This window comes from Watersipora subatra, chromosome 3 (assembly GCF_963576615.1).
Source record: "Watersipora subatra chromosome 3, tzWatSuba1.1, whole genome shotgun sequence".
Classification (NCBI taxonomy): Eukaryota; Metazoa; Bryozoa; class Gymnolaemata; order Cheilostomatida; family Watersiporidae; genus Watersipora; species Watersipora subatra.
This window is the reverse complement of record NC_088710.1, coordinates 62,191,776-62,251,173: the sequence shown is the minus strand read 5'-3', so window position 1 is coordinate 62,251,173 and position 59,398 is coordinate 62,191,776. Positions and strand designations below refer to the sequence as shown.

General features: G+C 36.7%; 2 protein-coding genes across 3 annotated transcripts; one reads left to right on the top strand and one right to left on the bottom strand.

The window, feature by feature from the left end:
- Window positions 1-1,542: 1,542 nt before the first annotated feature.
- On the top strand, window positions 1,543-26,055 carry LOC137389948 (WD repeat-containing protein 75-like). 2 transcript variants are annotated; one of them, XM_068076145.1, is made up of 16 exons: window positions 1,543-1,668; window positions 2,481-2,610; window positions 6,853-6,918; window positions 9,897-10,026; window positions 11,445-11,554; window positions 11,703-11,908; window positions 12,022-12,275; window positions 13,458-13,648; window positions 18,215-18,399; window positions 18,880-19,049; window positions 19,935-20,195; window positions 20,313-20,399; window positions 20,696-20,853; window positions 24,050-24,259; window positions 24,570-24,667; window positions 25,853-26,055. In XM_068076145.1, the coding sequence occupies exons 1-16, from the start codon at window positions 1,580-1,582 to the stop codon at window positions 26,040-26,042; spliced, it is 2,535 nt and encodes an 844-aa protein (XP_067932246.1). In that variant the 5' UTR covers window positions 1,543-1,579; the 3' UTR covers window positions 26,043-26,055. The 2 variants fall into 2 exon arrangements, with proteins under 2 accessions (XP_067932246.1, XP_067932247.1); XM_068076146.1 differs by having other exon boundaries at window positions 11,445-11,569.
- Window positions 26,056-26,813: 758 nt separating this feature from the next.
- Window positions 26,814-58,829, bottom strand: LOC137389950 (mediator of RNA polymerase II transcription subunit 24-like). Its single transcript, XM_068076147.1, has 16 exons — window positions 58,750-58,829; window positions 58,020-58,255; window positions 56,621-56,738; window positions 56,342-56,504; window positions 56,122-56,232; window positions 55,364-55,494; window positions 40,565-40,757; window positions 37,584-37,732; window positions 37,204-37,309; window positions 35,072-35,232; window positions 34,145-34,402; window positions 33,715-33,940; window positions 33,404-33,623; window positions 28,502-28,540; window positions 27,991-28,136; window positions 26,814-26,957 (listed from the first exon to the last, which is right to left on the bottom strand). Exons 2-16 carry the CDS (start codon window positions 58,183-58,185, stop codon window positions 26,814-26,816), a joined length of 2,331 nt encoding a protein of 776 aa, XP_067932248.1. The 5' UTR covers window positions 58,186-58,255; window positions 58,750-58,829.
- Between the last annotated feature and the right edge of the window lie 569 nt (window positions 58,830-59,398).

Below are 59,398 nucleotides of genomic sequence, written 5' to 3'. Positions count from 1 at the left end.
CTACATGTCAACGGTCATGAGGTGACTCGTCTAACATTTCGCACGGTTAATCCAGTTTTCAGAAGGTTAAAGATTTTGATCTACTGAAAGAAACATTTGGTTTCGCTTGACATGTCCAAGGAATGCAACTCCTCCAAGTAAACTAGTACTGCCCCATTGTATACACACTACAGTGTATCTAATCAATGCTATTGTGACTTGTCAAAAATCGTTGTATGTACACGACAAAGCTAAGACTAGAGTATTGAGATAAAAAGAACTTGTTGCTTCTATTTGTTTTAGCAAATGGGATTCTAAAACTTTACCGAATACTTTATATGTATTCAATATGGTCGCAGCATATTGCACACTTTTAGTTTCATATTTTATGCAAATAATATTCAAAGCAGCATGGCATAGAAAATAAGAGTTTTATGAAAACAGTCAAAAGAAATAAGCAATAATACTTTTTGAAAAATTTGAAAAAGTGGAAACAAATTTTAATATACATATTTTTCTAAGGAATCACTTTGACAGCAGCCATAGATAACCTAATGCTTTTCTATCAAACACGAGCGTTAATATGCATGTAAAAAATGAAGCAATCTCAGCTTACACATGATGTGAGCAACAGCTATCTATGATGAACACTATGTTTGTAACATCAGCCCTTATACATGTAGCTAGATATGTTTATACAGAACTCTTGAATTTGACACGTAATCTCTAGCTGGAGTTCAATAATACATTACTTGCATTATATTCATTTTATTACCTGTTATATATTCTTCTTTTTGTCACCTAATTATGTTTAATACAAACTGCTATGTTTTTTATACCTACAAGCAAAAATGTTTACATATTATTCAATGACGGTTTATTTTGATGATTTGGCTCATTAACACTACACTGCTTGATAATTTAGTTTTACGATTTGAGATAGTTTAACACATGGCTTACTCTAAATTATACAAGTGCTCTGCAAATCTAGACCCTGTATGATTTTATTCTCAATCATAAAATACATTAAAGAGCCACTGTTTGCTGCTAAGCTTATCAATGTTCATAAAAAAACAATTTTCCGTATATAGAAAATATTTCACAAATTTGGCTGTATCTAATTACAAACCAACTATTATCACCAATTATTATCGCCAATTATGTATCCATTCAAACTAATGATTTATCTGTTTTTAATTATCGGTTTTCTGTATGTAGTAAAATATGACCGTTTGATTTGTCTATAGTCGGAAAATTTTGGACGAGTTCTCTGATATGGCTATGGTGAGCAGTCTTGTACACGCGTTAACGCACAACCTTTGTTTATATGTTGCGTTGTAAACTATAGCTTAGTTCTAAAGCAAGGTTGTAACATTTTGGTTTACGGGCCGATAGAGCGAGTTACAATTATAGCTAACCAAACTTATTAAAATGGTTGATTAAAAACCATGTAAGCGAACCCAGTGTAATGCGTTTCTTTAGCAGTGCGTTGACGTATTCACGTGCTAGAGTTCTTTAGTGAAAGTCCGTGGTTCTTTTTACCCATATTATAATATTAGCCGTTCTATTGTAGAGGTGGCTAGCAATTAATTTGCTAGCCATGGTGGCAGAAAATATTGATTTAGTAGCACAGCTGACGATAGCAGACAGTATAAACACATATATTCCTATTGTTTCAAAAGATAACAGGTAAGTCGCGCTATGCCATTATGCCTACTAATCATGCAGGTAATGAACTTGATTCCAAATTGTTTCACTTCTACCAGCGCGGGGCCAGCGCGTACACTTGTCAAGATGAGTCAAAAAACGTTGTGGTTTTTAGCTTTCATTTTTTTTCAATAGACAACTGCTTAACTTGATTTGCATTAAAAACTACAATATTCGTCATAGAATATGAAGCGGCCCGCTCATGTTACAAAGCATAAACATGGTGAAACCGACTCACTACTACGTTTCATAAAAAAACAACTAGGTTTTGTGTATATCAGAGTTAGCAGACTAAAATCAAATGATTTAAATCATTGATTAAATCATCCTAAAAAATCAATTTTGATTTTTTTCATGTCAAAAATTGGGACTTATAGAGGTCTACTGTAAATATGAACTGCCCAACTTGGTTAAAATTAAAATAGATACAACTTTTAATAAATTAAAGTGATGCAAAGTTGTTTTGTTATGTTGCTAATGTTATCATGTGGCATAGTTCAATAAAATAATATTATGTTAGCTGTTATAAAAAAAAGAAGCTTGTAATTGATGGTTTCAAAAAAACCTGATTTAAATAAAAAAATCTGATTTAAATAAAAAAATCTGATTTAAATTTTTAAACAATCTGATTTTTAAAAAAAATCATGATTTTTTTTCAACCCTGGTGTATATGGTAACAGATTTAGGCTGGCTCATAGTTCTTTAAAGCATGAAGGAAAAGTGAGAAATTATGTTTTATTTTAGGTAGTGATCATTACAAATAGTAATGCGATATACACTATGTGCTTTTACAGATACTTGTTGTGTTGCTGTGGCTGCAATGTAAAAGTTTATTCTATTCTGACGGGGAAGGTTGTTCATGTTTTGAAGGGACATAGTGACTTGGTTACCAGCATAGCATTCAATCCATCAAACCAGTTTCAGGTGGGTCTGATTTCAATGCATTATAATTTGTTATATTTGAACATAGCATTAACCTATTGCAGAATTGTCAAGAATTAATAAATATGAACATGTAGGAACTCTGTGTTGCTGGTTTACCTGCATAGAGATTACCAACACAACTGTCTGAACCTTCAGCATTTTTTGAAATTGGTGAACATGGGTTGTATGTTGTGTAGAGATTTCATTTGGGCACAGTAAGAGAATTTTTTCAACTTACCATACGTAAGTGTGTAAATGTGATATCTGTTTTGTAGGATATAATAATACAAGGCAACAACGCTTAGTATATGTTTGTGTAGGTGACACCGGAATCAGGCATTTGTGCATTCCATTTAATGCTGACACAAAATATATCATCGCCGAGTAATACATCAAAGTGAAGGTCACCATAAGAAAAAGTTTGCTGATTTTATAAACATTACACCTAACAGATGCTCAGTCTCTGGTCCTGCGCTTGACCAAATCCTTTTCATAAGTTAGCCTATTTGGAACATAATATTTTAGGCATAAGAAGAAAAATTATGTAAATATTGATCTGCAGTGTTATGATCGTGATTACTGTTTATGTTAAAGACCAAGCCTTCACCTGTTGTGAAACCTTGGGTTTTGATGAAAACTGCTTCCCATCGGTCTTTGGCACCTTATTTCAGGTGGTAACTTGTTACTGTGGATGCTTTGCTTATCATACAGTAATAAGCAATACTATTTGTATTTCCACTTTGGACTTCCACGTTATTGGTGTTAAATATATACACTCACCAAATGTTCCATAAGAGAAACGCCTTGTCTGCAGTCTGTCACATGTTTATATATTTCCGTAGCTGTCCGTACGGTCAATTCCTACAGGTCCACATATTTGTGGTGTGACCTCTCAATGCCAGACTGGCATGCGTAACCTAAGGTCCTGCAATACAAACGGGTAATAGGCAGATCCACGTATATACAACATGTCTTTTTTTCAAGTTGGTTAAATTGACGTCATGCCAAACACAAGCTCAAAATCTGAACACATTCAAGGAAGAGATGTTGCAAGTAGAATGAATGTACCTTTTATTTGCGAATGTTCCCTTGGGATGTATCGAAACTGTTCCATACACATAAACCAGTTCTCCTAAAAAACTGAATCTTATCGACCACAGGTCGCCTTACCTTGGAACTGCTTGCCGCAACCGCTTAGCTGGTGCTGCGGTTGGCTACCTTGGGCTTAGGCACTGCCAAGGCTTTGTCAGAGCTGGTGTTGGCTTTTCTGTCAGAGCTGGGGCTGGTTCTTCTCTACTCCGGCAGCTTCCTTCCCTTCAGATAAAAAACGCTCTTCCAAACTGACACTGGGTCATCAGGTGTCCTACCTTGCCGCAGTAGCTGCAGACTGAAACAGTGCACTCTTTCGACCAGTGTCCTTTACCGCCACACTTCCTACAATAGTTGCTAGGGTAATCAATTACATAGTAATCCCTAGAACAACCACAAAACTCGCAAAACAGTCTACCTTCCTTGCCATAGATCTGTCTGGCCTTTCCCTTAAACTTCTTAGTCTCTTTACCAGCTTGGCCGGTACTCTTAGCTGGCTGTCTCCTGTGGCTGTCTGCTCCATTCGTGTCTCCAGGCAGATCCCCGTGTTCAGGTTCTCCACCAGAGGCAACAAATAACAGTATATAAAAGAGCTCAGTAAAGTATCTGAAACCATAATATGTACATTTATACATCTACATTTTAAATTTTTTATACGAGACTTATTTAATTCCTCAAACTGACCATCGTAGCATAGCCAATTTAGACCTTACCATCCTGCCAAACAAGCTCACTATGGGGTGGACCCAAATGGCAACGGAGTAGTATGATATGAGCTCTCCATATTTACTTTACTAAACCCTATAACTTTTAGATTCTAGCCATCAGCACCATAAAGGTGTCGGTCTGGCACTTTCAAATTCAAACCAAGTCAAAGTAGAAACATCAGCACCCGTATCAAATGTGAAATCCACTTCACTACCATTTATCTTCAAGGTCTTAACCATTTTATTATCTAGTCATTTAGGACCTGCAGATGAAAACCTCACACTTTTATTTGGGTAGTAAGAACGTGTACTATCTCTATCCCTTCTATCAGTGCTTTTGCCTCTACTCCGATCACATTCCCTACTACTTTTGTTGTAGTGGTATCTATATCCATTTTTCCAAGTATCCTCGGCGCCGTCTTTTTTACAGTCAATACTAGTATGGCCTTTCCTATTGCATACAAAAAATTTAGCTGCAAGGCAACTACCTAGCCTGTGATCTCTACTGCCACAGTTGTAACATTCACCAACACTCTTAGGTGGCCGTCCATCCTTAGACTTGACACGCCAATTGCGGTTATACCAATCAACGCTAGAGTCTCTTGAAGACCTGCTAAAGCACATGTGTCAAACTCACAGCCCACGGACCACATCCGACCCACCTTGTAATCAGATCTGATCCGCAATATCATTTTACATTATTGTTATTTGTGGCCCATCGATATGAACCGCTGATTGCATAATACTGCACAGAACTGCAGATCCCATAATGCAACGCTTCAGCTGCCTTGCTGCGTACTTCTCGAATCAATTTATCCTGAAGTTTGTTTCAAAATGATATTCCTGTCTGTTTTCATCCATATTTATGTTCCAAAAACATTTAGTTTTATTGTGTTCAATAAATGTTTATCCTGCTTGGTCCACGACCTAGATTGTGTTTTGAATGTTGGCCCCTTGTACAATTGAGTTTGACATCCTTGTGCTAGAGTCTCTACACCTGCTCCAACGATCATACTTAGACTCATAACCAGAATTTCTACTCTCTTTGCTAGAGTATTTATTCTTAGACCTTTCATCGTAATAACCTTTACGTTGCCTTTGTGAAATTCTGTTAATTTCAACATTTTCGCAAGCACCTGAATCAGAACTTGAATAATGACTGGCTCCTCTCACTTTAAATTAATTTTAGGAGCTTTTGTTGAAATATCCTAAATACTGATTTCACTAGCTTCACATCTAGCACTTTGCAATATGGCATCAGATCATCGGACGGGTTATCTGGCCATCAAAGTATCCGTTAAATCATTCCAATTTAATCCCGTTTGTAGCATTAGTTGCCTAAGTAGAATTTTCATTCTGCATATGAAAGCCAACAAAACTTACCGTGTCTCTACCATTACTACCTATTACATGTGATAATGCAAGAAGTTTCTTATGGCCACTAAATTTATCGTTGCCGTCTTCATCCTTACCCAATTTCATACCAACCATTTCCACAGCAATTTGGAAACTATCAAACCATCCTTTCCATGAACCATTAACGTCACTACCATCCAATTTTAACAAGGGAAACTCATTAAAATTAAACGCCATAATTGATGCATGACACGAAACAACACGAACACCACACAAGTGTTAAAAGCACCACCAAAATTTCAATTAGCACAGCTACGCTGTAAACACTGAAGCACTGAAACCACACACGAAACACTTACCACGAGGTATAGTACCTGTAAAATACTAAACACCACAAGTATCACAGCACAAACACTAATCATTTTTATCAAACACGCAGCAGCGATCCTGCCGACTGCGCCGCGTTAAATATATATACACTCACCAAATGTTCCACAAGGGAAGTGCTTTGTTTGCAATCTGTCACATGCTTATATAGTTTCGTAACCGTCCACATGGTCGACTCTTATAGGTCCACGTACTTGGGGTGTGACCTCTCAATGCCAGACTGGCATTCGTAACCTAAGGTCCTGCAATATGAACGGGTACGAGGCAGACACACACATATACAACAGTTGGTATTTTTACTATAAATGGATCAGATTGTGCCAAACCTTTTGGTTATACATAACATGCAAATATTTTTGCCACAAACATAATAAACTGAGCTAGTGATGTTTTTTGTAGGTTGTGTGGAAGCATTCGCATATATACAAAACGATTTTCTCTGTGTTATTCCGCATTCATCAGTGTACTTGAAAACAGATACGACATTGATGCATCCAATAAATTTTTACTGCATGAAGCATTGTCACACATCTCTTGTGACAGTAGTAAAATTCACCCATGCGAAATCTTGCAATTTAAATTCTTTCACTTGTGCACTGGTGTTGGCACTATTGCATTCTTTTATTTTGGAGCTGCTGCGCTATGAGACAAGCAATAAATCCACCATACAAAACGATAAATGTTTTAATTTTGGGATTTGTAGGTAATCAGCTGTTCTGCAGATGGTACACTTAGAAAGTGGAATTTTGAAGATGGAGTTTCTATCAATGTAAGTCTCTGTAGCTCAAACTAATATGTATGTCTCTGTAGCTCAAACTAATATGTAAGTCTCTATAGGTCAAACTTATGTGTAAGTCTATATAGGTCAAACTAATGTGTAAGTCTCAGTCTAGAGCTTCTGCAGCCATATCTACATATGTGATGGCATGTGACACTATTGCAGCAATGTTTACATGTAAACATAAATTGTAAAAAATCATTGGCTATTATATTTCTAGAAAGCTAAAGGTGGGAGATTATACATGTGTTGTTCTTGTAATATTTTGACAAGTTTGATACAAATAAAACATATCATAAAATAATATTAAACTCTGCTGCTGACTCTCCCACATTAATAGATGGCAGCACACACAAGATTTTAATACCTTAGTAGTAAGTTTTTTAAAAATTGCATGTCACGCTGATGCGCTCACAACTGGCCTTGTATTAGAAGGATGCACATCGTCCCTCTGCTCATACCATCAATTTCTATGAGTTAGTTTATTATCTATATTATAATCACAAAGACATAATTCGTGTTGATCATTGGCCTATGCTACTGCACATATGCGTGCATGACAAATAATTCAAGTCTATTGGATGCCACTCTTTATCAATACTATCAATATTATGATTATTGCAATAGCTGGAAAATCAGCAAAGCTTAACTACACGCATCCATATCTAATGCTGCATTAGCGTTTGGTTTTTCTAATAAATGTTAAGATATCTTAAAGAATGTTCTAGAAGATGTTTAGACAAGAGACAATAAGGCAGTAATAAGTTACCGTATTAAAAGTAATAAGTAACTACTCAAGTATTAAATGTCGTAGCTGAGTACATAAACACTTATATGATTATATCAACAATAATTCATGTTTGGCCTTGACCTGCGCTACTATTCATGCAAGTATGACGAACAACTATTATAAATTGTTTGATGAGGAATTTACTCATCATCAGAACATAGTTTTTGTCCTGAAGTAATATACAAAATGCATAGGCTTGTTGCTGTTACCCCCTTTGATAGCTTTACTATCTGGAGACCTGGTACATTAGTCCCAAGGTTTACATAGGACAAAGGCTAGTTCACATCTCATAGGCTAAAGAAGGTGGGACAGCAGTGCAGGCTACGCATTGTACAGTCAACTCTACTATATTGAAGAGTAATTTCAATATATTGGCATGATGAAATGATTTATTATTGTTCAGCACCCCTGTACACAGTAGTAACACATGGTAATGAAGAAGTCTTGACATTATAGTTACATTGTCGACTATTCACTGAACTAACTGAAAAATGTAATGCTTCACACATAAATTTATTACTGGGTCATTTTCTGTTGTCCAAGGCCTTTGAGCATCTTTATTCACAGTAAATAGCTTAATATTTGTCCTGAAAAGTCCTACTATTGCAGTAAGTATAGCGATGTTGTCATTCTTCATGATTTTTAGGATATGCATTGCAAATTTTACTAGTAATATAATTAGGATATTTATTGCAAAGGATTACATTAAGTTCATGTAGACCTGCAGCCTTACAATATTAGCAATATACAGTCAAACATGGATAACTCGAACTTCACGGGACCGAGCGAAAGTGTTCGAATTATCAGAGCGTCCAAGTTATCAGAACACTGTCACAAGTCCATGTATTTACTTATTTATTAGTAGATACATGTACATATACAAACTATAATATAAATCAAAAGCACAAACGGCTTGTTTTAAATTAAATGCTTCGAATGTAAAGTTTAAAACGTTTCTATCAAAAAGTATAGAGATTTTTCTATCACTTGAGATTGGCTCGTTGTTTGAGGTGATGTTATTGCCAGGACGTTTTTTAGATTGATATTGGCAAAACTTGATCATTGTTGAAATGCTCAAAAGAAAAAACATCTTTTTCTTTTGAGCGTTTTACCCACGATCAATTTTGCCGATTTTTCTTGAAGTTTATGCAAAGATTACCTCACTTTACCTCGCTTCCGAAGGGCGATCGCTAAGCGGATGTTTGGTATAAATCCAATTTCACCAAACCTTTAGAAAAGTCGTTGACAAAAATATTTTGCTGATGGTGGTAATAACGACGCTTATGAATTACGAAAAGTTGAGGTTTACCTCTATGGCTGGCTTGAAATAAAGTGATTTTCTAAAGCGATAACAACCGTTTCGGTAGCCGATGGGCAAAAAACAGTTCGAATTAACAGTGTTGAGTTCGAGTTATCTATAGCAATTTATCATTACGTGGGAACGGACCAAAGAAACCGTTCGAATTAACCATGTGTTCGAGCTATCCATGGGCAAGTTATTCATGTTTGACTGTATATAATATTGTTGTTGCGACGTTTTGAAAGTCAGCTTAAGTGTAGTAATAGTTTATTTTTCTCTTGTTTTTATCAAACTATATTAAATATTAAACCTAATTAAAACAGCTCATGAAAATCACTTATTTTCAACTGCGCTATAATATGAAAAAATTAGTTTTTTTACCATGCACCCATAAATAATATATCGTAGAGTCAGCAATTGAAATGCCATGTCATCAACTTCTTAATAACCTGTAATGCAAATGGCAGACCAAGGGAGGCAAATCTATAATTGATTTTGGCGTAAATTCAAGCATGGTAAAGTTATTACTGCACATGTTGTTAGAGTTTCTGTGTCACACTTGCTTTTAAATGCTTGACATTGTTATGAGTTTAGTGAGAGGCGGAATACAGACAGTAGTAATTGACACCTCAATCTTATGCTTTTATTGATAAAATATATTTTATTACACAATATATTTAATATATATCGGATGGTGTCTATTAGAATGGTCAAATTAATTCATTCATTTACTACAAAATATACCAAGTCCTAACAATAATGTTTGAGGTCTCAAGTGACCAATTATGCCCACTATACCTGGCTATAATAGCTTGTGTCTTTTTTCACATTCCATTTTCTGTACATTTTGTATTTGTTGTTTCTGTTTGTCAACTGCAGGTCACCACTCCTGTGTGTGCTGACGATAAACATTGCACAGCTATACATCGCATCATCCCATTGCCCGGCGACAAGTCACATTTCCTCTACTTGATGTCATCTTCTAGAAATTCAACTCGTCACGCAGCAGGTAGCGCTAGTCTCTTTGGTTTCGCATTACTAGCTACTCAACTTCTACATGTTGTCTGTTTTAACCTTTATGTCTATATCCTCTTCTTATATGTTAGCATCTGCCTAAAATTTTGATAATTGTTAAACTGGCAAAGGTTTTATTTTTACATGGAAATTTTTTTCATTGAATTCTTCGCGGAAAACTCAAATAACATTTTGCAGATTGGTGCTGAAATGACATTGATAAAATTGTGTCTATTACAACATTTGTTTTTGTTTGCTTTGCTGCCTACTTTTTACAGTTTTTCAAAAACCTACGTGTAGTAACCTTTAGCCTTTAACCTTTAATCAGAACTCTTTAAAGGTTGACTTGCAAGAAAATTCACATTACAGTTATTTGGTATCAAAAGATTCACCGTGTCTTATTTTGTTGTGTTGTAGGTGCCAAATATGTGGAAATGTGATTAGAAGATCGTAAAAACTCAAAAACGAAAAGCCGCCGTAGATTGGAATCTGTTTATTTCTCTGACGTAGTCATTACAGTTTGGTTATTGTCTTGTCACGTGATGTTCTCACGTGAATTGAAAGGCCAATAAAAAGCTCGATATAAAACTTATCACAGCGCTAGTTTATGACAAACACTTCGGTTTTACCGAAGACCCCGTATCAAATATAGATGCTCGCTACTTTACAGTTTTGTTTCGGCTTGATCTAATCAAGTCATAATCTGATCATGTGACCCAATACTTCGCAAATAATTTCTGCAGCACTTGTCGATTATCACAGGTGACCAACAGGCTCGTCATGATTATCAGACAATGATATGTACTCTTTCGAGCTAAGGTTAAAAAATTAAACGAGTTTTTACGGTAAGTCATAAGATATCAGTGCTAAAAGTTACAGCATTACAATGATGATAAAACAGACGCATAAGAACAATAGACATGGTTTTATTGAATGCGTGAAGTATATTTGTGAAAATATTTCGACGAACGAGGTTGCATGAAAGTGTAAACAGAAACCATCTCCCACAACTACATCCCATTTGAGCCGTTTTGGAAAGAGAATCCAAACTACAGCGGTCTCGTGTGGCTGCGATTAACTGTTCGTTTTTTAGCTTTTAAGAGCTTGTAATCACATTCCCACATATTTGGTACCTACAACACAACAGAGTACAACATGGTGAACCTTTTGATATCAAATAACTGTAATGGGAATTTTGTTGCAGGTCAACCTTTAACTGCTAAATTAACCTCTGCAGTAATCGGCATCAAATTAATTTTTCTTTTTTTTTATCATTTTCCTCAAATAATCTGGAGTAGAAACCACAAAGACCTAATCAGAATCTTGTTATCAATGCGCATTTGTGTCTTCGCCCTCAGCCTTTGTCTTTGATCAATAAGATAATTCCTAATCACATTTGTACTTGTGTTGTAGGCAGCTACAAACTGATGAAGCAGAGTGTGATGATGGAGCGGTGGTCATCAGCTGATCTTGTTGTCAAGGACATGCATCACCTGCCATCTCATCTCTCTATTGGTGGTCAGGTAATGAATTTAGGGGTTGTTGCTTTCCACTGTCGCTAGCTAAACACTACTTTTCTTTAGCTATGTCTCTATGCCCTATGTAGCTATGTCGACATTGTGAGTTATGTCCCCTTGCACTTTATCCTCTCGACTTGCCACTTACCTGCAGGGTTCCTTCTTGGCGTCACTCACCACTGTTAAAAAGTTCTCTGTGACGAAGCTATCAGGTGGTGGTAAGACTTACTGGCACTGGGTCAAAGAGGATGATAGTCAGGTAGAGGTGCAGCAATGTCTCGCCAAGCTCAAGTGTTTGGCAGCGCATCCTACAGAGGACTGTGTAGCCGTTGGTCACACTGATGGAAAGATCAGCATATGGTGGGTTAGAGGTTTAGTTCATGCTTTAACCGTGTATATGGAATACTGCCTTAACATTCATGTAGATGCGTATGTATGTTTCCTTTTAGAAATCTCAATTACTTTGTTTGCAGGAGCAATGTTCTGTCCAACAAGGCTGTATATACGTGGATACATTGGCACTCTCTACCCGTGCTCAGTCTCAGCTACACTCCGGAAGGATCCTTCCTGTTAAGCGGGGGACACGAGTCCGTACTTGTCAAGTGGCCTCATGGTTCCTATGGCAACAAAAGTCAGCGCGAGTTTCTACCGAGGTTGGGAGCGTCCGTCTCCCACATAACCACCTCACTCGATAACTCACTCTACATCACTTCTCATCTTGACAATTGTAGGCATCGTCGTATATTTTATGGCTGCCCTACATACCTTGTGATGCAGTTCTTCTGAACTTGACCATATCTATTGGTGAAAATTGCTCCAATGCTCTAGAGTCTAGATAGACAGAAATGAACTTTGTTATGACTGGTCTGTGTCGTTGTAAACAAATTAGACCGGGAGACAAAAAAACAAAAGCTAGTAAAATAAATTATGTGTATTGAAGGAAAAAGCTCTTTTTGCATAAAGCTGTTTTTTAACGTAATTTGGCAAGGTGTTGGTGTCCATTATGAGGTGTAGCGGTTTTTTTGGAATAGTAGGAATGTACTGGATGGTCAGGTAGATTGGAGATACAATTTGGAATAGTAGGAATGTACTGGATGGTCAGGTAGATTGGAGATACAATTTGGAATAGTAGGAATGTACTGGATGGTCAGGTAGATTGGAGATACAATTTGGAATAGTAGGAATGTACTGGATGGTCAGGTAGATTGGAGATACAATTTGGAATATTAGGAATGTACTGGATGGTCAGGTAGATTGGAGATACAATTTGGAATAGTAGGAATGTACTGGATGGTCAGGTAGATTGGAGATACAATTTGGAATAGTAGGAATGTACTGGATGGTCAGGTAGATTGGAGATACAATTTGGAATAGTAGGAATGTACTGGATGGTCAGGTAGATTGGAGATACAATTTGGAATAGTAGGAATGTACTGGATGGTCAGGTAGATTGGAGATACAATTTGGAATATTAGGAATGTACTGGATGGTCAGGTAGATTGGAGATACAATTTGGAATAGTAGGAATGTACTGGATGGTCAGGTAGATTGGAGATACAATTTGGAATAGTAGGAATGTACTGGATGGTCAGGTAGATTGGAGATACAATTTGGAATATTAGGAATGTACTGGATGGTCAGGTAGATTGGAGATACAATTTGGGCATTTTAAACATCAAATATCTAGTGACACATTTAGCTCCTCAGCATTAAGGGCATTTAGATTGTGATCATAACTGTTCATATCAGGGGCATAACCCTAAAAGCATAATTTTTAAAAGCGTTCTAATTTTTCTTTAACAGTTTTTTATCGTGTTGTCTTCTCCTTGAACATGTTTACCAAGTTGTTAGTTTGGTACTTGGTCACCAGTAAGTGTGGTACTTATTCTATTTTTGGACTACCTTGCAGCTGTGAAGGTTATACGAAACTGGATAGTGGTTCAAGTGTTTCAAGGCCTCACCAGGGACTACCTTAGCCAGGATAACTGCATCTATCCCGCTGGCGTCAACTTTGATCCGCAATCCGATGCTCTAGTCATAAATGGTCTTCCCGGACACATTCAGTTCTTTTCCCTGGAGCAGGACTCTCTGCTTTATAATGTATGTGAGAGTTGAGTGATTCTCTTGTGGCTTGTTCAACTTTAGCATGTTTCCATAGTTGCTCTACATGTATCATCAATGATGCTGGCAATGTTTGAGTTGTTTCTAGTTACCCTACAGGATGAATTTATTCGCGGCTGAAAACTGCCACTCTAGGAAAAGTTAACTCTATTGCGGCTAGTAATAGAGTTATTCCTACGCATGCGCACACCGCGTGTTCCGGTTTGTATTAGCTTACAACTGCGAGGCGATCATGCTAAGCTACGGTAAACAATTTTTGCTGCGTCCAGAGGTTTTCACGAATATTCATCGCTTTGGAGGCCTTTGATAAGCCAACAACTTATGGTAAGTAATGAGTTTTTTACATTTACTAAATTAGTTGAATTTTACTTTGTTTCTTCGGTAAAACGCAATACTTATTTTTTCCATCCCTACCACTTCATTATTTGTTTTAGTGTGAGAGAGATTTTTCATCATACACCGAAAAACAATGATTGCAAGGGTGGTAGATGTCATTCTTAGAAGATCACCAATCATTCAGGGAGGTCTGGAAGTTGAGGTTGAAGTGACCGCAGCTATTTACGAGAAGAATATATCTGTTTTTAAAAAAGGAACAAAAACGCCTTTACGAGCACAAATCTTTGGCCAACCGGCAGAACTTTGCAATAGTAAGCCACGAGGAGAGTTCTGATGATAACTTCCTTACCAGCCATGTAGTAGCGAGAGAATCGCCTTCAACACCTACCCAAGACAGTGACAGCGACAGAGCTGCTATTACCAAAATAACTAGTCAGAAAGCACCATTACACGCTAGTATTCACATATCAAGAGTACCAGTTTAATTTTATTGATAGACAACCGCCATATGGACTAAACTGTTTATATTTACTCCATTCATCGCTTGTAAAATTTTATTTGTATTTGAAATATTTTAATTGTACACTCAAGTTTGTAATAAATTATAATATATCTATACATGAAATCAAATATATAATTTAATCATGTTTACTGCAGCGATATCAAGGAGTTGTTGTCGATGAAGGGGTCTAGGTTGACTGGTTGCTTCTCTGCCAATATTCCTACTTGTCTCTAGTTTTCGTAATCGGAGTAGGTTGTTTCATTCTCAATCTGCAGTAAACACAAAAAAGAAAAAATATTAATGAGTGTTGAGGAAGTACAAAAACAATAGCTGAAGTATTTGATGAAAGCCATCAGTTTTTAAACAAAAGAATTAACTAATGCAGTTGATTATGAAAAAATTTATCTGCACTGCAAATCAAATACATACCATAATGTCCAGATCAGAATCATGATCGTCCTCAACTTCGGTATTAGAGATTGATGGAGTTGATTTCAATGTAAAAAGGCTAGGAGAGATTTTTTGCGATGACGAAGCCATGCCGAATAACTTGTAAAAACCTTGAATAATTTTGTAAAGTTTGACGCAATGGCAATAAAGCTTGAAGCCTGGCGATGATTTTAAAGAAGTTTTGGAACTCGGCTACGTTTAGTACTTCTGCCTAGCGGCTATTTTCGCGATGACGCCATCCTACATATCTTGTGACAACCTCGAATAATTTTGTAAATAAATGTGATGCATTGGCAATGGTGTTAGCTCAAAGCTCAGGCAATGATTTTAAAAATGTTTTGGAACTCAAATACGTTTAATATTTACATTAAAAACTAGGCTAGCGACTAGTTTTCAATTTGATGCAGTAGTTATTCTCTCTTGTGATTAAAAACAGAACTAATTATTCACTGAATTTAATAATTCGCGGGATTGACTGTTCGCGAAATCGCGAATTTTTATGACTAACGAATATTTTCATCCTGTAGGGTATTACAGTAATTGACTCTGCAGCGGACTCGCATCTCAGGTGTAAAGTTATATAAAATGTACTAGCTGTGCCACCCGGCGTTGCCTGGGTAATTAACAAGTCTATGGTCAGAAAATTGATTTGTATTTAACATATAACAACATTTGCCATTCTAACTTTCAAACTACATATCATGAGAAAAGCGTTCTGTGTAGTTGAAATAAATTAAGAGAGAAAATAGAATCAACTGTAGAGGTTTTCAAACTTTGTCAAACAACTGTAACTTTCAAACTTCATAACATGAGGAAATGTTTTGTGAAAGTCAAATAAATTTTAAAAAATAAAACGACTATAAAAGGGTTTAAATCTACATGTAAATGTGAAATAATCAGCAAGTAATTGCTAAATTAAGTCTGTTTTGCTATGATTACAATAAAAAAAGGATTCGATAATGATACAATTAATATGAGCGGAGAAAACAAAATAAAAATCCTGAATATGTTTAATTAATAATAACAATTCTTGCATAGAGGTGTCTGTGTAAAAAAGGTTATTGTTCCACCAAAAACTATCCATCAAAACTTTGAATACGACGATACTGGTACCTCTCGACACTGCTACAAATGTAAAATTGGGATATTGGATTGTCTTTGTCTGACTGAACTGTGAGAGAATGTAGAGGCCATTCCTACTCGAAATATACAATTGTCAGCGTGAAAAGTATTGACCTTCATTGCAATTTAGCAATTGAACCTTACGAAAAGCCGAAAATGTAAGTTCATGAAAACGCAAAAAAGCTTCGTTTTGCATCGAGTTTATAGAATTCATAGTTTGAAATAATACGTCATTTAGTGTGTGCATACCCTATAGGCTTATACAGTATATGATAATGTATTTGGTTAATATGCCTGGCGTAGCTCAGTGGTAGAGCTTGCGGTTAAAAAACTTGGGAACGCTATCTCCGTGAGCTCAAATTCACCAAGGCGTGAAATTTTAATTCCGAGATTTTACTAGCTATAGCTGGACATACCGAAGGACAGACGACAGAAAACAGACGAAAAACTTGGAGAAGTACATATATTTGTATAGATTAGATTCAGTTAACAGCCATATAAATTACAAATACCAACTGTTCTGTTGAGAGTTGTGAATAGCTCTATGGAAATGTCTATACAATAGATGCACATACAATGTGAACTTTTCATGAATTTTGCTGAACTTAAAGAATTTATGTAAAATCCATCGTATTATGTAAGAAGTTTTATATAACATAAAGTGGGAAGTCGGTCAAAGTTCTCAAATTCTATTTGAATAATGAGTCTCGCCTCGAAAGTGTCATTTTCTCCTTTGTCGCCTTCGAGAGAGAGAAAACTGCATATCGGTATATCCGAGGTATCTATTTTTTTACTTTATTTTAGCCATACAATTTTTCTCTGCAGCAAAGACCTTGTCGTACAAAAAGTTTTTACAAATCCATTTCAGTGACATTGAAGGTGTGCACTCCCTTCACCTGTAAAATTACTGCACTCATGAACTCTAAACTAAGCGTGAGTGATTTAAATAGTACAAAGAAAAATAATACCAACCAATGACGAACAAGTAATACCATAGTTACTATTCAGTCATTAAATTAAGAAATTATGTTTCATTTCTTTTAATTTCGAATTCTTTTAATTTAATTGGCCAAAAGGGTGAGCTTAGGGGAGATCATGGAATGGATTAGGCTATTTACACGAAATTTACAGTTCATTGAACGGAAAATCTCTATAACGTTCCCGGAACGGATTATTTACATTGTACGGGCGTCCACTGTATATTGAGTAGCTGTTAATTACGATGTCACGAGACTTCAATATCAGTGTATTCTAGTATTGCTGATCTGTCTAATCTTGATATGTCTAATCTCATCTCACTAAACTACCCTTAACACTTGTTCTGTTGTATTCATAATCGATTACCAGATGTTTACCTATGAACTTGCCAGATAAACTTCAACAGAACAAGTAACTTGAGCAAACAGTCTAAACTATAGCTAATAGGCTCTCCCTGCCTTCCAAGTTGGGTTAGGAGCTAGAAATCTATTGATTAAAACATTGAATTTCGCTGAAGGAGAATTGATCTTTCCAAACTTTTTATGCTTATATTTTATGCTTTTTTGTATAAAACTTATAAATGTATAAATCAAATTACAATCCTTCAACACTTGTGTAAGGAATCATGTATTTGTTTTACATTAATACTGACATATATAATTTGTATTCTTGTCAGCATTAATTCATAATATCCTGTCTGTGTTTGAAATTGGTTTACTGCTGCAGCGCAGCCAGGTCATGCATGAATGTGGCGGTTTATAGGGTGCTATGATATCTCTAGATTACTGGCATTCAGCCAACATGTCTTCTCAACATTGACAATCTCTAGCATAGGAGTGTTAAGACATTGAATGCAATTTACAAGTTGTTTGCTGAGGCTAAATGTGATTACAGCCATCTACGCTAGTTTAGGAACTCAGGTAATCAATCATCAGCATGTGTATAGCGTAGAAGTTATTGCTGCGTTTTGGTTCAGAACATGGTCCATAGCTGAAGATCTATCAAATATCGCAATGAGTAGCAATATAAGTAGCATTGAGGTAGAGTATTAGGCTAACAATGACTCTGTGTCTCTGCACCGTCTCACCTACCGACATAAGATAATTTCACCAGTCTAAGGTTACTCTATGGTTACTCTATGACTAGTGTATTTGTAGCTCGACATAGTGGCACAGAACTACTTCTCCGGTGAGAGTCTCAGCAGACAAAGTAATTATACTCGCATAGAGCGTATCTGCTTCTCACCGGCTGGAAATTGGATGGTGAGTTTGGAGCGCTGGACAGGCTCCTACTCGGAACAGTGCAGGATGAAGTTCTGGTATCTGGACACCGACAGCAAGTCGTAAGTGCTGCCTGTGGTACTACTTGAGGTTATGCATGACTCAACCAGCTGATTGGTCCTTATGACTAGCTGCTATTCACCCAGCTTAGCCTCAGGTTTAAGCTTTAAATACCTTTAACATGACATGAAAATAATATGCTCAATTCTTCTGTTACAGTAATGAGGTATTGCATAGAAATATATTTTCATGCTAGGCATAGATCATATTGCTGTCTGTTGTTATTCTTTTTATTTTACTGTTTTTATTCATTTTTATTCTCTGCTACTTTACTATTTACTTCAAATTGATATTTACGAATATCAATTTAAGCTCGTGTCTTTTGCTGGATATGTTCATACATAGAAAAATACATGAATAACATTGTCTCGTCATGTCTAGGCAGGTGAAGAAATGATGTTCTGGTCTATCACGAATACTTGAATGAGAAACACAGGCTAAGGTGTTGGAATGCTATATTTGTGCGATTTTTTGATTTGAAGGTATGTGTTAAACACTGATGTAGACACACCGCACCAGGGCGCTGTCTCTTATATCGCTTTTGCTCCTATGAGTGATGAGGGCAACGGAGCTTTGCCCATGCTTGTCTCTGTCGGACAAGATGATAAAAAGTTCAAACTCTGGACTCTGGAAGAGGTTTCTGCAGACAAAGGTTAGAAATGATCTATCGGTATATTTATTCTTCAATCGTATGCTATATTTATAAATAATCTATGCAAAATTATTTAACCTTAACTGTTTGTAAGCAGAAATACGGGAAATGAAATACGTATGTTAGTAATATCTATGCGTTCTTTCAGATTTCATACTTGTCATCAAAAGTCTTGTTATCAAAAGAATTTTGTTGACCCCTACTTGTTGTACGACGTTTCCATCCTGTAAACATGCGCGCTATCCGAATGTTCATCGTTTAGACAATATTTTGGAGCTAAGGAGTTCTCCAAGCTTACATTCATTATGATATTCGCCGTTCAATGCAGAAGTATTCGATATTTGGAAATTGGTAACTATTGGGCTCTATGTCGAAATCCTATTATCTCGTGAAAAATCTAGTATTTTAAAGAAATTTTTGGCAGCAGCAATAAAGTATGGGGAAGAGCTTGTGAACATTTGCTTGTGAAAAAACTAAAACTGTCTTCGATAAAGTTGATAATATGAACATGTCTTGCACACGAAGGGTAAGTCTGATAACCTTTCATTCACGCTTTTGTAGCAGTAGATAAAACTAAAAAGCTATTAGCAATAAATTTGCTCCTCTGGTATTTCCTGTCAGCTGATGTTATTCAAGGAACTACTCGTCATGACTGTTGCTTGTGTACTCTTTTTGAGGCTGTTAAAATACTAGTGAATAAATAATTAGTTTTATATTTCTGTCAACGACGCAACCAACGGTATTCGAACAGTGTTGGTAACCTTTTTAAAGATTATTTTGGGGTACGCATATGGAATTTGAAAGCGTCGTATGTTTGAAACCAGCATGTGATTTCGTGTGGGAATGTGGTAACAATGACAAGCTGGACAGATAATGGTTACGCAGGTTGCTGGAGGGTGGACTCTACTGGTTATTATAAGGACAGACCTTGCTCTGCCGCTAGCTTCTCTGATGATGGTTCTCTTCTCGCCGTCGCCTTTGGTGACACACTGACTCTGTGGGACCCATTGGAGAACTATCTTTGTACAACATTGGATCAGGGAGCCAAGGTGACTGCCCTTCAGTTCTGTCATGGAACTGAAGCTAACTATATTGCAGTCACCACTTCTGCCGCTATAATCATTTGGGATCTCCTTGATTATTCAGGTAGGTATATTCAGTCCACCCTGACTTACAGATATACAGCTTGTTACAAGATTACATGGGTACTTGCACATTGCGTCATGCCTTCTTAATTTTCATTGGACTATTCTTTGGTTACAGAAAAGCAGGCTTGGCCTATCTCTAACTGTAATGTGTTAGCTGTGGATCCCAGAGGAACCACAATTGCTGCCTTTTCAAACAAGACAGGTAAGGTCAGCTTTATTTATATATTTATTTTGCTAGTTTAAATCTAGGTGACGGATCGGTTATTAACAAAAAAGTGCTGTCCTCAATTCTTTTTCTGTTGTATTATGAATATGCAAACACCTAACATGCAAACATTTGCTAAAACTGTGTACCTACAATATTTTTCCCTAGTTCTAATAGTAGACCATTAGATTGCGGTTAGATCGATTTGTTTGTAGTATTGAATGAGATTCAGCTCTAACAATCCATGGAAACTGGTAGCACATAGTACATAACTGTTATTGCTCTTTGTGCAGGTTTTCTCTTCAATTGTTCTGGAGAGTTCCATCAGTGTGACCTGCCTCTTTACGCCCATCACGTTGCATCAGCTGCCTTTGCTACTACAAAGCAGTCTTGCCCTATGACCAGCCTCAGTTCTGTCAAGGACCGCCTCTACCTCAGCACCGTAAAAGGGGTATGAAAAAGTTACGCTATGTCGTATTCGCGGTAACAACTGTATAAATGTTCAATTTAATGTATTATATGTACTAAGATTTGTTATATATATTTGACACAGTATATGCATATATATTTAGTGTAGTATATGCATAGTTCATGTTTTATATTTTATGTATTTGTATAAGTATGATATATATACTTGTATATACATCATACTTATAAAATGATCATAGATATATCATACTTATAAAATGACAGTTTATATGTATATATATACTGCAAGACATATATATATATATATATATACATGTATATATTTGCAGCGTATATATATGCAGACAAACTCGGATAACTCGCCCTCGGATAGCTCGAACACATGGTTACCATACTTTTCGCACTATTAGCCGCTACTTTTTTCTGATGATTTGAGCCATGCGGCTTGCTTATATAAGGGTGTGGCTATTCTGTGGCTTTTTCTTTTCACCGCTAGGGCGCATTAACTGGAGTCACCGGTTAGTGCGCCTTTAGCTGTGAAATAAAAAACGAAACAATGCCTAACAGTACTGTTCCGTTAGGCACTAGGTTAAAAAGTGTCGGTTAATACGAAACAATGCCGTTAAGCACTGTTCCGTTTTAAACAGCAAAGTTGCTGCCGTGTTAAAAAGCACCGTCCTGAGTTCTGCAGCCTATACAAAGGTGCGGCCTATGTATTGTTTTATTATCGTTTTTTGGAAAATAAAGCAGATGCGGCTTATATAGGGGTGAGGTTTATCGTCCGAAAAGTACGGTAACTCAAACGGATTTGTTTGGTCTGTTTCCACGCAATGATAAATTGCTTTAGATAACTCGACCTCAACTTCGTTAACTCGAACAGTTTTTTGCCGAAAAAGTTTGTTGGGCAAAAAACTGTTCGAGTTAGAATATCACTTTATTCCGAGCCATGGAGATAAACCTCAACTTTTAGGAGTTTTTGAGCATCGTTATTACCATCATCGGCAAAATATTTTCATTAACGACTTTTCTAAAGGTTGGCAAAAAAATCAAATTTCACCAAACATTCGCTTAGCGATGGCCCTTCGAAAGCAAGAAAAAGCGAGGTAACCTTCAGATAAACTTTTAAAAAAATCGGCAAAATTGATCTTGGTTAAAACACTCTAAAGAAAAAGATGTCTTTTCTTTTGAGCATTTCAGCAGCGATCAAGTTTTGCCAATTTTAATCTGAAAATGTCCTGGCAGTCACATTACCTGAAACAACAAACAAATCTCATGTGATGGAAAAACCTCTATACTTTCTGATAAAAATTTTTAAAATTTACATTAGAAGCCTTTTAATTTGCAACAAGCCATCTATGTTTTTGATTTATATATAGTTTGTATATGTACATGTATCTACTAATAAATACATGGACTTGTGACAGTGTTCTGATAACTTGAACGCTCTGATAACTCGAACACTTTCACTCAGACCAGTGAAGTTTGAGTTATCCGAGTTTGCCTGTATATATATCTTGCAGCCTGTATACCATAAAACCTCAAGTTGAACGCCGCCTTTATTTGTACGCAACCTCTATTTGACCGCCACTAAAGGAAAAGGGTTGGGAAATAAAACACCACCCTTTAATTGAACTCTGCCTTCATTTGACCGCCACTTTGACATTCTTTGATCTTTATGAACCCATAATAGCAAGTGATCAGTAGAAAAGTGTCAACAAAATCGTACTAATAATGACTCGGCTACATCGATAGCAATTAATTCTTTCGTTGTTTCTGGTCTTATCGAAGTTCCTTTTTCGACTCCAAAGCTTTTCATTCTTTTCGTTAAAACTTTGAAAAGCAACACCATAGAAATAATTAATAACTGTATCAGGCTTATTATAATTATATTATTATTAATTATTATAATAGTAGTTCCTTGTTCAATGCGCTCATATGTGAAAAACGGTTTACATTTACGATGGTATATGAACGACTAGTTTTAGGCTGGAAGTTATGCTTATCGCAAACGCAGCTAAAATTTTATCATTATTTGTGCAAAATACAACATGTAACAGTTTTGCTTTGCTAAAAAATTGTTTTGAAGCTAATATTGACTGGTTTAGCAGTGCAGAGAAGAGTTTAGGCTGGAAGACATTGTGGAAGGTATTGAACAGCAAGAAGATGTTCATTCCACCGAAAGCAACAATCAGAACGCAACTGGCCGAGCAAGCGATGAAAATATTTTTGTTTCAAAAATGTTAATTTTTGTTTCTGCGAGTATTATAAGTTTGGTTCGTATATGTCACTTGTTCTTGAACATATATTTGTAGCATTTAGTGGATTATTATATAATTTAACAATTTGCAGATTTATGACCTATTATTTGATAGCATCCTTGCAATTATTTCAACTCGGCTTACAATGGATTGATGCTCATAACTCCACTGATGTCACACATAAAAAGCCAGTTTTGGCTGCAAACTGTAGCAAACATATCAATGAGTGCAATGAGCTGTAATGCAACATTGTTAAATATAGTTATAAAATAAAAGTATGCCTTCAAATTCAGAATGAAATAAACATTGAAAGCTCCAACAAATTGCAAAGCAGGCCACAGGCTATAATATCATTTCAAGTTCATAGCAAGCGATAGATATCAACTGCTAGAGATATTTATCGGCTTCCCCACGCATATTTATTTAGAGATCTACGACAAGTTGAAGGTAAGTTAGATTTCTTGTATCTGAAAGGAGTAACGTCGCTCCACCGGAAGGAGAGTGCAAAATAAAGGCACCATCGATGCACCCTTAAAAGGGTAAAATTTGTTTTCCCAAAATTCTGCCAAGCAATTTGAAAAATACAACGTCAGGCTCTATTTAAATGCCACATTTATTTGACCGCCACAATATGGGAAGGGTTGAGAAATAGAGGGCCATGATGTTCAAATAAGGGTTTTATGGTAAATATGAATACTTAATAATTACATATACATGTACGTAGGTAAGCTATTTTGTATGCCTTCACCATTATCAGTTGCACAGCCTGTCAAGATCAATTATTAGATGTATATAATAGATCAAGTATTCCTTATATATTTGTTATATTTTTGGCTTTTATCCAGAGGTGCTCAGCTATTTTGATTGCCTTCCCACAATTTTCTGCGATTTTTTTTAATGCACTTGTTTCAAGTCAGTGTGTCCCTACATGGAATAAGTCTTACCGACTTGTTTTACCAGGCAATTCTAGTGGTAAGGGACCGGGACGTGTCGCTTCATTCTGATGTTACACCAAGTGTAGAGCAGGCAGGACATAGACTAATTGCCAGCAATTACAAGAAGGTGACACCTCTCACAAACCTCCTCACCGCTCACCTCGTCCAGAAGGAGCAGTCTATACAGGCAGTTGATAGTCAAAAAGGCCTCGCTGCTGCTAAGATCGTAAAACAGGTCTGTTTTCTAGTTTCGTTCAACAATACAATATACAATATAACAATACTTGCTCATGTTACTATTATTATGTCCTACTTTATTAATATTATCATGTCCTACTTTGTTAATATTATCATGTCCATGAGCATGGCAACTACTGTCTATGATTCAGAGGTATAACAGTGTCAGTTGGACTGATTGCCGAATATCTAATTTTCATGAATTTTTGTTTTCTCTTCAAACAGTTGATCATGATTATAGAAGAAGGTACATAGCTAGACAGGAGTGGATGAGGTATGCGATGTAAATGAAATTTTAATCCTTGCAGGTTGGCGAGACTTCATGCATCGCTATGCCTTCAATGAGCACACTTTGTAGAGCCTTTCTAAGCGCTCTCCTGTTGGATAAAGATGTTAAACCTTCAAGGTGAGGCAATTACCACTTTGCACTTGATATCACTGAGAAATGAATTCTCTCTACATGAACCTGTGCGTACTGCGGTAAAGAGTGAATTTAACTCTTTCGCTGCCGTCAGCTGATGTATAGGCTATCGCGGTAATAGTACAGACCAAAGTACTTATTGATAGGGTTTCACTTTTCTTTTCATTATGAAGCCTGCACATAAGCTAGACCAATCAAATTTTGTCTCCAACAAAACAACCTTGTTGCCAATCACGTGCAACCAATCAAAAATCTTTTTGCTCAGTAATTCCATTCCTAATCATTTTTCAAAACGGAAAAATCAGATCGCTATCATCATGGCAATAAGAAATCCACCTTCTTTGCCTTGAACAAATGCATTCATTCAATGCAAAGAAGCGTCAGAAATTTTGCGAGAGTGGAATTCGCTAAACAGTATTATACTTCTACTGTAGTGATTTCTGTTCGGAATAAGATACAGATTTTTTTACTGTAAAATGCATTTATTCTCGAGATATTGCATAAAAACTAGTGGTTTATCAAATTTCCGAAAATCCGTTTGAATTAATTTGGTCAGCATAGCGATTTTAGCGCAGCAGCGAAAGACTTAACTCTTCTATGATATGGTCGGCTCTGTTGAATTTATGTTCTCATTAGACATAACAGAGTGTGCTGGTATGCTTGGTAGAGTGCATGTGCCTCAATGAAAGATACAGGAGCTTGTCCTACTTGTGTTATTTAGGACTAAAAGCCTTAAAATTTCATTTGGTGGCCTATTCAGAGGAGTATCTGAAACACAGTCAGTCTAGAGGATATTCAATTTCAGAACAAAGAATAAGAATAATTTATCTTAATATTAGAGGAATTGTTTGTCAAACAATTACGTTATGTTACAACCTGGGCCAGCTTCGTGTGAGTAGCCATTATTACAAGTTGTGTGCAGCTCAATATACATGTAGGTAGGTAGCGGTCATTACTAGATGTACAAGCTTCATATGGTTAACTAACATCACTTTCCACTTCCGAGTCCAAATTGACACTCGTTACACTACAGCTGTGGTACCTCAAATAGGTACCCTCTCAACTCAGGTTACATCTTACAGCCTGTGCTTTGGCCTTCCATAGTTTAACCTAACCTTGTAGCTAACTAATATATTTTCACTATAACTAATGGTCTGATTGACTTTGCAGAGACGAAGCAGACCTTTCTGATGCAGAGATGGATGTAGATCACGACTCTGAAGGTGAAGAGGAGAGTGACAGCGAAGCAAACAGTAAGAAAAAACTTGCAACCGAGCAGAAAACACCAACAGCTGTGGGAGATAGAAGACCTTTGAAAAAATCTGACATCATCAAGTTTTCAGCTTGGCAAAAAACATGATCAATATTTGGGTGTAGCATGTATTATATTTACATTTATTCTATGTACAGCTGATATCAGAGACATGCTGTCACATCACAAATTGGTAAACCCATATAGCACAACTGTAATGTAACCGTTAAAAGTGCTACCCATTGTTTAACATGGTGTTCCACTGCTTATAGATTCAATTACCTTTTACATAGTCTCACTTTTTAAATCGAATGGTACACCTATCGATATATCACCAACCAAAAATACAGCTATATCATCTGCTAGTGTCATCAAACAAGGTGTAGCCCACCTTAACGCAACACCAACCTAATGCTACAACACTGAGAGACCTGCTAAGCAATAGAAGGTTGCCTATTTTTGCTGCCTGCAACTTTTGTAACAAATACATACATATTTATCATCTAATTTATCATCAAGGTGATTTGGAGTTGTGCTACATTTGAAAAGGTGAAATTGGTTTTAGCATCAGGTCAGCACTACACAGCCATCTATTATGGTATCTGTGCTATTTATCACCAGCACATGTATACAAGTAAATGTATAATTGTTATTTAAGCCAGTAGTATATAATTAATACAACCCTGCCAAGCGTGTTTACGATAATGATCAAGTAATCTGTTTTTATTTACAATTGATCCATGATTTACAGGTCTTCTAGGTGAAGTAACACATATATTACACAGAAGAACCTCAGTTGCATTAACTTTAGCCTAATAGCTAAGGTCATAAAACTGTTAAGTGAGACAAGTAGTCTTCTCAAGGTTGTGATAACTTGGTCTATGCTTCCATTTCCGTCGACGCAGATGACTTGTACTTATACAGAAGTGCGGAGCTCACCTTGTTAACAGCATCAATAGACAGATCTTCCTTCTCGCATAAGAGACTGAGAAGCCTGAGGTCTTTGGGTACTAGTCTGATGAACTAAAATAATTCGTGACAAGTGAAAATGTCTTACAAGGATAGATAACTACTGTGTTACGAAAAATACCAATTCACACCAACTGCATTTTTAAAACCATTTGGTTGATTAAAATCCCAGATAAAAATTAGATGTTATCTCCACCTGGTAGATTATCTACCAAGGTAGAGTGAAAAGAAATAGAAATGACAGAAGCATGTAACAGACCAAAAAGAACAGAAGCAGAAAAGTTACAAGAATAAAAATTCCGCGTTATCTAGCAAAATATTATCATTAGTATTATACAGAACAAAATTATATTCTAGCAATCATGATTCAACGATTCTGTTGTCTGTTTTAACTCATTCCCTGTATAAATTTGTTAAGCTAGATGAATTAATACCCTTTCAATAAGCTTCAACATACAGGAGATATCTATAGTGCAAAGTAGAGAGATGTGAGCCATTTGTGGTAGTCATGCAGCACCATATCGACATAGAGGATGATAGTCTTATTAAAGCAATAGCTAGCAGCATAACAACCGGATGAAGCGCACTGGTAAAATTTTGAGTGAATTCGAGGGACGACATCGCGGCTGACGCTGACAGTGAATGCTCGCGAATTCGCTGGTATAAGGAGAAGTTGATATTTGCTTCGTTGTCATGAGTGGCCGGCTAGCTAATCTTCAGAGAAAATGTTTTACAGCAAAACCCAGATTGTGCCCAAAAATAGTAAATTAGCTTATACCAAAAGCTCAGTCACTCTAAAAGATTATAATACCATTGTTTTTTAATCTTTCAAATGAATACTAAAACAATAAAATTTACAATACAAGCACCATAATAAAATCAATTTCTGCAAATGTCAAGGCTAAAAGATTTCACTTGTGTCTGACACGGCTAGTGATGTCACAAAGAAATTGTGGCAAGGCTGAAGCTAAGACAAGCGTTTCACAGGGTGTTTTATTTAATCTCTAGTATGCTTAACTCTTATATAAATAACCTTCACCATATAAATATGCAGTAGTAGATTAACACAGGAGAATGCTAAGCTTACCAGCGAAATAGGCATGTTTTTCAGGAGTGTACTGTTGTAAGGGGGTCCGAGCTCTAGAATATTCTTTATGAATAACTCCATTATGTATATAGCCTGGTTTGTAACATTAGTTCCGTACATGTTCTCCATTAGTATGAAGACTCTCTCTAGATGATCATAAAACATGACTGAAGAATCCATGAGAATTCACCAGCTAATATCAAGTTGAGCCTTAAACCCAAGGATTCTCTGTGTTAGATATTAGTTGATGCAGAAGTCATATGATCTAATATTAAGGTCAAACTCTGAAAAGCTGAACTATGCTATGAAAGGAAAATGGTTCATGAGTGCCTAATTTACAGATGTGTAAATTATGCACTCATGAACATCTACGAGGGGTTTGAAAATGATGATGTGGTTAGGTGCGTTAGACATCAGGCAGTCAGATGGGTGCGTTAGAGATCAGGCAGTCAGATGGGTCCACACCATCATATTCAAACCAACAGGAATTATAACAGCTTCAGATGCTTACTCATTAGTTCTTGTAGTGTTTCTTCATGTCCTGTATTCTCTACAATGTATAACAAGTATTGGTGGTCTGACATGCTTGGTGATATGGCGCTCTAATACAAGTGGTGATATGGTACTCTGACACAAGTGGTGATATAACACTATGATACAAGTGATGATATGATACTCTGATACAAGTGGTGATAAGGCACTCTAATACAAGTGATGATGTGACACTCTGATACAAGTGGTGATATTTTACTCTGACACAAGTGGTGATATGACACTCTGATGCAAGTGATGATATAATACTCTGATACAAGTGGTGATAAGGCACTCTAATACAAGTGATGATGTGAAACTATGATAGAAGTGGTGATATGGTACTCTGATACAAGTTGTGATATGGCACTCTGATACAAGTGGTTATATGGCACTCTCATACAAGTGGTGATTTGGTACACTGATATTAGTGATGATATGATGTACAGACATGAGTGGTGATATGATGTACAGACATGAGTGATGATATGATGTACAGACATGAGTGATGATATGATGTATAGACATGAGTGATGATATGATGTATAGACATGAGTGATGATATGATGTACAGACATGAGTGGTAATATGATGTACAGACATATGACTGATGATATGATGTACAGACATGAGTGATGATATGATGTACAGCCATGAGTGATGATATGATGTATAGACATGAGTGATGATATGATGTACAGACACGAGTGATGATATGATATAAAGACATGAGTGATGATATGATGTACAGACATGAGTGATGATATGATGTACAGACATGTGTGATGATATGATGTATAGACATGAGTGATGATATGATGTATAGACATGAGTGATGATATGATGTATAGACATGAGTGATGATATGATGTACAGACATGAGTGATGATATGATATACAGACATGAGTGATGATATGATGTACAGACATGAGTGATGATATGATGTACAGATATGAGTGATGATACGATGTACAGACATGAGTGATGATACGATGTACAGACATGAGTGGTGATATGATGTATAGACATGAGTGGTGATATGATGTACAGACATGAGTGATGATATGATGTATAGACATGAGTGATGATATGATGTATAGACATGAGTGATGATATGATGTATAGACATGAGTGATAATATGATGTACAGACATGAGTGGTGATATTATGTACAGACATGAGTGGTGATATGATGTACAGACATGAGTGGTAAGATGATGTACAGACATGAGTGATGATATGATGTACCGAGATGAGTGATGATATGATGTACTGACATGAGTGATGATATGATGTACAGACATGAGTGATGATATGATGTATAGACATGAGTGATGATATGATGTATAGACATGAGTGATGATATGATATAAAGACATGAGTGATGATATGATGTACCGAGATGAGTGATGATATGATGTACTGACATGAGTGATGATATGATGTACAGACATGAGTGATGATATGATGTATAGACATGAGTGATGATATGATGTATAGACATGAGTGATGATATGATATATAGACATGAGTGATGATATGATGTATAGACATGAGTGATGATATGATGTACAGACATGAATGGTAATATGATGTACAGACATATGACTGATGATATGATGTACAGACATGAGTGGTAATATGATGCACAGACATGAGTGATGATATGATGTACAGACATGAGTGATGATATGATGTATAGACATGAGTGATGATATGACGTACAGACATGAATGGTAATATGATGTACAGACATATGACTGATGATATGATGTACAGACATGAGTGGTAATATGATGCACAGACATGAGTGATGATATGATGTACAGACATGAGTGATGATATGATGTATAGACATGAGTGATGATATGATGTACAGACATGAGTGATGATATGATGTACAGACATGAGTGATGACATGATGTATAGACATGAGTGATGATATGATGTATAGACATGAGTGATGATATGATGTACAGACATGAGTGATGATATGATGTATAGACATGAGTGATGATATGATGTACAAACATGAGTGGTGATATGATGTACAGACATGAGTGATGATATGATATAAAGACATGAGTGATGATATGATGTACAGACATGAGTGATGATATGATGTACAGACATGAGTGATGATATGATGTACAGACATGAGTGATGATATGATGTACAGACATGAGTGATGATACGATGTACAGACATGAGTGGTGATATGATGTACAGACATGAGTGGTGATATGATGTATAGACATGAGTGATGATATGATGTACAGACATGAGTGATGATATGATATACAGACATGAGTGATGATATGATGTATAGACATGAGTAATGATATGATGTATAGACATGAGTGATGATATGATGTACAGACATGAGTGATGATATGATGTACAGACATGAGTGGTAATATGATGTACAGACATATGACTGATGATATGATGTATAGACATGAGTGATGATATGATGTACAAACATGAGTGATGGTATGATGTAAAGACATGAGTGATGATATGATGTATAGACATGAGTGATGATATGATGTACAGACATGAGTGATGATATGATGTACAGACATGAGTGGTGATATGATGTATAGACATGAGTGATGATATGATGTATAGACATGAGTGATAATATGATGTACAGACATGATTGATGATATGATATAAAGACATGAGTGATGATATGATGTACAGACATGAGTGATGATATGATGTACAGACATGAGTGATGATATGATGTACAGACATGAGTGATGATATGATGTACAGACATGAGTGATGATACGATGTACAGACATGAGTGGTGATATGATGTACAGACATGAGTGGTGATATGATGTATAGACATGAGTGATGATATGATGTACAGACATGAGTGATGATATGATATACAGACATGAGTGATGATATGATGTATAGACATGAGTAATGATATGATGTATAGACATGAGTGATGATATGATGTACAGACATGAGTGATGATATGATGTACAGACATGAGTGGTAATATGATGTACAGACATATGACTGATGATATGATGTATAGACATGAGTGATGATATGATGTACAAACATGAGTGATGGTATGATGTAAAGACATGAGTGATGATATGATGTATAGACATGAGTGATGATATGATGTACAGACATGAGTGATGATATGATGTACAGACATGAGTGGTGATATGATGTATAGACATGAGTGATGATATGATGTATAGACATGAGTGATAATATGATGTACAGACATGATTGATGATATGATGTACAGACATATGACTGATGATATGATGTACTGACACGAGTGATGATATGATGTACAGACATGAGTGATGATATGATGTACAGACATGAGTGGTGATATGATGTATAGACATGAGTGATGATATGATGTATAGACATGAGTGATAATATGATGTACAGACATGATTGATGATATGATGTACAGACATATGACTGATGATATGATGTACTGACATGAGTGATGATATGATGTACAGACATGAGTGATGATATGATGTACAGACATGAGTGGTGATATGATGTATAGACATGAGTGATGATATGATGTATAGATAAGAGTGATGATATGATGTACAGACATGAGTGATGATATGATGTATAGACATGAGTGATGATATGATGTACAGACATGAGTGATGATATGATGTACAGACATGAGTGATGACATGATGTATAGACATGAGTGATGATATGATGTATAGACATGAGTGATGATATGATGTATAGACATGAGTGATAATATGATGTACAGACATGATTGATGATATGATGTATAGACATGAGTGATGATATGATGTACAGACATGAGTGATGATATGATGTACAGACATGAGTGGTGATATGATGTATAGACATGAGTGATGATATGATGTACAGACATGAGTGATGATATGATGTACAGACATGAGTGATGATATGATGTACAGACATGAGTGATGATATGATGTATAGACATGAGTGATGATATGATGTATAGACATGAGTGATGATATGATGTACAGACATGAGTGATGATATGATGTATAGACATGAGTGATGATATGCTGTACAGACATGAGTGATGATATGATGTACAGACATGAGTGGTGATATGATGTATAGACATGAGTGATGATATGATGTACAGACATGAGTGATGATATGATGTATAGACATGAGTGGTAATATGATGTACAGACATGAGTGGTGATATGATGTACAGACATGAGTTATAATATGATATACTGATACAAGCGGTGTTATATTATTCTGATATGAGTTGTGATATGATCTGCTGCTATAGTGGTAATATGGTCTACTAAGGAGTCAACAATTGCAAAGAATAGAGGTGGTAATGATGTATTTTAGCGATATGAGATTTCGCTAGTTGTTCAATTTGAGCTCCTAGCCAAACCATGCCTTGTATCGATACAACCAAGATGATTAGATAAACAGAGTACTGAACCCAATTTATAGCGATTTTAATGAGTCCACTCGGTTAATATTCCATATATTACTACACTTCAATGAGGACTGTTAGCATTACTACAGAAAACTCAAATCGATTGTGAAACATTGACCAACACTCAATCGTTGGAAATAGACATTAAGATTATTATGAAGTGCACATGATCACAGATACCTTGTGTCAAAAATCTAAACAGACACATGATATATGTTGCTTGTTTTTAACTTATTGAAAACAGATTTGGACAAATTCAACTCGACACATGATGAGCTACTCTTACGATGGTTACTCTTAGCAACTCTACCCACTTTCATATTCCTTGTAAGATTGAGCTGTGATTAAAATGTGTATTTGATGTAACGTAAAGCCGCCATGCTCAGAATACACTTAGAACGAACCTTGCTGGTGGAGAGCCACCAGTGCCCATACGATGAGTTGGCAAGCCGATTGGCTACGTGGCTCAGCCATAAATGTAGGTTTGACTGTCTTGTGTAGCAAGTCGGGAATGTACTCAACAATGAATGTATGCACCACCTCCGGCAGCAGTAAGTGACCAATCATGTGGAAAAGAGAGAGAGCCTTGGCCATCTCATCGATATAGGAGCACTTGAACATGAGCTGTAGAAATAAAAGTCAGATACTACAGACACTAACCTACCCTTACATGATGCAATATAAAAGGAGTGCTGAATTGACCTCAATTACTTACCCCCACCATCTTTTGGACGAGCCACTTGGGTTTGGTGAATTTTAGGTTGACAACGAGAGACCTGTAGGGTTGACTAGAAATGTACCCGACTTCTATGATATTGTCGATAGATTTGGCTAAGGCGACCATCATAGGCTGGCTGCTAGGATGACACTCGACGCTGGAATCCTTTATTATTCCAGAGGAATTGAGCAGTCGTGTGATGATAGAACGCATCATAGAGTCCCTATGTCACAAGGGTTGGTGAGGATGAACACAAATGCTTGTTTTTGACAATCTGACTGCCTAGTTAACACAGACCACCCCACACAGACACACGCGTGTAACAACATTCTGAAGTATCTAGGCATGGCTTGCAGGTGCCCTAATAGATGAGCTCATAAGCATTAACACTCCTCTATGTTTGGAAACAGTGTCAACAGATACTCACCTAGCTGCATCCTGGGTGGTTACTTTGGAGATGGCGGTGACAATGCTAAGCTGTTTTGTCCTCAGTTGTACGGGACTGAGCCGGGCCTGTGTGACAAGGGAGCCTACTGAGTAGAGGAGGAGAGAGTGTGAGCTACTGGACACCTGTCTGATCACATGACTGATTGTTGACTCATCTATGGCTGACAGCTGCTGGGCCTTGGAGAGTTCGACAAAAGCCATCGGCAAGCACATAATCATATCCTTGAACCTGGCAAAGCTGCAAAAATCACGTCCAACTTGTTTTATTGCAGACAATCATATTAATATCTACAGCTGATGACTGCTGAGATGTATCCATCTGCTACCCTATTGATCAGCAGGTATTAAGAAATCATTATACAGCATGTAGCTAGACTGAGGCAGCAGTAAGTTGTAGATAATTATACAAAAAAATATTACAAAAAAAAATAATTTAACTGTGAATCTGCATCTAAAAATTATTAATTATTAAAAATTGGATAATCATTAAATAAATCACAAACATCTTTGGTTTTAGCAACTACTTACTGCTGCCAAAGTCAGCAGAACTGTCACTACACTAAATGTGGCATTCGCGGATTTGTAATTGTTTTCATTTGGTAGTAATATCAAGTAATTGAGGTGTAAGTTATTGTGCACCTTCTAATGCTGCCGAGTAAAAATACATAATTAGATAACTTTTACCAGCACAAATATTCAATAGAAAATGGTGCAAACCTTAGATTGGTCAGCTGAAAGAACAATTGAATTGACCATTGCTAATTCAGTCAAGTAAATTATCCCATCCTCTATGCTTGCAATGATCACTAATAACAATATCTGGCTAAGAGTTGACCAGCAGTCTCAGCTGATCACATGACTGCCTGAGCAAAGATAGGAAACTACATGTAGAGCCGAGGCTGCCTACCCAATAACACTCTCTTTGTTTACAATCCGACTCAGTAACTCGTCCAAACAGTCATTGGAGGTGAAACTATGATGGTTGGGTATGCTGTGGGTGAGCAAGGAGAGATAGTGTGACATGAAGACTGTATTTGAATAAGCTGTCGGAACCAATGTCACAAACACCTGCAATAGACAATAGCCATGCCTCACAAAAAGCTGAAAGCTAAAATAACTAAGCAAAACAGCTTTTGATTAGTTAGAAAACTAATATTTCTAATAAGGAATTCTTTGACTTGCGAATCAAACACTGTTTGAGCCAAGTTCAGTAACATTTTTGTAAGCTGGTCATCAATATTGCCATCTACTATTTACAAAATTAAGAACCATTTCCAATTAATGAATTGAGTTAAGAACTATATAGTATACAGTAGTTAACAGAAATAATTTATGTAAAGGTTTCCCTTCATGTTAAGAAAAATATTCCTTATAATGTAGAGCGTCTAGTCGAGGCAAGTTCTTAAATTTTAATTTCATAGTTCACCTTGAAAATATCTTTTTTTGGAGAAAAAACAACTATATATACTATCACCCTGATAGTCTAGAAGTGTGCATGAGAGATCGTCAGTTGTGCCAATAAAGTGCAGATAATAAGTAGCAGCATAATTGTTCAAAAATACCCAAAAAAGTATCGGTCTACCAAGCTGTATGTCACAAGTTGGAGTCTCGGTGAAAGCGATGCTTTATACTAACCTTTAACACTTTGGAGAGACGGATGGACAGACAGACACTGCGCCTATTATAGTAAAGATATATTTTTGTTTTTCCTTTATTTATACATATGCATTTTTTTTTATTTGCAGCATAGAAAGTAAAAAATTTATTTAAATTAATATTGAAGGTGCGCACTCCTCTAACTTAACGAAGAATTACTGTAATTATGGACTCTAAGCCAAATAATGGTGATAAGAGATCAGAGAAAAGTTTTTTATGTAAACCAATAATACTAAATTTACTATACAGGCATTACATTAAAAAGTTAACTTTAGTTTATTTTCCTTTTTGAAAGGTCAAAAGGGGGAGTTTAGGCAGTTTACATGGATTTTACTGATCATATAACCTAGAATCCCTACAACGTAAACGTTCTCAGAACAGATTATTTATGTTGTAAGAGGGTCTACTGTAATTGTCTGTTACCAGTTGACCAAATGTAAAATTAAGACTTTTGCTTTTTCACTCTAGCTGTTATTAAAAATCAGTCAACATACTTTATCAAAATTCACCAAGTGTACTTCAATACTTTTTTGAACCTCATTCTAAAAATTAGCATTCTAGACTAATTAATGAACAGGCAGAAAATTTTTCCCAATATCTTTTTGCACCCAAGGATCAAAGCTATAACATTTAATCACTTGCTTTTATTGGAGTTATTTCCTCAACTGAATGGAATTAAAGCTGACAACTCCAACTTGCTTGCTTTGTCATATTTTGTTACATATAGCAATACATGTAGGGTTTGTATTTGAGTTTTAAAATTTTGCGTGCAATTTCAAAGGCCTTCCAGATTTCTCGTGAATATGACATGACAAATATTACAACTGGCTGTCAATTATGTTCAAACGTTTGCCATATTGAACAGATATTTCTCTTTTCAGTTCCGACTAAAGTGGTTAAATCGTAAATCCTTAAAAGAGAACCTGACTGATTTCTGGATGGCTGTCATTTAAATGTTCTAAATCATTTGTAAACAATTGGGTCAGCATAAGCTAAGGGTCAGCATAAGGGTCAGCATAAGCTGACTCTTTAACATAACCTTGAAAATAGTGTTTAGTGTCGACAAATTTTATGATACGGTAACAGTAAATAGCCTAAACCTAAAGGACTGACAAACGGGCATGAAGGTTCCAGGTGCCATTAGTTCGATGTTGAAGGTTTCACTAGTTAAAGATATTGACAGTTATATTCATATGTAAATGAAATCTTCCATTTTAGAGATTGCCCTTGTGCAAAAACAAAATTGCATCCAAACATGACTGTTGAAAAATAAACACTGCTACTAAACATTATGGTTATGCGCTCAGTCGCTGTAAATGTATAGTTTAAGTGCGAATAACCATAATGTGACATAAAAACTAATAGTATGTGGTTGTCACTTACTGACTTGGAGAAGAGCAGTACAATTTGTGTTAGAATCAATAGAGTTAAATCACACATCTGCACAGCGGTCTCATTCTGTGACAGCTCTATGCTCAGTTCATTCAGCCTACAGAAAAGGCAAAAGTGTGATTCTGTGCAACTGTTCTAAGCATCATCAATATAATTAGAATTTTACAGTTTTAACTAAAACTAGTAGATGAAAAGTAAGTAAAGTTTAAAGTCTCTCTAGCTGATTCAGTGGACTCCCTAATCCAAGCGTGATCATCACTGAGGAACTGTTTCAATTCACATGACAGTGTCCACTAGATTACTGCATGTAATATCCAAGGCAAGCCTAAGCGTAGTGTTTTGGTACACGTTACACGAGCTCTGACACATACCTTAGAAGGTGAGCTATAAGCTTGGACAGTTTGCTACCACACGCAGCAGATATGAGTATTCTGTTTAAAAGATCTTCCGAGGAAATAGTTTGAGAGAGTGATGATATCACAGAGACGCCGCAGGGAATTATGTCTGGTCCACTATTTATCTAGAAAAATCGGTCCATGCCATTGCTAAATACTGTATATCTACAAATGCATGTCGGACTCCGGCATCAAGATAAACATTCAGACACATCTTACAGATACACCTTACAGATACACCTTACAGATACACCTCACAGATACACCTTACAGATACACCTTACAGATACACCTTACAGATACACCTTACAGATACACCTTACAGATACACCTTACAAATACACCTTACAGATACACCTTACAGATACACCTTACAGATACACCTTACAAATACACCTTACAGATACACCTTACAGATACACCTTACAAATACACCTTACAAATACACCTTACAGATACACCTTACAAATACACCTTACATATACACCTTACAGATACACCTTACAGATACACCTTACAAATACACCTTACAGATACACCTTACAAATACACCTTACAGATACACCTTACAAATACACCTTACAGATACACCTTACAAATACACCTTACAGATACACCTTACAGATACACCTTACAAATACACCTTACAGATACACCTTACAGATACACCTTACAGATACACCTTACAGATACACCTTACAGATACACCTTACAGATACATCATACAGACGCATCTTACAGAAGCATTTCACATCAACTTTCTACATATTCATGATTTGATGGAGATATTAGTGGGGGAGAAGTGGTGTAGGTAAGTTTATTCTTATTGTTGATAAACTGTGATGTACCAGTACATTTAGATCACTGGCTAGTACCGTAAGAACAGCGAACTGCATAAGTACTTAACTACATGTTCCCATGTTGCCATCGTCCCATTTCTTCAACATCTGATGTTCAACATTGTTGATGAACATCCGCATTGCTCATCAACAATGCTTAATCATTGTTAGAGATTGCTAAGCACAATAATAATGGTGACACACGCAGCATCGTTGACTGAATATGAATAGAGTCTCGCTTCCTTTTAGTGTTTAGTGATAAACTGATAGGTACACGACCAGCTTTCATATACAGATTAGTTAGTCAATTTACAAACAAAAACAACTCCACCTTTAAACCTCGATATTCATCCATTTATAAATACCGCTGTGACTAGTCTTTAAAACTCAAAAATTTAGTAGATTCTATCAGAAAGCATATTGGTGTTTTTCTCTCATTTGCAATTGAAGAGCCCGATGCTAAAAGTTCTCAAGTCACAAAATGGCCAACTGCAGAAAAGCAAAGTTAAAGTTAGAAACTTGTTGTGAAATCGGAGAAAGGTCACTAGCCATCCTTTACCTACATTATCAGGCTCCTAACTGTCACTACATTCACATTTCAAGTTCCTTAGATCTCTTTGTACTATTGAATTGCAAAAAACTGAGATGTTTTTATATAGACTTGAGTACTTATAGTGCAATTTCATGGACTTGGGTACTTTTAGCATTATAATGCAGGTTTTTCAAAGGATTAAGACACTTTTATTTATGTACGATGACAATGAAAATGATTAGGTGAACAGCAGACGTAAAGAACACCAATGTCAGATTAAAAGCCTGCATAATACAACATTTTTCACTCAAATTCCGCGTCTCCTTTGTCGTCGGCGGTCAAATGATCGTAGAATATTACAGTAGACGGGATGGCAATATGTTACGAGAGGTTTCGCAGGTTAGTTTCGCAGGTTTTATTGGGAGATAGTCCAGATAATCAGACATAAACCATTTTGGGTTTGAAGTGGCTTTTAATGAAGTCAGCTTCTGGCCTCTTTTCAAAATAGCCACCTGCTCAGTACATTCTCCCATCATGGTCTAGCCCTTTTTTAGCACTGGGAAGTTAGGAGATCAGGAATAGCAGCTTCATCTACTTGCTCAGCCATTGTTGAATGCGCTGAACAGAGCCGTGTGATCACATGGCCCAATAGCCTCAATCTGAATGGCTGCTCATAGACTTAAGTACTTTTAGGACATCAGTATAAAAAATGTTGGTGTACCTTTGTAATTTATACAAGACTTGGATACTTTTTCATGCTTATTTCTGGTGTTGGACTTAGGTGGGTATGCTTTAACATTCTACAGTGAAAACTGCAGTTGGCCAAAATTAAGACTTGAGTACTTTTAGAACTAGGCTCTTCAACTTTTCTTGATGTTTGAGGTGATCTGACAGCCAAGATATTTCAAGATTAAAATTGACAAAACTTGATCACGGTTAAAACGCTCAGAAGAAAATACATGCAAAATGATCCCACAGGTTGCTATAATTGACATGGGCTAATGCCTTCAAGTTACAGCATTAGGAGAGTCTATTCTGTTGGTCTCTTAACAACTATAGACCTCATAATCGCCCTTTCGTTTGATCGAATCGTTTTAACCACGATCAAGTTTTGGCGATGTTAATCTTGAAACTTCCTGGCAGACAGATCACCTTAAACATGAAAAACAATCGCAAATGATAGAAAAATACTGATACTTTGTGATAAGATTTTTTTTTAATTTGTGCAAGTTTATATTTAATATGAAATGCCAGGCCCTAGCGTAAACACAAACCTGGCCTAGAGAAAGAATGAGGTCATCAATGCACCCTAACATAAACACAAACCTGGCCTAGAGAAAGAATGAGGTCATCAAGGCACCCTAACATAAACACAAACCTGGCCTAGAGAAAGAATGAGGTCATCAAGGCACCCTAGCATAAACACAAACCTGGCCTAGAGAAAGAATGAGGTCATCAAGGCACCCTAACATAAACACAAACCTGGCCTAGAGAAAGAATGAGGTCATCAAGGCACCCTAGCATAAACACAAACCTGGCCTAGAGAAAGAATGAGGTCATCAAGGCACCCTAACATAAACACAAACCTGGCCTAGAGAAAGAATGAGGTCATCAAGGCATCCATAACAAGAGTAGACTTTGGATATTGGAGAGTCAGCACCTGTTTCCATCTTACACATTGGCATTTCATTCAGCTTCTCTCTCAGGGCATTCTCTGTTGCAAGGCTGAGCAGTTTATATTTTACCATCTCATTTATCAGTAAGCTCAGGAGGTTTGGCCTAGAAAAATACATGGAAGGTACAAGGTTGCGTGATTAGGCATAAACACCGGTTGAAGGTTGATTGATAGCATTTTACAATTACGATTGTTTTTAACAATAAATTCATGATATTTAACTTTCAGCTCTACTTTTGATGTCGGCAGAACAAAAGGTCAATCTCGAACCAAATAAAACACTGACAAGGGTGAACGTTTGGCTGCAATATCAGAAGGCTATGTTTCAGCAAAGCATAAACATGTGGATTACTGATGTTGTAGATTAGCCAATGCATGACTGTGAGACAAATCAGGTTGTGTTGGCCATTAATGTCAGCATTACTTATAATAAATATTAGCAGGCATATAAAAAGGTATCGCATGGAGAGCAAGCACCTTATAAATGTAACCTTTATAAGGCATAATTTATAACGTTAAAGAGTTATAAATTTTCATACAAAGAAATAAAAATTTACAGTAAAAATATGATTAGCGCTGCTCACACTTAATAAGCATAGTTATATGTTATCAGTGTATAGTTATACGTTATCAGTGTGTAGTTATACGTTATCAGTGTATAGTTATATGTTATCAGTGTATAGTTATATGTTATCAGTGTATAGTTATATGTTATCAGTGTATAGTTATATGTTATCAGTGTATAGTTATATGTTATCAGTGTATAGTTATATGTTATCAGTGTGTAGTTATATGTTATCAGTGTATAGTTATACGTTATCAGTGTGTAGTTATACGTTATCAGTGTATAGTTATACGTTATCAGTGTATAGTTATATGTTATCAGTGTATAGTTATATGTTATCAGTGTATAGTTATATGTTATCAGTGGGTAGTTATATGTTATCAGTGTATAGTTATATGTTATCAGTGTATAGTTATATGTTATCAGTGTATAGTTATATGTTATCAGTGTATAGTTATATGTTATCAGTGGGTAGTTATATGTTATCAGTGTATAGTTATATGTTATCAGTGTATAGTTATATGTTATCAGTGGGTAGTTATACGTTATCAGTGTATAGTTATATGTTATCAGTGTATAGTTATATGTTATCAGTGTATAGTTATATGTTATCAGTGTATAGTTATATGTTATCAGTGTATAGTTATATGTTATCAGTGTATAATTATATGTCATCAGTGTATAGTTATATGTTATCAGTGTATAGTTATATGTTATCAGTGTATAGTTATACGTTATCAGTGTATAGTTATATGTTATCAGTGTATAGTTATATGTTATCAGTGTGTAGCTATATGTTATCAGTGGGTAGTTATATGTAATCAGTGTATAGTTATATGTTATCAGTGTGTAGTTATACGTTATCAGTGTATAGTTATATGTTATCAGTGTATAGTTATATGTTATCAGTGTGTAGCTATATGTTATCAGTGGGTAGTTATGTGTTATCAGTGTATAGTTATATGTTATCAGTGTGTAGTTATATGTTATCAGTGTATAGTTATATGTTATCAGTGGGTAGTTATATGTTATCAGTGTATAGTTATATGTTATCAGTGTATAGTTATATGTTATCAGTGTATAGTTATATGTTATCAGTGTATAGTTATACGTTATCAGTGTATAGTTATATGTTATCAGTGTATAGTTATATGTTATCAGTGTATAGTTATATGTTATCAGTGTGTAGCTATACGTTATCAGTGTATAGTTATATGTTATCAGTGTATAGTTATACGTTATCAGTGTGTAGTTATATGTTATCAGTGTATAGTTATATGTTATCAGTGGGTAGTTATATGTTATCAGTGTATAGTTATATGTTATCAGTGTATAATTATATGTCATCAGTGTATAGTTATATGTTATCAGTGTATAGTTATATGTTATCAGTGTATAGTTATATGTTATCAGTGTATAGTTATATGTTATCAGTGTATAATTATACGTCATCAGTGTATAGTTATACGTTATCAGTGTATAGTTATACGTTATCAGTGTATAGTTATACATTATCAGTGTATAGTTATACGTTATCAGTGTATAGTTATACGTTATCAGTGTATAGTTATACGTTATCAGTGTATAGTTATACGTTATCAGTGTATAGTTATATGTTATCAGTGTATAGTTATATGTTATCAGTGTATAGTTATATGTTATTAGTGTATAGTTATATGTTATCAGTGTATAGTTATACGTTATCAGTGTATAGTTATATGTTATCAGTGTATAGTTATATGTTATCAGTATCTACTATATAAACGGCAATCGTTGTCTGTCTGTCTGTCCGCCTTATAGAGTACCGTATTTTTCGGACTATTAGCTGCTACTTTTGTCTGACGGTTTGTGAGCCATGCGGCTTATATGAGGGTGCGGCTATTCTGTGGTTTTTCTTTCACCGCTAGAGTGCATTAACGGGAATCTCTGGTTAGTACACGCCCCTACTAGGGATGGATGATAAATACTGATATGCTAATATTGTATCTTTAGGAGTTGTCTGTTCGATATATCGAGTTGCCGATAACTCCCAAATATTGGGATGCTATCAACTTCTTACCGAAATGAAATAACTATTGACCTATCACATGATCTCTGGTTAGCGCGCCTCTTTACGGTGCCCAACAACACTTTTCCGTTTTAAACAGTAAAGTTGCTGCCGCTTCAAAAAGCACCATCATGAGTTCTGCGGCCTATACAAAGGTGCCTATACAGCTATACAAATGTACTAATCATCAAATAAAATAAATTAATGAATAGTAATTTACATGCGAATATTGGGAAGCTATTAACTTCTTACCGAAATGAAATAACTATTGACCTATCACATGATTTCTGGTTAGCGCGCCTCTTTACGGTGCCCAACGACACTTTTCAAACAGTAAAGAACGTTTTAAACAGTAAAGTTGCGGCCGCTTCAAAAAGCACCATCATGAGTTCTGCGGCCTATACAAAGGTGTCTATACAGCTATACAAATGTACTGATCATCAAATAAAATAAATTAGTGAATAGTAATTTACATGCGAATAATATTTACTGCCAACGTGTACCGAGAAGGTCACGCGAATGTTGGTTTCTTGCGACTGGAAAAAACGCAGTTCTCACCTACTAAATTTCTACATAAAAAAGGTAAGTACTTTTTATTCAATGTTGTATTGTCTATGAATTGCCACATTTCCACTACAATAACCCTTTCACTTGCGTTCATGTACAAATTTAGCTATCGGCCTACTGCCAGCCGTTTTGCCGATATTGCTTAATTTGTATACAATATTTTTTTCAATTTCAAACTCCATCTAGAACGTTTGTTTTGGTTATATATTTCATTATGCCAACATGTTAACAAGCACTGCTATACAAAAAATTTGTTGCATCTATACTTTGTGCATTGATAAAGCGATGTGAAGCTACAAAGCAAAACGATCCTCTACAATTTTCCTTATTCTTACAAAACCATTACTTTCATCGCCATCAGAGTCAGTGTAGATATTGCTTTTCAATTATCTGTGTAATCACAAAAATCTGAATCGGCTATAAGTCATCAACATAAGTAGTTATTTGTTTTCTAATTCGGACGCCTTTGATGAACTTACACAAAAATGTCCGTTTTCAAGTTGGAAATCCCCAAACAAAGATTTAAATATTAAACTTTAGGCTAGGGTCAAGTGGGGTAAGTACACCATCGAAAAAGGGTAATTCAACTTCGCAGTCTTGCTGCTTTGCTTTAACTAAATATTTGAGTCTAATATTTGTCATTGTGAAACTCCAGAATGTTCTGAGCAAGAATATCAGCTCTAGAAGACTGTTAATTAAATATCATTGCTTGATATGAAGCGCTAAAAAATGTGTGTCTAGGTGGTGCATTTACCCCACATACAGGGGTAAGTGCACCACCTAGCCTTCTTTGCCATTGTTGTGCATTGGTTGATAAACAGGGGCAAATGCACCAAATTGCTGATATTGAAATTATAGAAAATTCAATGAGAATAGAAAAAAAAAAATTTTTGAGATCGTACCGAACCACTGAAATATTGATCTTATTGAACATTAAAATTTTAAAAATTAGCAATTTTATACTATTGATCTTCAAGTGACCAGTTTTACTCAAGTGAACCAAAAATTTGACATAGATTAACTCAAAAGTATAACAAGAAAGACTATAGAGATTGGGAGAGCTTGAAATGAGATTGAACTGTCTCTTTTGATGAGGAACTAGGTGTGTGCTGGGTGGTGCACTTGCCCTGCCCCTTTTATATGTTAATACCTATTAAAATTTGATATTTTAAACTTTGCAATTATTAGTAACTGCAAGTATAATTTACTTGCATCTTTGCAAGTTATACAAAACAGACTATAGCAAATGTTGCATGAATTTCAAAATTAATTTTATTAAATAAAACAACTGTGATTATAAAGTATAATATTACAGCATGATAGTATTTACTAAAATAAACAAATAAGATGGTTCGGTGAAATATTATGTGTACAATAGTGATTATATAACTGATTGGACGAATGAGCTGACCAAATGCAGTGTCAAATGTTAAACATTAAATTTGCTATAACCGAGCTATTACACATTGAAGGTGGAGAGGTCAACTTGGAAAGTGACTATATCCCGGCGGCCAATGATCGGTGTAGGTAGCGTCATCATTACAGTATCAGCATCTATCAGTGAAATATCTTCTTGTTCTGGCCAGACAAATGCTCCCTTCTGTGCATTTTGACACCTCATGTACTTAACAGAGTACTCTGAAGCAACTGGCTTGTCGATTATTTGTCCAACAAAATGACGAACCGAACGTTTTCCAGCAAAGCGAACCAGAATAAAATCTCCGATAGCATTAGGTTTGGGGGGTGCATTATCATCTTCAGCTTCACTAGGTGAATCTGTGCTGTCATGCAATACCATTTCTCTGTCATCAGCTTCATCAGATGACGATTGAGGGCTTGGGACTTTTCTCTTTTTTTTACGTTGGTTTTTTTTTACTTTGGGTGCCAATAGTTTCACTATTCTGGTATCAACCTCTTGACGAGTAAGGACTTCTGCACTACTAGCAACTTTGCGGCGTTTCACGGTAATGTTGGCACGTTGATTTTTGACTGTATTTAGAAGAAGTTTCTCAAATGAAACTGTAGCTGATACATTTTCAGCTGAAGTTGATATATTCTCGAGCGGAATATAGGTTTCAGATTCTTTAGGTGTTTTTTTAACATGACTGGTAGTTTTAGGCGTTGCTTCCACATGACTGATGGTTTTAGGCATGGTTTTAACTTGACTGGAAGCGATAGGCAGTTCACCAGTTGCCACTTCATCATGAGATGTGCTAGACTGCTCGATAATATTTTCTTTACCATGACTCGAACTAGGCTGGTCATTAGCTTTTGAAGAAACTCCTTGGACCGATGAAGACTGGCTAGACACAATGTGCTGGTTGTAGCTCTCTAAATGTTTTTTGTCAAATACTTTTTGTGACACAGCAAAACGATTGACTTTGAGGTCACCAACGATTGTTCCATCATAAATTCCAGTTCCTCTAAAACCACTTATCATGTTACTTGCGGTTAAATCGGCCCACACATTGCCTAGAAGCTTTGCAAATTCGGCTTTTCCAGGTCGCGAGCCAACATGTAGTCTTTGCCACACTGTCAGTTTTTGATCCCATTTTGCCTTGAGACCGCGGAAGCATGCCACATCCAAAGGTTGTAGGATATGTGAGGTGTGAGCTGGTAGCTTGAGGATGGTAATTCCATTCATTTGGGCGGCTTTTATCAGATGAACTGTAACATGACTGCCATGTCCATCAAATATCAGCAGGCAAGGAGTTTCACCTTTGACATGGGGAACAAAGCTTTTCGTAAACCAGTTAAGAAAAAGTTCGCTTGTCATCCATCCATTAGCAGAGGCAGCATAGGATGTATTTGGCCAATCTCCCGATTTTGGAATCCAGCTATCCCAAAGATTTTTTCCTTTGAATATAACAAATGGTGGCATCTTGTCACCATTAGCATTTACACAAGCCAATACCGAAGTATTTTCTCTGCCAGTTGCAGCGGTAATACGACATGCTTTTGCTCCTTGAGCGGCTACAACCTTAGTTTGTGTTGGATCATGGCTGAAACTTGTCTCATCACAGTTCCATATGCGCTTTGGTTGATTCTCCAATCCTAATTCTTTTAGGGTTTTTTCCAGGAGATCATAGAACTCATAAACTATGTACGGAGATGTCTGGCGCTTCCGGGCATGCTCTAGGGCCTGCGGTTTCAAGATAGAGAGTGTATGGCGCTTCTTGAACTCTAGCCACCAGTCTTCACCAGGTCTATTGTTTTTAAAGGGAGTTTTAATGTCGTTTTTGATAACATATTTTTGAACAACATCCAAGATCTCACACCGGCTCAAACCAAAACCATTTGTGCTCATAACCTTTATTGCATCGGCGAGCTCCTTCTCCTGATCAATTGATAATGCCGGTGGCTTTCCACCTCCTCCAACAACAGCAACTTTACCTCGTCTCCCGCTAATGTAGTCTCTCAATGTTTCTCGGGGTATTTTATAAACTTCTGAACATCTCTTTGTGGATAACTGCTTTGTTCGTATTTTGTCAAGCGCTGTTTCCAAATCTTCAGCAGAATAAGACCGTCTATTAGTCTTTCGAACATAGTTGCGGACCATTTCTGACTCTGAAATTAAAACAATATCAAATTACTATTTAAGCCAGCATAATAATAATGTTTAACAGTTTTGATAGTGACTATCTATCAATACTAAGTTGCCTTTTATAAAATATTATTGAGCTGGGGCAAGTGCACCATGGTGGTGCACTTTCCCATACACATAGGTGCACTTGCCCCTGTCTCTAAAATTATCAGGGGCAAGTGCACCACACCAGTTAAAATAAAACAAAATTATTTTTTTGGATGAAAACAATAAACAAAGTATTCTCTGAATAGACACCAGTTACACTAAATAGTTAGCCAAAACAAATATTCACTAAAATGAAAGTTATAAAATTATCAGTGCACAGCTCTAAATTTAAAACCAACTACTTAAATAGTGCATTTACCTTTTGGTTGCTCACTTCACAAAAATTTTGAAATCCAGCATGGAGGGACTATAGCTTCCTGTAAAGGATCATGGGTAATAGTCCTGCAACTCAGAGACAGCTATGCAGTGATTGGCTGATGAAATATCAACAGCTGGTGCACTTGCCCCAATGGTGCACTTACCCCACTTGACTATAATTTTATAGAGAAATCTTAAGACAACACTGTCACTACCATAAAAGTCCTAAAGATCGTTGGTCATGTTATCAACGAATAATAAAATTCAGTTACTAGCAATTGCTGGGAAAGTCGCAAAAATGTGTCTACGGCGGTCAACCATAGAAAACGCATAAATGAGTCTACTTCGGTGAAAGGGTTGAAAATGTTGGATTTGCCACTGTTTGTGATAGTAAACATGTTCATTTCCTTCTGAGTTACTTTTGCTTTTTTTCCAGCTACGAGTACTATAGAACTACAGCTACTGCAGAACTTGCACTGGTACTGCAACTGCGTTTTACCTACATGTACTAAAGGTTAGTACGTTTTATTCAATGTTGTATTGCCTATGAATCGCCACACCTCAACTACTTATTATCGTTGGATTTGCCGCTGTTTGTGATAGTTGGACCAGTTCATTTCCTTCAGCAGCTGAGTTACTATTTTTTTCCAGCTACGAGTAGGCCTACTGTAACTTACTGCTACAAAACTTGCACGAGTACTCCGAGGGTTGCGATAGGCGATGGTGAAAAGAAAGAGAGCAGCTGGTATTGACTTACTGTCACCCTGCTTTAGCCATGACCAGCTGTACGTCGCCTGCTAAAAAGTTGTCACAAACCGAAAACTGTTTGCTCATACAACCGACAGAAAAACGAAAGATGTTGTCTATCCGCAAGTGTTGCGTTGAACTAACATTGTGTTATTGTCATGTCATGCTATGTTCTTCATGTTCTGCTATACCACATGCAGCATTTTCTAACATATTTTTCAGTATATATATATTTTCATGCATTCGTTATTCTTATTGTATCTCATAAAAGGCTATCATGTTGGCGCTATGTTTTATTATTGTAAGGTGCTAATGCTGTATCTGCCTTGACATCATACTGTTTGTGCTGTTATACATATAAATTTTATCGACACAACTTCATTGCTGTTTGTATATACCATGTCACAACACAGGTTATAGACGAAAAACTGGTGAGCTATGATTAATGTTTTAAGCATGTAGTCTCTATTTAATAAACGCTGGTGATAGCAAAATATTTTGTGTAATTTTTTAGAAGATGCAAAACTTTTCAATACTGCCAGTTTGAAGAACTTCAGTCTGCCTAGCAATGTCAATTTCATTATCAGTTCTCTGTACACAAATAGGGCAATGCCGGTTTGAGTGGTACGAGACTGATGCATTGTAGACTAGCTGTAAAACGTATTGCGGATTTCCATTGTTCTCCCAACATTATTGACATATATGACTGTATATGTGTATGCATAGTGCGATCGGGGCAAAAAATTTTAGTAGACTGCATATTTGGAGCTGTTTTACAGTATGAAAGACAACTCTCGATAAACCTCTTGCTCTGTTCCCGTGGACAGGTAATGCAGCTAGCGGTTTGGGGTCGTGGCGCCACTCGAGGATGCGCGAGAGACCTTTTTCGCCCCGAGTGCAGCGAGAGTATCCAGGCGCGGCTTTCCGGATGAATGAGTTGGCGAGTGCGAGGCGATTGGGTGCGAAACAATTGAGTGCTAGGCGATTAATTGCGAGGTGATTGATTGCGAGTGCGAGGCGATTGGTTGCAAGTGGGAGGCGAGTGCGAGGCAATTGATTGCGAGGCGATTGGTTGCGAGTGCGAGGTGATTGGTTGCGAGTGCGAGGTGATTGGTTGCGAGTGCGAGGCGATCGGTTGCGAGTGCGAGGCGATCGATTGCAAGGCGAGTGCGAGGCAATTGATTGCGAAGCGATTGATTGCGAGACGAGTGCAAGAGCGCGATTGTCAACTGCTCGGCGGGTAAAGACTGATCAGCCAATGCCGGGCTCGGCGGCAGAAGTGCGCAATCGTCAACTGCAAATATAGACGGGTATGGACGGACGCATGAATCTAGACACATGAATCTAGAATATTTACTAGATTTCAACTGCATCTAGCTGTGAAACACATTGCAGTTTCCCATTATTCTCCCCAACATTATTGACATGTAGTATGTGTGTGCATATTCAGGGCAACAATTTCGGTAGACAATTTACATAATATTACATCAGGGCAACAATTTCCGTAGACTGCATATTTGGAGTTGTTATACAGTATGAAAGACAACTCTCAATAAACCTTATGCTGCGCGTGAATCTGTTTGAGTAGGCGGGTAATGCAGCTAGTCTACTATATAAACGGCAATCGTTGTCTATCTGTCTGTCTGCATGATTGAGTGTCCGCGTTATAGAGTACCGTACTTTTCGGACTATTACCCGCTACTAGGTATCTAAGGCACATTAACGGAAATCTCCGGTTAGTACACGCCTCTATTATACATAACCTATTCATCGTTTTTACACAAAAATCACGTCATCTCTGGTTAGCACGCCTCTTTACGATTCCGTACGACACTGGTGCGTTTGAAACAGCAAAGTTACTGCCGTGTTAAAAAAACACAGTCCTGAGTTCTGCGGCCTATACAAAGGTGCCTATACAGCTATACAAATGTACTAATCGTTAAATAAAATAAATTAATGAATAGTAATTTACATGCGATTAATATTTACTGCCAACGTGTACCAAAAAGGTCAAGGGAACGTTGGTTTCTTGCTGTCACTGGAAAAACGCAGTTCTCACCTACTAAATTTCTACATAAAAAAAGGTAAGTATTTCTTATTCAATGTTGTATTGTCTATGAAGTGCCACACTTCCACTACATAACCCTTTCACCTGTGTCCATGTACAAATTTAGCTATCAGCCTACTGCCAGCCATTTTGCCGATATTGCTTAACAGCTATACAATATTTTTTCAATTTCAAACTCCATCTAGAACATTTGTTTTGGTTATATATTTCATTTTACCAACATGTTAACAAGCACTGCTATGCAAAAAATTCGTTGTATCTATACTTTCTGAATCGGCTATAATGTCATCAACATAAGTAGTTATTTGTTTTCTAATTCGTCAACGCCTTTGATGAACTTACACAAAAATGTTTGTTTTTAAGTTGGAAATCCCCAAACAAAGATTAAAATATTAAACTTTAGGCTAATTTTATAGAGAAATCTTAGGACAACACTGTCACTACCATAAAAGTCCTAAAGATCGTTGGTTATGTTATCAACGAATAATAGAATTCAGTTACTAGCAATTGCTGGGAAAGTCGCAAAAATTTGTTTACGGCGGTCGACCATAGAAAACGCATAAATGAGTCTACTTCGGTGAAAGGGTTGAAAACGTTGGATTTGCCACTGTTTGTGATAGTAAACATGTTCATTTCCTTCTGAGTTACTTTTGCTTTTTTTTCAGCTACGAGTTCTACAGAACTACAGCTACTACAGAACTTGCACGGGTACTGCTACTGCGTTTTACCTACTAAATTTCTACATCGAAAAGGTTAGTACGTTTTATTCAATGTTGTATTGCCTATGAATCGCCACACCTCATCTACTTAATAACGTTGGATTTGCCACTGTTTGTGATAGTTGGACCAGTTCATTTCCTTCAGCAGCTGAGTTACTATTTTTTTTCCAGCTACGAGTAGGCCTACTGTAACTTACTACTACAGAACTTGTACGAGTACTCTAAGAGTTGCGATAAGCGATGGTGAAAAGAAAGAGAGCAGCCGTTATCGACTTACTGTCACCCTGCTTTAGCCATGACCAGCTGTACGTCGCCTGCTAAAAAGTAGGCACAAGCTGAAAACTGTCTGTTCATACACCCGACAGAAAAACAAAAAATGTTGTCTATCTGCAAGTGTTGCGTTGAACTAACATTGTGTTATTGTTATGTCATGCTATGTTTTTCATGTTCTGCTATACCACATGCAGCATTTTCTAACATATTTTTCAGTATATATATATTTTCATGCATTCGTTATCCTTATTGTATCTCATACAAAGGCTATCATGTTGGCGTTATGTTTTATTATTGTAAGGTGCTAATGCTGTATCTGCCTTGACATCATACTGTCTGTGCTGTTATACATATAAATTTTATCGACACAACCTCATTACTGTTTGTATATACCATGTCAAAACACAGGCTATAGACGAAAAACTGGTGAGCTATGATTAGTGTTTTAAGCATGTAGTCTCCATTCAATAAATGCTGGCGACAGCAAAATATTTTGTATAATTTTTTAGAAGATGCAAAACTTTTCAATACTGCCAGTTTGAAGAACTTCAGTTTGTCTAGCAATGTCAATTTCATTATCAGTTCTCTGTACACAAATAGGGCAACACCAATTTGAGTGGTTTGAGACTGATGCATTGTAGACTAGCTGTAAAACGTATTGCAGATTTCCATTGTTCTCCCCAACATTATTGACATATATGACTGTATATGTGTATGCATAGTGTATCAGGGCAAAAAATTGCAGTAAACTGCATATTTGGAGTTGTTTTACAATATGAAAGACAACTCTCGATAAACCTCTTGCTGTACATGAATCTGTTCCAGTGGACGAGTAATGCAGCTAGCGGTTTGGGCCGTGGCGTCACTCGGGGATGTTCGGGAGACCTTTTTCGCCCCAAGTGCAGCGAGAGTATCCAGGCTCAGCTTTCCGGATGAATGAGTTGGCGAGTGCAAGGCGATTGATTGCGAAGCGATTGAGTGCCAGGCGATTGATTGCGAGGTGATTGATTGCGAGGCGATTGGTTGCAAGTGCGAGGCGATTGGTTGCAAGTGCGAGGCGATTGGTTGCAAAGGCGAGTGCTTGCGAGGCGAGTGCGAGCCGATTGATTGCGAGTGCAAAGCGATCGATTGCGAGGCGAGTGCAAGAGCGCGATTGTCAACTGCTCGGCGGGTAAAGACTGGTCAGCAAAGGCCAAGGCAGGGGCTCGGCGGCAGAAGCGCGCAATCGTCAACTGCAAATATAGACAGGTATGGACGGACGCATGAATCTAGACACATGAATCTAGAATATTTACTAGATTTTACATGCATCTAGCTGTGAAACACATTGCAGATTTCCATTATTCTCCCCAACATTATTGACATGTAATATGTGTATGCATATTCAGGGCAACAATTTCAGTAGACAATTTACATAATAATACATCAGGGCAACAATTTCAGTAGACTGCATATTTGGAGTTGTTATACAGTATGAAAGACAACTCTCAATAAACCTTATGCTGCACGTGAATCTGTTCCTGTAGGCGGGTAATGCAGCTAGTATAGTTATATGTTATAAACATAATTTTAAACATGTATGTTATGTAATATGTTGTATGTATGTGCGTGTGTACGTATATTGTTAAAGGTTGACTTGCAACAAAATTCACATTACAGTTATTTGGTATCAAAAGATTCACCATGTCTTACTATGTTGTGTTGTAAGTGCCAAATGTGTGGAAATGTGATTACAAGCTCTTAAACGCTCAAAAATGAAAAGCGGCCGTAGATTGGAATATCTTTATTTTGATGACGTAGCCACGAAATTTGGTTATCGTCTTGTCACGTATGTTCTCACGTGAATTGAAAGTCCAATGCAAAGCTCAATATAAAACTTATCGTAGTACTAGTGTATGACAAACACTTCGGGTTTTACCAAAGACCCCGAATCAAATATAGATGCTCGCCACTTTACAGTTTTGTTTCGGCATAATTAAATCGTCAAGTCGTTCTCTGATCATGTGACCCAATACTTCGCAAATAATTTTTGCAGCACTTTTCGATTATCACAGGTGACCAACAGGCTCGTCATGATTATCAGACAATGATATGTACTCCTTCGAGGTAAGGTTAAAAAGTTTAACGATTTTTTACGGTAAGTTATAAGATATCAGTGCTAAAAGTGACAGCATTACAATGACGATAAAACAGACGCGTAAGAACAATAGACATAGTTTTATTGAATGCGTGAAGTATATTTGTGAAAATATTTCGACGAATAAGGTTGCAAGAAGGTGTAAACAAAAACTATCTCTCACAACTACATCACATTTGAGCTGTTTTGGAAAGGGAATTCAAACTACGGCGGTCCCGTGTGGCTGCGATTTTCTGTTCGTTTTTGAGCTTTTAAGAACTTGTAATCACCTTTTCCACATATTTTGCACCTACAACACAACAGAGTAAGACATGGTGAATCTTTTCATATCAAATAACTGTAATGTGAATTTTGTTGCAAGTCAACCTTTAAACAATTTGTTATTAATTCATAGTTTAGGCATTTATTAGATAAACTATGGTAAGAGGCACGTAAATGGAAAGCTAATGATGTTCTACACATGAATATATATCAACTGTAATTTGGCTCTTCAGTCCGGTTTTGGTGCAATATTACGGTATCTGCATATTACAACAAAAATTCAATAAAAACCCAGATTATATTCGCCAACAAAATTGGAAAATTTAACATGATTTCTTCAATCTTGAAAGAGCAAAGAGGTGAGTTTGGGAAGATCTTGGAAAGAATTAAGCTATTTACATGTATTTCTCTGTTCGTATAACATAAAAACTCCTAAAATGGACTATTTACATTGTAGAGGCATCTATTCTATATTATTTTTCTGGAGTATAATGTGGTAGTAGACAAAGCATTTTCCTCAAGCTTCAAACTATAACTGCCACGTACAACTTTTATTGCATTGTCTAGGTAAATCAGACACGCTGATTTCGATTTTGTACTCAAAATAAAGATTAGTCTACTGACTTTTAGAGTCATAAAGGCTTTTTATAGTGTTTTGATATCCGTCTCAAAAACAACACAATTGGCACAACAAGCTCCGCCCATAGATATGTGACGCATCCTAGCTTTTTAGAAATGGAAGTTGGCGATATTAGTTCGATTTATAATGATAGAGATGGGTGTCTTAAAACCCATTATTATCTAAATTCAGCCTTCAAAATCTTCTCAGTCTTTTATGAAAGTTTTTTATGATACTTTTAAAATGGCTCCTAGCTTGATACAGAATGTTTAGTAGGCTGAACACTAAGAAAAATGAGCTCAAAAAAGCGCGATAACAACGGTGGCTTGAGATAAAATCGCCCTTTTTTGAGCTTTTAAATAGTTTTAAAGTTTTTATCTACCTTTCATAAAAGACTGACATGATTTGAAGGGTGAATTTAGATAATGGGTTTTGAGACACCCATCTATATCATTATAAATCGAACTAATATCGCCAACTTCCATTTCTAAAAAGCTAGGATGCGTCACATATCTATGGGTGGAGCTTGTTGTGCTGTAAAAAGCCTTGATGACTTGGAAAGTTAGTGGACCAATCTTTATTTGGAGTTCGAAATCGGAATCAGCATGTCTGATTAACCTAGCAAATACGATAAAAGTTGTATGTGACAGTTATGGTTTAAAGTGGTATCCTGATGGTTAAGATGAGAAACACATTCCATTTGAGGTTAGATGAGGAACACAAGGTGCTATAAATTACAGTAAATAGGATTTGCTTACTCTTGCAAAGTGTATGCTGCCTGATTGAGGAGGGAAGTGTGGCTGAAGAGCATGTCCAGTCCTGTGTAAACATCATCAACATTCAGGACCTGTGTCCCGGCAGCAGTCAGGTGAAACAGCAGACTTGGCAACTAAAATAGTACAAAGTTTAAAAGAACCTGCTGTGCCTGTCATAAAAAAAACAAATAAGCAAAACGAGGATCTCGCACGAGGCGTTACCCTCGAGTAGACAACTCCTCATTCAGCAGCAAAGAGACAAAGAATCCAAGTATAAAGTTAATTAATAAGCAAGTTCTCAACCTGCCAATGTCAAAAACCAAAATACTCAACAGCAAAATAACAATTCCTGATTAAACATGAATGGTAATCAATGTATGGATGAAACAAAAAGTCATGTGAACAAAGACTGCATCTCAAATGTGTTGTGACCAGTGATTGGCTAGCGACCAAACTGTTCACTGCACTGTAATAATTGTGCAGCTGCTTCCTAGCTCGTCTACCTGTCCCTCACACCCTCCATATTGCTAAAATAACGATCACATGGCCAGCACTTCCCTCACAGCTTTAAAAACATGCAACAATAAACTCAATGGGGCACATAAAATAAAATAAACTGAACTTCTACAAATATACATTTCAATTAGAAATCGATAATTTTAACAGAACTGATGAAACTGGAGAAATGTCTCATGTTTTATTAGCACGTAAGTGGCAGAACAGAAGGTAAGTTACTCTATTGGTGACAAAGTAATTTATACCTTGATGTACGTGAATGAAATCCAATGAATTTGATCAAGGTCTGTACAGTCGAGGAGTCCACTTATACACGCTCGGAGTATCTCTGTCACCAATACACTACCCTCCAGCATCTACATAATATCCATAAGTGAAGCACCTGCATCACCTGCCATTTTCCAGACAAGCATCTCAGCACTGTCCCATGGAAGTGTTTCTCTCAATACTGATCATCTCTATTACCTGAATAGACTTGTATAGCCTAAAGTAACGAATGAGTTGGTTGTGGTTCCTGCAGGAATGTCCCAAGGCCTCTATAGTAACGAGAGATGCAATGGTTGAGCTAGGGCTTGTCAGAAGGAATAGTTTCTCCTGGCATCCACTACGAGGGTCATCTATTTCAAGCCTGGCAAAAGTATCTGGTATGGTGATAGACTAAGGGACTTCAATTAGGTATTGGAAAGAGGTGCTATAACGCCCCTCGAGAGCTAACCTATATGAGTAATGACTCCAGCTACTTACTTCTCACAGACTGAGATACACTTCCTCATCCTCTGTACCAGATCAGGTCGCTTATCGCTCAGATAAGGAAGGAGGGGAGAGAATTGTGTGGCGCTCTCCTGGAGGGACTGGAAGGTGCCTGTAACGACCCCATGTAGGTTTCGAGTGCAAATTGTTAATTCCATGCATAGGCACACTTACTTTCTCTACCTGTACCCACAGACTTCTGTTTCCTTCATGTGTATAAAGTTGCACATAAGTTTTCTCTGCCTCAATAAAAATCAAAAATACTTTCCATATAGCTATGACATCATATGGGGCAAATGTTCAATAGAAAACAATGCATAGAACTGAAACCATTAAAATCAGCTGTATTAACTCTTTGAGTACCACAACCAACATAGTGCGGCTTGGCACAGCGTTTGCGTATGGCCAAGAGCCGTGTGGAGTGGCTTCGGTAGGCTTCGTGCAAAACGTTTCTGTATATGAAACAATTAATTAATTTGACAATTTCATTTGACAACTGTAACTTAAAATAAGCATCTGCCTGTGTTGAGCCAATAGAAAATATGTTTACAGCCCACCCTGAGCTTAGTTTCGCTTTGGTAAAACTTTACTTTTTATCGAAATGTCTTCTTCGCAAGACCAGCCGGATCAGACGTTATACAGCTACAGAGGTTTCCCTAATTGTACTTCAATAGACTTCTGATGATTATCTATTGAACAATCATACAAATGAGAGTGATTATTTTATTTTCAGCAGTAACAATAATGTTTTAGGCTATAATACTATTTAGAACTTATCCGACACGGAGCACGCTAATGGTGGTGGCAAAAATGACCGAAAAAGTGTCCGAGCTCATTCTGCAACACATTTGCAAACTTTCTTATGGGCATCAGCTGATGGAAAACTTCATGCTGAATAAATTAGTATCAAAATATTTTTCATAGACCATGCGGTTCAAAGGTTACAGTAATTTATATGCGCCTGTCAAATATTAGCTTTTACTAAATCTTTAGCTATGTCCCGGGTAAAAATTATTGGGTAGCGAAAGAGTTAATGTGTAACCATTGTCTCAGCGCAGGGAGGCACACAGCAGTGAGTTGGATTATATGGGTTATGCATCTTCCATATATGCCTTGTCCAAAGAGGAGCTGTGTAAACTGTAATGTTACATATTTTAAGGACTCGCAACGAATGCGATTTCTCAATAAAAAGGTATCACAACAGGCAGTGTTTCTTGTGGTCTAAATTTCACATCAAGTGCATTTACAAATGAAACCCGCCGCTTCCTTAAATAAATTAATGAATTGATAGATTTAATCTGTATGGATATTAAGTCTCAAGAGAAAAATGGTGTGTGTATAAAGAATAAAGTGAACATTATATGCCAAAACAGATTGGAGAGAGAGTGATTACCCAATGGTGAGACCCTTCGAGAGAGGTTCATGGCCATCACACGAGGCTTGTTGAGTGTGACTGTCTCGATGAGCTGACACAATGAGCCGAGCAGAGAAGAGTAGTATCCAGATGGATCAGCTTTTTCAGACTCCGACATCTTGAGCAGCACCTTGTACATGAGCATGAAGAGCCAGGTAAGGTGGTTGGCGAGTAGCTGGCAGTGTTCCACAACGCCGTCTCTTGGAACATCCAAACTGTGAGCAAAAACGTGGCAGTTCATATTAGACTTTGAGAACATAAATACTAGCTACTAACAAGCAGGTATCACTTTGGACTTGAAGGAAACAGAAAAGCAGCGGCTAGCAAGTTAATTAAGGTGAATAAGACGGACACACACAAATGGAGCTATATAAAATGACAACAGATACTGTATACGATGCACATGTAGGAAGAAGAGCTTTTAGCTGCATCAACCGCTAAATTCATGCTGAGTTATTAATAATAAATAGCAGATAGTATTGTTAGATTTGATAGCTTATGTTAGAAATCTGAGTTGATTGCAGGGTATGTCAGCTACAGGAGGAAGTATTTTCATGGTACCTCAGCTATAGTCAAGGTGATCTCATGTTTATTCGGCAATAATAGAGTTAAGCTTGTGGTAAGTCAGCAGTAGTAGAACAACTTATTAGAGAAGGTAGCTAAAATAGAGGTACTTACAGAGTAAGTCAACTGTAGTAGATGTACTTACAAGAAAAGCTTAGAATTACGTTTCAGGAAGTTGACCAAGTCGAGGAGAATAAGTGGCTGCTGGATATCATCAAAGTGGGAGGCTGCGTTCAGCACCTTGTCTAGAGGCAAAGCCTGTAAAAAAGTTCCTGGTTAGCCATTCTGTACAAGAGACAGCACTGCAGCACAACATACATGAGTAGAAGGGAATAGGATGAAATACACAGGGTCACCGGCACCATTATGACATCAAAGGTCTCAGGAACTAGTATAAAATATTCGGTGAATTTTAAAAAGCGCTGTGGAATTACCTGACTGGACAAAAGGTGCTGAAGATAGGAGAAGAGCAAGTCATTAGCAGCTGTACCTACTAGAGCTTCATTTAGAAGTAGTTCTGAAATAATAGATGTATTACTTCAACTTAAGGATGTATAGAATAGTCTGCTTCACACTTAATCAAATCACCTAATCAAATACTGACTAGAGCCAGACTAAAACCGCAAATCAAACACCATTTGAACTCGGAAATGAAGCTGTATATGATCAAGGAGAGGACAGAGTGATGACAAAATACTTTAAAATCCTGACATTAAGTTCTATGCATCTAGTCGGTGATACAAATGAGAAATTTCGTTGCCTTACCGCTACACAATCAGGTGAATCGAATGAAT

What these genes read in the sequence shown, in the direction of transcription:
- LOC137389950 (XM_068076147.1), bottom strand. Translation starts at nt 58,185, where the DNA reads ATGCTCATGTACAAGGTGCTGCTCAAGATGTCGGAGTCTGAAAAAGCT. An exon ending in GGCTATACAAGTCTATTCAG is followed by an intron (nt 56,233 to 56,341) that starts GTAATAGAGATG and finishes GATATTATGTAG; the next exon opens with ATGCTGGAGGGTAGTGTATT. An exon ending in TTTCATTCACGTACATCAAG is followed by an intron (nt 55,495 to 56,121) that starts GTATAAATTACT and finishes GTACTATTTTAG; the next exon opens with TTGCCAAGTCTGCTGTTTCA.
- LOC137389948 (XM_068076146.1), top strand. Translation starts at nt 1,580, where the DNA reads ATGGTGGCAGAAAATATTGATTTAGTAGCACAGCTGACGATAGCAGAC. An exon ending in TTCAACTCGTCACGCAGCAG is followed by an intron (nt 10,027 to 11,444) that starts GTAGCGCTAGTC and finishes CTTGTGTTGTAG; the next exon opens with GCAGCTACAAACTGATGAAG. An exon ending in GATGGAAAGATCAGCATATG is followed by an intron (nt 11,909 to 12,021) that starts GTGGGTTAGAGG and finishes CTTTGTTTGCAG; the next exon opens with GAGCAATGTTCTGTCCAACA.